The 72089-nt window shown below is 34.0% G+C and overlaps 4 protein-coding genes and 3 long non-coding RNA genes across 7 annotated transcripts in view; 4 read left to right on the top strand and 3 right to left on the bottom strand.

Annotated features, from left to right (window-relative positions):
• The first annotated feature begins 11583 nt into the window (after nt 1-11583).
• Nucleotides 11584-12522, top strand: LOC117276949 (uncharacterized). The gene is made up of 2 exons (XR_004507213.2): nt 11584-11859; nt 12107-12522. It is a non-coding gene; the product is annotated as an uncharacterized lncRNA (long non-coding RNA).
• Nucleotides 12523-14876: 2354 nt separating this feature from the next.
• LOC104095482 (uncharacterized) lies at nt 14877-15650 on the bottom strand. Its single transcript, XM_070177038.1, has 3 exons — nt 15485-15650; nt 15335-15400; nt 14877-15228 (listed from the first exon to the last, which is right to left on the bottom strand). The coding sequence occupies exons 1-3, from the start codon at nt 15602-15604 to the stop codon at nt 15058-15060; spliced, it is 357 nt and encodes a 118-aa protein (XP_070033139.1). The 5' UTR covers nt 15605-15650; the 3' UTR covers nt 14877-15057.
• Nucleotides 15651-23763: 8113 nt separating this feature from the next.
• LOC138893255 (zinc protease PQQL-like) lies at nt 23764-27069 on the top strand. Its single transcript, XM_070177039.1, has 8 exons — nt 23764-23930; nt 24035-24126; nt 24289-24373; nt 24463-24546; nt 24626-24742; nt 24827-24934; nt 26477-26557; nt 26648-27069. The coding sequence occupies exons 1-8, from the start codon at nt 23799-23801 to the stop codon at nt 26771-26773; spliced, it is 825 nt and encodes a 274-aa protein (XP_070033140.1). The 5' UTR covers nt 23764-23798; the 3' UTR covers nt 26774-27069.
• On the bottom strand, nt 26963-27566 carry LOC138893256 (uncharacterized). The gene is made up of 2 exons (XR_011408284.1): nt 27374-27566; nt 26963-27265 (listed from the first exon to the last, which is right to left on the bottom strand). It is a non-coding gene; the product is annotated as an uncharacterized lncRNA (long non-coding RNA).
• A 21128-nt stretch (nt 27567-48694) lies between these two features.
• Nucleotides 48695-49521, top strand: LOC104095483 (uncharacterized). Its single transcript, XR_686140.4, has 2 exons — nt 48695-48975; nt 49223-49521. It is a non-coding gene; the product is annotated as an uncharacterized lncRNA (long non-coding RNA).
• Nucleotides 49522-51748: 2227 nt separating this feature from the next.
• On the bottom strand, nt 51749-52482 carry LOC138893257 (uncharacterized). The gene is made up of 3 exons (XM_070177040.1): nt 52357-52482; nt 52207-52272; nt 51749-52100 (listed from the first exon to the last, which is right to left on the bottom strand). Exons 1-3 carry the CDS (start codon nt 52432-52434, stop codon nt 51930-51932), a joined length of 315 nt encoding a protein of 104 aa, XP_070033141.1. The 5' UTR covers nt 52435-52482; the 3' UTR covers nt 51749-51929.
• Nucleotides 52483-65076: 12594 nt separating this feature from the next.
• LOC104112632 (zinc protease PQQL-like) overlaps nt 65077-72089 on the top strand; it is an 11412-nt gene continuing 4399 nt past the window's right edge. Inside the window, exons 1-8 of the mRNA XM_018776530.3 lie at nt 65077-65205; nt 65310-65438; nt 65606-65866; nt 65997-66134; nt 66213-66282; nt 66364-66586; nt 67245-67347; nt 71696-71917. Of these exons, the coding sequence (XP_018632046.3) occupies nt 65167-65205; nt 65310-65438; nt 65606-65866; nt 65997-66134; nt 66213-66282; nt 66364-66586; nt 67245-67347; nt 71696-71917 (1185 nt within the window). The 5' untranslated portion in view covers nt 65077-65166. The remainder of the gene's footprint in view (nt 65206-65309; nt 65439-65605; nt 65867-65996; nt 66135-66212; nt 66283-66363; nt 66587-67244; nt 67348-71695; nt 71918-72089) is intronic.

Here is a 72089-nt window from a genome sequence, read left to right on the forward strand (position 1 = left end):
ACACATCAAAGTGAACATGCTAAAACACTGTAACATAGATTTGATGTATCAAATGTGGTTGAGAGTATAACTCTCGCCTTGATCCAACATACTTGTAGAATATGAATTTGATGTCATATATATCCTCTGATAAATTCCTAGACATGTCACGGTAGGACTTGTAATTTGCGGGATATTTTCTGTTGTTGGTATTACAGAAGAGATGTCAGGTGCCACATTCTTCGTAACCTAAATAACCTGGGAAATTAAGAACTATGCATTCGATTAACATTTATCTAACTGGAAACAGGAAAGTGACTTAGAAAACATTCGAAGGAAAATGACCATAGTTTGGGCAGCAGATGGCTCTTCTGTCAGATCGACATGCTGAGGCGCGTTGAAGACATGCTGCATCGATGGTCTATAAGACTTTAAATGAATAGGAATATGAATTTGATCAATATCTATCTATTCAATTATCTTAGAAGTTAAGGACAGAAACATCAACAACACATCAAAGTGAACATTATAAAGCACTGTAACATAGATTTGATGTATCAAATGTGGTTGAGTTAATTACCAAGTATAAAGATAGTACCTAGAAATGCTCGCAAAATTCCTTTCTTTCAACTTTTTTAGAGTAGAACTATCGCCTTGCTCCAACATACTTGTAGAATATGAATTTGATGTCAGATATATCCTCTGATAAATTCCTAGACTTGTCATGGTAGGACTTGTAATTTTCGGGATATTTTTTGTTGTTGGCATTGTAGAAGTGATGTCAGGTGCCACATTCTCCCTAACATGAATAGCCTGGGAAATTAAGAAGCATGCATTCGATTAACATTTATCTAAGTGGAAATAGGAAAGTGACTTAGAAAAGATTTGAAGGAAAATAACCATAGTCTGGGCAGCAGATGGTTCTACTGTGAGATCGACATGCTGAAGCGCGTTGAAAACATGTTGAATCGGTGGTCTGTAGGACTTTAAATGAATAGGAATATGAATTTGATCAATATTTACCTATTCAATTGCCTTAGAAGTTAAGGAAAGAAACATCAATAACACATCAAAGTGAACATGCTAAAACACTGTAACATAGATTTGATGTATCAAATGTGGTTGAGAGTATAACTCTCGCCTTGATCCAACATACTTGTAGAATATGAATTTGATGTCACATATATCCTCTGATAAATTCCTAGACATGTCACGGTAGGACTTGTAATTTGCGGGATATTTTCTGTTGTTGGTATTACAGAAGAGATGTCAGGTGCCACATTCTTCGTAACCTAAATAACCTGGGAAATTAAGAACTATGCATTCGATTAACATTTGTCTAACTGGAAACAGGAAAGTGACTTAGAAAACATTCGAAGGAAAATGACCATAGTTTGGGCAGCAGATGGCTCTTCTGTCAGATCGACATGCTGAGGCGCGTTGAAGACATGCTGCATCGGTGGTCTATAAGACTTTAAATGAATAGGAATATGAATTTGATTAATATCAACCTATTCAATTGCCTTAGAAGTTAAGTACAGAAACATCAACAACACATCAAAGTGAATATGCTAAAACACTGTAACATAAATTTGATGTATCAAATGTGGTTGAGTTAATTACCAAGTATAAAGATAGTACCTAGAAATGGTCGCAAAATTCCTTTCTTCCAACTTTTTAATAGTAGAACTCTCGCCTTGATCCAACATACTTGTAGAATATGAATTTGATGTTAGATATATCCTCTGATAAATTCCTAGACTAGTCACGGTAGGACTTGTAATTGTTAGGATGTTATTTGTTGTGGGCATTGCAGAAGAGATGTGAGGTGCCACATTCTTCGTAACCTGAATAGCCTGGGAAATTAAGAACCATGCATTCGATTAACTTTTATCTAAGTGGAAATAGGAAAGTGACTTAGAAAAGATTTGAAGGAAAATAACCATAGTCTAGGCAGCAAATGGCTTTTCTGTCAGATCGACATGCTGAGGCGCGTTGAAGACATGTTGCATCGGTGGTCTGTAGGACTTTAAATGAATAGGAATAAGAATTTGATCAATATCTACCTATTCAATTGCCTTAGAAGTTAAGGACAGAAACATCAACAACACATCAAAGTGAACGTGCTAAAACACGGTAATATATATTTTGTGTCAAATGTGGTTGAGTTAATTACCAAGTATAAAGATAGTAACTAGAAATGATTACAGAATTCCTTTCTTCCATCGTTTTAAGAGTAGAACTCTCGCCTTGCTCAAGAATACTAGTAGAATATGAATTTGAAGTCAGATATATCCTCTTATAAATTCCTAGACTTGTCATGGTAGGACTTGTAATTTGCGGAATATTTTCTGTTGTTGGCATTGCAGAAGAGATGTCAGGTGCCACATTCTCTGTAACCTGAATGGCCTATGAAATTAAGAACCATGCATTTGATTAACATTTATCTAAGTGAAAACAGGAAAGTGACTTAGAAAAAATTTGAAGAACAATAACCATAGTCTGGGCAACAGATGGTTCTTCTGTCAGATCGACATGCCGTGGTGCGTTGAAGACATGTTGCATCGGTGGTATGTAGGACTTTAAATGAATAGGAATATGAATTTGATAAATATCAACCTATTCAATTGCCTTAGAAGTTAAGGATGGAAACATCAACAACACATCAAGGTGAACATGTTAAAACACTGTAACATAGATTTGATGTATCAAATGTGGTTGAGTTAATTACCAAGTATAAAGATAGTACCTAGAAATGGTCATTAAATTCCTTTCTTCCAACTTTTTAATAGTAGAACTCTCGCCTTGATCCAACATACTTGTAGAATATGAATTTGATGTCAGATATATCCTCTGATAAATTCCTAGACTAGTCATGGTAGGACTTGTAATTTGTAGGATGTTATTTGTTGTGGGCATTGCAGAAGAGATGTCAGGTGACACATTCTCCGTAACCTGAATAGCCTGGAAAATTAAGAACCATGCATTCGATTAGCATTTATCTAAGTGGAAACAGGAAAGTGACTTAGAAAACATTTGAAGGAAAATAACCATAGTCTAGGCAGCAAATGGCTTTTCTGTCAGATCGACATGCTGAGGCGCGTTGAAGACATGTTGCATTGGTGGTCTGTAGGACTTTAAATGAATAGGAATATGAATTTGATCAATATATACCTATTCAATTGCCTTAGAAGTTAAGGACAGAAACATCAACAACACATCAAAGTGAATGTGCTAAAACACTGTAATATAGATTTTATGTATCAAATGTGGTTGAGTTAATTACCAAGTATAAAGATAGTACCTAGAAATGATTACAGAATTCCTTTCTTCCATCGTTTTAAGAGTATAACTCTCGCCTTGCTCAAGCATACTTGTAGAATATGAATTTGAAGTCAGATATATCCTCTTATAAATTCCTAAACTTGTCATGGTAGAACTTGTAATTTGCGGGATATTTTTGTTGTTGGCATTGCAGAAGAGATGTCAGGTGCCACATTCTCCGTAGCATGAATAGCCTGAGAAATTTATAACCATGCATTCAATTAACATTTATCTAAGTGGAAACGAGAAAGTGCCTTAGAAAACATTTGAAGGAAAATAACCATAGTCTGGGCAGCAGATGGTTCTTCTGTCAGATTGACATGACGAGGTGCGTTGAAGACATGTTGTATCGGTGGTATGTAGGACTTTAAATGAATAGGAAGATGAATTTGATCAATATCTACCTATTCAGTTGCCTTAGAAGTTAAGGACGGAAACATCAACAACACATCGAAGTGAACATGCTAAAACACTGTAACATAGATTTGATGTATCAAATGTGGTTGATTTAATTACCAATTATAAAGATAGTACAATGAAATGCTCGCAAAATTCCTTTCTTCCATGTTCTTAAGATTAGAACTCTCGCCTTGATCGAACATACTTGTAGAATATGAATTTGATGTCAGATATATCCTCTGATAAATTCCTAGACTTTACATGGTAGGACTTGTAATTTGTAGGATGTTATTTGTTGTGGGCATTGCAGAAGAGATGTCAGGTGCCACATTCTCCATAACCTGAATAGCCTGGGAAATTAAGAACCATGCATTCGATTAACATTTATCTAAGTGGACACAGGAAAGTGACTTAGAAAGAATTTGAAGAACAATAACCATAGTCTGGCAGCAGATGGTTCTTCTGTCAGATCGACAAGCTGAGGCGCGTTGAAGACAAGTTGCATCGGTGGTCTGTAATACTTTAAATGAATAGGAATATGAATTTGATCAATATCTACCTATTCAATTGCCTTAGAAGTTAAGGACAGAAACATCAACAACACATCAAAGTGAACATGCTAAAACACTGTAATATAGATTTGATGTATCAAATGTGGTTGGGTTAATTACCAAGTATAAAGATAGTACCTAGAAATGGTCGTAAAATTCCTTTCTTCCAACTGTTTAAGAGTAGAACTCTTGCCTTGCTCAAGCATACTTGTAGAATATGAATTTGATGCCAGATATATCCTCTTATAAATTTCTAGACTTGTTAGGGTAGAACTTGTAATTTGCAGGATATTTTTTGTTGTGGGCATTGAAGAAAAGATGCCAGGTGCCACATTCTCCATAACCTGAATAGCCTGAGAAATTAAGAACCATGCATTCGATTAACATTTATCTAAGTAGAAACATGAAAGTGACATAGAAAAATTTTGAATGAAAATAACCATAGTATGGGCAGCAGATGGTTCTTCTGTCAGATCGACATGCTGAGGCGCGTTGAAAACATGTTGAATCGGTGGTCTGTAGGACTTTAAATGAATACGAATATGAATTTGATCAATATCTACCTATTCAATTGTCTTAGAAGATAAGGACAGAAACATCAACAACACATCAAAGTGAACATGCTAAAACACTGTAACATAGATTTGATGTATCAAATGTGGTTGAGTTAATTCCAAGTATAAAGATAGTACCTAGAAATGCTCGCAAAATTCCTTTCTTCCAACTGTTTAAGAGTAGAACTCTCGCCTTGCTCAAGCATACTTGTACAATATGAATTTGATGTCATATATATCCTCTCATAAATTCCTAGACTTGTTATGGTAGGACTTGTAATTTGCGGGATGTTTTCTGTTGTTGGCATTGCCGAAGAGATGTCAAGTGCCACATTATCCATAACCTGAATAGCCTTGGAAATTAAGAACCATGCATTCGATTAACATTTATCTAAGTGGAAACATGAAAGTGACTTAGAAAATATTTGAAGGAAAATAATCATAGTCTGGGCAGCAGATTGGGCTTCTGTCAGATCGACATGCAGAGGCGCGTTGAAGACATGTTGCATCGGTGGTCTGTAGGACTTTAAATGAATAGGAATATGAATTTGATCAATATCTACCTATTAAATTGCCGTATAAGTTAAGGATAGAAATATCAACAACACATCAAAGTGAACATGCTAAAACACTGTAACATAGATTTGATGTATCGAATGTGGTTGAGTTAATTACCAAGTATAAAGATAGTACCTAGAAATGCTCGCAAAATTCCTTTCTTCCATCTTTTTAAGAGTAGAACTCTCGCCTTGCTCCAACATACTTGTAGAATATGAATTTGGTGTTATATATATATCCTCTGATAAATTCCTAGACTTGTCATGGTAGGACTTGAAAGTTGCAGGATATTTTCTGTTGTTGGCATTGCAGAAGAGATGTTCGGTGCCACATTCTTCGTAACCTTAATAGCCTAGGAAATTAAGAACCATGCATTCGATTAACATTTATCTAAGTGGACACAGGAAAGTGACTTAGAAAATATTTGAAGAACAATAACCATAGTATGGGCAACAGATGGTTCTTCTGTCAGATCGACAAGCTAAGGCGCGTTGAAGACAAGTTGCATCGGTGGTCTGTAATACTTTAAATGAATAGGAATATGAATTTGATCAATATCTACCTATTCAATTGCCTTAGAAGTTAAGGACAGAAACATCAACAACACATCAAAGTGAACATGCTAAAACACTGTAATATAGATTTGATGTATCAAATGTGGTTGGGTTAATTACCAAGAATAAAGATAGTACCTAGAAATGGTCATAAAATTCCTTTCTTCCAACTTTTTAAGAGTAGAACTCTCGCCTTGATACAACATACTTGTAGAATATGAATTTGATGTCAGATATATCCTCTGATAAATTCCTAGATTAGTCACGATAGGACTTGTAATTTGCGGGATGTTTTCTGTTGTTGGCATTGCAGAAGAGATGTCAGGTGCCACATTCTTCGTAACCTGAATAGCCTGGGAAATTAAGAACCATGCATTCGATTAACATTTATCTAAGTGGAAACTGGAAATTGACTTAGAAAATATTTGAAGGAAAATAACCAAAGTCTAGGCAGCAAATGGCTCTTCTGTCTGATCGACATGCTGAGGCGCGTTGAAGACATGTTGCATCGGTGGTCTGTAGGACTTTAAATGAATAGGAATATGAATTTGATCAATATCTACCTATTCAATTGCCTTAGAAGTTAAGGACAGAAACATCAACAACACATCAAAGTGAACATGCTAAAACACTGTAATATAGATTTGATGTATCAAATGTGGTTGAGTTAATTACCAAGTATAAAGATAGTACCTAGAAATGCTTGCGGAATTCCTTTCTTCCATCATTTAAGAGTAGAACTCTCGCCTTGCTCAAGCATACTTGTAGAATATGAATTTGAAGTCAGATATATCCTCTGATAAATTCCTAGACTTGTCATGGTAGGACTTGTAATTTGGGGGATGTTTTCTTTTTTTGGATTGCAGAAGAGATGTTAGGTGCCACATTCTCCGTAATATGAATAGCCTGGGAAATTAAGAACCATGCATTCGACTAATATTTATCTAAGTGGAAACAAAAAAGTGACTTAGAAAAAATTTGAAGGAAAATAATCATAGTCTGGGCAACAGATGGTTCTTCTGTCAGATCGGCAAGCTGAGGTGCGTTGAAGGCATGTTGCATAGGTGGTATGTAGGACTTTAAATGAATAGGAATATGAATTTGATAAATATCTACCTATTCAATTGCCTTAGAAGTTAAGGACAAAAACATCAACAACACAGTAAAGTGAACATGCTAAAAGACTGTAACATAGATTTGATGTATCAAATATGGTTGGGTTAATTACCAAGTATAAAGATAGTACCTAGAAATGGTCGTAAAATTCCTTTCTTCCAACTTATTAAGAGTAGAACTCTCGCCTTGAAACAACATACTTGTAGAATATGAATTTGATGTCAGATATATCCTCTGATAAATTTCTAGACTTGTCTCGGTAGGACTTGTAATTTGCGGGATATTTTCTGTTGTTCGCATTGCAGAAGAGATGTCAGGTGCCACATTCTTCATAACCTGAATAGCCTGGGAAATTAAGAACAATGCATTAGAATAAGGAAAGTGTCTTAGAAAAAATAAAAAGAAAATAACCATAGTCTAGGTAGCAAATGGCTATTCTGTCTGATCGACATGCTGAGGCGCGTTGAACACATGTTGCATCGGTGGTCTGTAGGACTTTAAATGAATAGGAATATGAATTTGATCAATATCTATCTATTCAATTGCCTTAGAAGTTAAGGAGAGAAACATTAACAACACATCAAAGTGAACATGCTAAAGCACTATAACATAGATTTGATGTATCAAATGTGGTTGAGTTAATTACCAAGTATAAAGATAGTACCTAGAAATGCTCGCAAAATTCCTTTCTTTCAACTTTTTTAGAGTAGAACTATGGCCTTGCTCCAACATACTTGTAGAATATGAATTTGATGTCAGATATATCCTCTGATAAATTCCTAGACTTGTCATGGTAGGACTTGTAATTTGTAGGATGTTATTTGTTGTGGGCATTGCAGAAGAGATGTTAGGTGCCACATTCTCCGTAACCTGAATAGCCTGGGAAGTTAAGAACCATGCATTTGATTAATATTTATCTAAGTAGAAAGAGAAAAGTGACTTAGAAAAAATTTGAAGGAAAATAACCATAGTCTGGGTAGCAGATGGTTCTTCTGTCAGATCGACATGCTGAGGTGCGTTGAAGACATGTTGCATCAGTGGTATGTAGGACTTTAAATGAATAGGAATATGAATTTGATCAATATCTACCTATTCGATTGCCTTAGAAGTTAAGGATAGAAAAATCAACAACACATCAAAGTGAACATGCTAAAATACTGTAACATAGATTTGATATATCAAATGTGGTTGAGTTAATTACCAATTATAAATATAGTACCTTGAAATGACGAAATTTCTTTCTTCCATCTTTTTAAGAGTAGAACTCTCGCCTTGCTCAAGCATACTTGCAGAATATGAATTTGATGTCACATATATTCTCTGATAAATTCGTAGACTTGTCATGATAGGACTTGTAATTTGCGGGATATTTTCTGTTGTTGGCATTGTAGAAGAGATGTCAGGTTCCACATTCTCCGTAACATGAATAGCCTGGGAAATTAATAACCATGCATTCAATTAACATTTATCTAAGTGGAAACATGAAAGTGACTTGGAAAAAATTTGAAGGAAAACAATCATAGTCTTGGCAGCAGATGGTTCTTCTGTCAGATCGACATGCTGAGGCGCGTTGAAGACATGTTGCATCGGTGGTTTGTAGGACTTTAAATGAATAGGAATATGAATTTGATCAATATCTACCTATTCAATTGCCTTAGAAGTTAAGAACAGAAACATCAACAACACATCAAAGTGAACATGCTAAAACACTATAACATAGATTTGATGTATCAAATATGGTTGAGTTAATTACTAAGTATAAAGATAGTACTTAGAAATGCTCGCAAAATTCTTTTCTTCCATCTTTTTAAGAGTATAACTCTCGCCTTGATCCAACATACTTGTAGAATATGAATTTGATGTCAGATATATCCTCTGATAAATTCCTAGACTTGTCACGGTAGGACTTGTAATTTGCGGGATATTTTCTGTTGTTGGCATTGTAGAAGAGATGTCAGGTTCCACATTCTTCGTAACCTGAATAACCTGGGAAATTAAGAACCATGCATTCGATTAACATTTATCTAAGTGGAAATTGGAAATTGACTTAGAAAATATTTGAAGGAAAATAACCATAGTTTAGGTAGCAAATGGCTCTTCTGTCTGATCGACATGCTGAGGCGCGTTGAAGGCATTTTGCATCGGTGGTCTGTAGAATTTTAATGAATAGGAATATGAATTTGATCAATATCTATCTATTCAATTGCCTTAGAAGTTAAGGAGAGAAACATTAACAACACATCAAAGTGAACATGCTAAAGCACTATAACATAGATTTGATGTATCAAATGTGGTTGAATTAATTACCAAGTATAAAGATAGTACCTAGAAATGCTCGCAAAATTCCTTTCTTTCAACTTTTTTAGAGTAGAACTATCGCCTTGCTCCAACATACTTGTAGAATATGAATTTGATGTCAGATATATCCTCTGATAAATTCCTAGACTTGTCATGGTCGGACTTGTAATTTTTGGGATATTTTTCTGTTGTTGGCATTGCAAAAGAGATGTCAGGTGCCACATTCGCTGTAACCTGAATAGCCCGAAAAATTAAGAATCATGTATTCGATTAACATTTATCTAAGTGGAAACAGGAAAGTGACTTAGAAAAAATTTGAAGAAAAATAACCATAGTCTGGGTAGCAGATGGTTCTTCTGTCAGATCGAAATGCTAAGGCGCGTTGAAGACATGTTGCATCGGTGGTATGTGGGACTTTAAATGAATAGGAATATGAATTTGATCAGTATCTACCTATTCAATTTCTTTAGAAGTTAAGGACAGAAACATCAATTTCTTGTTAGCCAATTCTACCTATCAATTTCTTGAGTTCACTCCAATTTCTTGTTAGTCAAGTTTTTCTAGATTTAATCCCCCTTTCTCAAGTAGAGATTAAGTCAATTAGACACGAATCAATATTTGCAACCATTAAGTCTTGAGTTCAAGCAAGAAGTAGGCTAAATATCACTAAGTCAATCACAAACAAGCCCTAAATTAAACACTCATTAAATACCCACACTAGGGTTGGGTCACAACCCCAGCTAGAAATTTAGCTACTCATAAAAAATACAAAAATTAAAGAAGAAATAAAGATAGAATCCATAATATTTAATTATGGGAAGAGAATCTAGTGTTTGGAGACAAATCTAGTACAAAATTACTTAAAGCAGTAAAGAAAAACAACACATGTGCTCTCCCTAAACTCAACTTAACCTAAAAATGACAAAAAGTCCTATTTATATTAAGCTGAAAATATCTGACAAAAATGCCCATGCGGAGGTTGTGCGGTCGCATAATTCTGAGTGCGGTCCGCACTTTGAGCTTGACTGGTCAACTGGGCCTTCTGCGGCCGCACAAAATTGGGATGCAGCCGCACTTCGTTTAGTTGTGCGGACCACACATTTCTCAGTGCGGCCGCACACTTGGCTTGAACTGGGATTTGGACTTGATTTTGCGGACCGCATATTTGTGAATGCGGCCGCACAATATTCATGTGGTCCGCACAACTTCACTTCAAGGTTCTCTGAATCTCCTCCTCTGCGGTCCGCATATTAGTGAATGCGGTCGCACACTGGCATATGCGGCCGCACAATAATTGTCCGGTCCGCACAACTTCAATTGCTCAAAATCTCCAAGTCTCTGAACCTCTCTTCTGCGGCTGCACTAAAATTATGCGGTCCGCACTATAAACACTTTTGCCCTATTTTGGTCCTTGTCCAATTTTGACTCCTTTTTGAGTTGATTTTCACTTCTTTGGCTCGTTTCCCAATATTCCCGCAAGAAAGCTCATTTCATTAGTTCTCGGGGATACCTTTAAGTATTTTTGAGCTAAAACACAAGTAAAAGAGAGCAAATAAGCGGTCAAAATCCCTACTTATCAGTTACAACGGGAATTCAAAAAGAAATTGAGAAAGAGAAAAATAGAAAGAATTAATTGAAAAATTTGTTTAATAGCTTCTGTGATTAGGCAAAATATTTTCTTAACAAGTTTAATTCAAATAAACCAAATGAGAAAGAATAATATACTACCTTATAAGCCGAGCCAAACTCATCCATATTAGTTTTCCCAATAACAATCGCCCCAAATTTCTTCATTTTCCCAACAGCAGTAGCATCAATTGGGGGTTTATAATTCTCCAAAATTCAAGGTACAAATATTATCATTGTTTGCAGTTTTCGTATCAATTTCCTCGGCTTCACTGAAAACGATTTATGGATAGTGAGGATTTGAGAAGGTGGTGAAGTGGGTTGTGAGTAGGGGTGGGCAAAAAATCCGAAAAATTGAATTCCGAACCGGACCGAATTAATTCGGTACTTCGGTTTCGGTTTTTTCGGTATTTCGATCTAATTCGGTATTTCGGTATTACGGCACGGTCCTCGATATTAGAATCTTGAAATTTCGGTATACCGAATTACCGAAGTTTTAAAGACTTTTTAAGTTGGACCTATAGTTAGCTACTACACTCACTGCCCAGCGCCCCAGCCCAAAAAAATTTATTATAATTCCCAGCCCACTGCCCACTCCAGTGTCCCAGCCCAACTTCCCAAGCCCACTCTCTATTCAATTAGGGTCTAAACTCTAAAGATTAGGGCATTAGCATTAGGCACTAGGCAGTCACGAACTCAGCTCACTCCCCAGTCCTCACTCCTCAGAAAGTCAATTCCGATTTAGGGCGATAGTTTCACAAATTTTGGGCAAACGAAGACCAAATACAGAAAGAGATCGGCAGCTGTTGCGATAGTTTCACAAATTCAGAAAGAGATGGGCTGTTGTTTCAAAAGCTTGTTGGGACTTCAAAGAGATCGGCTGCTAATCAAAATTCAAAGGTATGTTTCTAGTTTCTTCCATAATTTGTGCTAGAGCTGCTAAAGATTGACTCTTTTTTAAAACTTTTTTACTAGTTTTTATTTGTTTTACCTTGAAATTAGTTTATTGGGTATTTGAGTATGTTCAATAAAATAAAAGTAAACATTTTAGCTAAGGTGCATTTTGAGCTCTTGTTGTTCGTTAAACAGAGCTGATTATGGTTGTGTTTATGGTTTTGCTGAATTGTGAATGAATGCCAATGTTCAGGTGTTTGCTCTGTTTGTAGATGACCTTTTTTCGAAGAATGTTGGCTGTTCAGGTGTTTCCAGTTGGTAAATATAATTGCAGTGTATAAATATAACTGCAGGTGTTTCCTGAAATGTTGGTTGTTCAGGTGCTCTTCGCATTGGCAGTGTGTAAATGTAATTGGCAGTGTGAAATGTTGGATGTTCGGGTGTTTTTATTTTGTTTTAAATATGGTATTTTCAAATAGAAAAAAAAAAGAAAAATATAGAATTATAGATAGCAAGTTTAAGTGTTTTCAATTTCCATATACTACTACAGGCAGCCAAAAATTTTGTTGGCATTCGAATTGTTTCTCTCTTGGCATTCGAACTGTTTCTCTCTTGGCATTCGAACTGTTTCTCTCAATTTTGTTTCTGGACAAAAATTATTTCTGTCAATTAATTAATTTTGTTGTTTCCAGTTTGGTGCAACAGTATCGAACCAAAATAAGTTTATTTATTTAGCGATTATTAAACCGAAGCCGTGTCGAAACCGTACCGAACCAAAATAAAAAATACCGAACCATACCGAAATAATTTGGTACGGTATTTGGTATACATAATTGATAAACCGAATAACGAACCGAAATACCGAATACCCACCCCTAATTGTGAGTGTGAGGCATTTGGGAGAGAGCTTAAAGTGTGTGATTTGGCGAGCCAAAGGTTTTAACAAGTTTTTATCCATTTAAGGGGTTGTTTGGTTGTTGGCTCCATAAGTAGAAAAATTATCCAGAGCTACGGTGGTTTTGGGCCCCCGTATTTTAAAAGGTTTTCTTGGGACACATTTCTGGGCTCGTCCTTGGGTAGGGCACTATGAAAATGCCTTCGAGACATACGTGTGGGACCTAGTTCTATTAGACTTACGACCCAAGCACCCGAATGTGCGTCCAAAACACGTCTAACGCTCTTTGCTCGAGGCTTGCTTAATAGTTCCTGGCGCAAATCATGCATCAAATTCCCTAATTAGGATTGTTAACACTCAAATTTTTGTAACAAATGAATGATTAAAGGTTTATTCATCTATATAAATATGAAGATTGAGAATAACTCAAAATAATGAGTCATGATATTGCATATTGACTAATTGCGAACATCGGAGAGTAAATATCATTTGAATAGCCAAAATTTACATCTTCTCTTACTATAGGTATTCATATTTTAGTTCTATGTCTCTCATAAATTATCAAACTTTTATTAATTTGCTATTTGAAAGCAGTTTTATATTTATTCATGAGGAATAATATTTTAAATTACATTATCAATGAGCTTACTGATTGCTAACTTTTAAAAAGGTAAACTGTGTAATTTGATAATATTTTTTAAAATATTATTGATCTTTTAATCGTTTGAAAGATAAGATGTTATAGTTAAGTTTTATCTTATAGTAACTTCAACATTATTGCATTTTTTATATTTATAAAAAAAGTGCTAAATACTTTGTTTTTTTGTAGTTTATTAATCTATTTTGATTTTTTTTAATGTACTTTCTATATTTTTTGTGATTATTTTGCTATTTTATTAATTTATAAATTAATAGATTTAAATATTCATGAGACCTACGCTCCATGTATCGGGGCTTACGCCTTGTCCCATGTTAAGTAAAACGTCTCGTCTCTCACACCTATGTCTTTTAAAACACTGCTTGGCCCGAGTACAAATTAGTTGAAGACCTCTCTGATTAAGTATGAAGAAAAAAATGAGTTCTATTGGTGGTTGTAATCAGATTTTTATATTTCATTTCCTTTTTTCTTATTATATACAACAACAAATCCAACGTGTTCCAACAAATGGGGTTTTAAGTTAAAAGTGTATACGTAGACTTTACCTTTCATTATGTGGGCAAAAGACCGTTTCCGATAGACCCTCGGCCAACGAAAAGATGAAATGAAACATTGGCAACACCTAGTAACAAGATGTTGTTTTTCTTGATTAAAGTTAGACTTATATTGCGGCTAGACTAGGGAGACAGTAATAGTACATGACTCGCTTATCCAGAATCTAAGTTACACAAAAATTATTAAATTGAACACGAATGGAGACTCAAGAAAGACGAAGATTAGAAACAACAGTAAATTTGTGCCCAAGTTGTGTTACTCGGCTACTCATAACCTGAAGTAGCATTTGATCTTTCACAGTGAAAGAGTAGCATAACAAGTTAAAATCACGTTGTTCGGACTCTCCAAAATTGTTGACGCACTCGTGTCAGATCCTTAAAAAATACATTATATTTGGAGGATCCAATACGTACCCTATCACATTTTTTAAAAGACTGAGTAACGTACATTAAAACAACTTAACATGGAAGGATAAGTTGATCCATAAAACTTGTTAACCAAGACCATGAAACAAAGATAATTACAACCATTTTATCATGCGACATAATGGCTTGAACTTCCAAATACAACAACAAACTCAGTATCCCACAAATAGGATGTACAGAGGGTAGGTTCGCAGACATTACCCTTACGTTAAAGGCAAGGAGACTGTTTCCGATAGAAACTCAGCTCAATGGCTTGAAGTTCCGAATATAGAGCAAAAAATAGAGCATACACAAGTTTACAATACCACATTAACCAAACTCCAATGGTCAGAATGAAACAAAACTGAAAGGATTTTAATAATGTTGAACAAAAGTTAAAGAAAGCGCAATAAGCACACATATAGTAAAGGGTAACCCGGTGCACTAAGTTACCGCTATGCGCGGGTTCGAGCAAGGGCCGAACCACAATGGTGTAACTTAAGATCACATATAGTAAAAGGTAGATAAGCATAGCATTTAGATAATTAGATTCCAAGTTACTTAATACATTCACTAACATAAAAATTCAGTCTTTACTAGTACATACCAATAAGCAAATTAAGCTTCTGAACTATTGTTATATTAGGGTTAAAGATAGGAATAATCAAAGAGTACTACTAATACTGCACTAGTTACCACCTCCTTAGATTCTTCATTGCGACTACGCGTTTGTGTTGTTCTTCAAGGATCCAGTTTTTAAAGTCTTTATCTCCTTGAGCATCATATATGTTCGGATATAAATGGCAGCAAATTGGCGGGCAAAGCAGAATATTGCCTGAGCTAAACCCCAAATTATATTCGACCTAAAGCATATTCAGCAAAAAATTAAAGAGATAATCAGTTAGAAATTACAAGTATTAAAAACAAAAAATATATAAAAACAATTACTATAATAATTAGTTTAAGCACCTTTTCCAGCTTCTGTTTATTTTTGCGTGGCTTTTTCAGAGACCGAGGAGCTTTAGCTGCCTCATCCTAGGTATCATAAATAAACTTCAGATTAAAAGAGAAATACACGAAGATCTAAAGGTAAAAACTAAATACTAATTTTTAAAAAACCTGTTGATTCTCTGTTTTCTGCTTCTTATCGATGTGAAGATCCTCCTCAGTGATCTCCTTCTGCTTCTTATCAATGTGAAGATCCTCCTCAGTGCTCTGCTTCTGCTTCTCCATCTCCATCGCCGTCGTTCTTCTTCGATTGATTAGGGCAAACGTTGATGTGGAATGTATCTTACTTCGTTTATATAAGACTACGAAATAAATGTGAACCGTTGGATCTAGATGGTCGATCATCAGTCGCCGTTTGATTTCGCTTCGGTTCACTAAAAAGGTAGTACGACATAAATATGATTGGATTTTTCACGATACAAAAGCAAATTATGATACAATGAAGTATTTGTAATTTTATTAACCAAAAAAAAAAAAAAAGTATTTGTAATTTGTATTGATAATATAAATATTTGTACACTATTTTAACTAATTATAAAATCCTATTTAACGTATTATTTAGGATACCAGTGGCGTAAAATGCTTGCTGATTCTTGAAACCCTTTCATATTAAGGTACTGCAAAAATGGTAAAAAATAAAATCTGATCCAAGGGATATACAAAGAAAATCTTATCTATAATTACTTTTTCACTGATATAATCATCAGACCCACGAATAATTATTCAATTAATGAGAAATTAAGAAAATAATTATTACTAGTAGATGGAAATATAGACATTTTGTTTCACCACCAAATAATCAATAAAATAAAATAAAAGATGGTCTAAGGTTCAAAGTTGCATCCCTTTTTTACTTCCTTTTCATGGTAATGCATGTGTACATCGCATGTAGTTAATACAGAAAATGTGTTTGATAATTTATTGGGGTATTTTTTATTATTATTAGCTGAAGTGGGATTATCTATAGGAGAAAAGGTGAGATCCTTGATCATTTCAAATAGTGATGTATTGTATCGTATTGTTACTTTAAAAATGATATTTGTTTTGATTGTTACTTAAATTTTATTGTATCGTGTCGTTAAATCCGTCTTTACGTAACGACGAAATGTGTCACTTTATGTAACGATCGATTTGGTGTGGTTGCGTCGTTATCTTATCTTTTTCTCTCATATCCCCCTTCACTATTATTAAATAGTTTTATTTTATCTTTTACCCTACATTTTTATATAATAAATTTACCCCGTATCATAATTTTTCTTTATAAATATTTTAAATTTATTCTTCATATTGCCGGTGCATGATATCACGAAACAACGGCAAACGATACAATCTATCCAAACATTGTATTCATCAAACGATACAATACATTATGAAACGATGTATAACGAGCGTCCAAACAAGCTGTAAGTAATTTTAACTTATTTCCATTAGGGATTGTTTCATAGATCTGTCGGTATTTCTCTATCACACTAGTCTCTCTCGTGGTTTACGATATTACACTTACCGTTGTTATTTTAATTTTTCAGTAACAACTCTTTTAATTTAATTATTATTAATCTAAAAGAATTATAATTTGACTAATTTATTCATAGATTAAAAAAATTGTTACAAACAAATTAAGGGCCCATTTGTCCATAATATTTTTTTCAAAAATATGTTTGTCCATCAGATTTTGCAAGTTTTATGAAATTTTTCGAAAATGAGTTTTTCGAAATCACTTTTTTCAAAACAATTCGAAAAACGTTTTCCCCACTAACAAAACTGCAATATTGTTTCAAGTAAAATGCATGTCTAGATATCATTTTTATACTTTTTAAGAAAATTACAATTTTTATGTCCAAACGCCTACTAAAATCAGAAAAATAAACATAGTGTCATATACCAAGAGGGAGATTAGTGTGATGGAACGAAACATGATGGAAGGTCTATGAAATTATTCCCTATATTAAGAAACATAAATAACAAGTAAAGTATTTAAATCTTTGAAGAAGTGAAACTGGATTAAGAGGTATAAATCGTCAATTTATTTCTAGCAAAAATTACTCTAGATAAAAGCGACAGTAATTGCACGATAATGCTTGCCATTGTAGATTTAATTTATGTGATAGGGTATATACTATTTTTCTCAAATCTCACCGGTGAAATTTTATTAAATTATTGTTTTTGTTACGTGTAAAACTAGAACACCCATACTCGACCCACAATAGATGTTTCTATGAAGGTTATTATTTGCCTTGTCAATTTGTTTTTATATAATTTCTTGTTGGGCTAAACTAGCCCAAATACACTCTTAACATTGTGTTAGAGTATTATGGCACCCGAAGCCATAACTAGCTTCTTCTTGTGTGCGTGCCATCGCGCACCATCACTCTGCCATCTTCATACTCGTCCCGTTGAACCTGGGCTCTGATACCAGTTGTTGGGCTAAACTAGCCTAAATACACTCTTAACATTGTGTGATATTATCCACTTTGGGCCAATCCCGCACGGTTTTCCCCAAAAGATCTCGCACTATTAAGAGATTCATACACCTTATATGTAGACTTCCAATATTTTCAGCTATCAATGTGAGACTTTGTTCGCACACCCAACATTTCTTTTTAAAAACATATGAGTAGTATATATAATTTTGATGGATTTAATTACTTATACTAACCAAGTAAAAAAAATTCACATTATTAATATATTGTTAAAAAAAAAAGGGAGCGACATAAATTGGCCTAGTTGAAAGGTCTGGACAAAAAGACAAAAATCCGTACGGAGAGGAAAAAGACTTTGGTATGCAAATGTATGCAGCCCCTCCCACCCCACCCCCAACTAAACTAAAGAAACGAAACAAAAGGTATTATTGATGATTAACCTCTTGGATCACATGACATTTCAATCAAGACTTTAATTTGATGTTAATTATAGAAATTTCGAATAGTCTTCATGCAATTTAATTTTAGTCTAAACTGTATATGATGCTGAACCACTGCAAATCTCACCTTATGATGGGGCAGAATTATATATTTGATTAGTTTGGGACCACAACAACAAATTATTATATTGGGATTGATACTTAAATTAATATCCCAACATGCAATTATGTCCTACTTAATTCCATGCAATATACTAAACTTTTACGTCCAAGAAAGAGCTCCACGCATGCAAAATCTTAAACGAGGCAATTTGTGGTAATTAATTATTTGCATACATAGATAAATTGAAGTATTAATAATATAATATTTTCCTTTTTTTGTGTCCCTAAAATAGATAATCTGGCGAAGCAGGAAATTCAATAAGGGCATTCAAATTTTGAACACTATTTGCCAGTTGACTATGCAAGAGTATTCAAAATTTATATTTAATCAATAACAAATAATATTTTACCTTATACGTAATATTATTTTTCAGTGAATAGTGGCCAGCTGACCACCCTCCTGCCAACATAGCTTCACCGTGATCTCCCCCAGCCTTTTTTTCCTTAAGTATATAATCTGTCCCATCTCCAGTCAAAAAGCAAGATCACAAGTCAACAGATTCAAAACTTTACTAAAGCTGACGATGCCAATTGCAAGCCAAAAGAATTGGGAGTTTGGATAGTTTTGGTTTTGCTAGAAGTGAATATTCTGGCCATCAATAGCAAATATACAAAGATTGATTAATTATTGTTGACTATATTAAAATTTTCGGAGATGTGTAAGTAAATGATTTTGGGCATTTCTGCCACATAAACCATTTGATCAGAGCAACTAGTTAATTGTACTACCAGTGGTCATGGCAAGAATCTTGCAAATAACCATATACTAATTAAAGACCAAAGTGATATCCTTCTTTTACTTGGATTACAAATCTTCGCATGGTTAATTAGTTTTATGCAGACTTTTCAGTTAGATTTGGTAGGCGTCTGGACATGAATTTTAATATTATTTTTTTCAAATTAGAAATTTCATTAAAATTTAAATTGAAGATAAAGTTACGCTTAATTATAAGTTTTGCAACATATTTGGATACTCTTTTTTCAACATTTTCATATGTCCAAACGAGATCTTAGAATTTAATTATTTGAAGGTGCATTTCCTTAGCTGTAGGCAAATCATAATCTGCTGCGCTAAAGAGATACCAAAAGACAACAGTGGCAGTGGGAGTGGCAGTACATCATTTTCGTGCGCTGCAAGAAGAGTAGGCTCTCTCCTAGCACAGGCTTTATTTCAGCGGCAAAAGGACGAAAATAACTTTTTCTCTTTGGTTTTTGATTTAGTGGACATAAGAATCGTAAACTCTCAAAAAAAAAAAAAAAAAAAATCTAACTCAAAATTATATCCGAAAATTAGAGTTGTGTTTGGAATGAATATAATTTTGGATTGTTTTTGAAGTTTTGTGACTGAACCGAGTGAAATTTTGAAAAATAACTTTTTGGAGTTTTTAAATTTTCAAAAAATTCCAAAATTCATGTCAAGCGAAAATTACAAATTTTATAGCCAAATACTTATTTCGGATAAAAAAAGAATTTTTTCGAAAAAAAGTTAAAAGCTTCTTATGTCCAAACGGGTTCTTAGTACTAGGGGTGTATGGAAATATTGGAGTTCAATATTTATAAATACTAGTACTAATATTTACTATTTTTTACTTATCGATGATATGACTCTTGATAGAAGGGTGTGAAGGTCGAGAATTAAGGTAGTTGGTTGGTTAGCAGTCATACGACTAGTGTTATTCTCGTATTCCCATTCTTACATGTTACTATCACTTGTTGTTTATTTTGTTTCAGTTATCTTATTTTTCCAGCTGTTATTACTGTTTTTCTTTCTTAAGGTTCTCCACGCTACGTATTTCTTTGTTGTCTGCTGTGACCATACTTTCTTTGAGCCGAAAGTATGTCGGAAGCAGTCTCTCTACCTTCACAAGGTAGGAGTAAGATTTTCGTACCTACTAACCTCTTCATACCCCACTTGTAAATTTTATACCGTGTATGTTATTGTTGTTATTGTTGTATATTTATTATTTGAAAGTACTTGGTAGAATATTGAAAAGCTTATTAAAAAGTATTTCGTATGAAATAATAATTTCCACTCATAAGTTTAGCTTTCTTTTCAAACACTATTTCTACTTTTAATATTATAATTTTATATTTCCACTTTAAATATCCATTCTTTTTAGGAAAAATAAAAAGTTTAACTAGTTTTTAAATGCCTATCAAAAGTTTTTGGCTGTAAACAACAGAAAACACATTGTTATTTAATTATCAAATTTTATAACATTCTCTAAAAATACAGACAATTGAAAAGGTTAATTTACTTAAATACAATAACGAAATGAAAAATGTTACTCCATTATATATATATATACTAGTCTTAGGGTACGCGCTTTGCGCGTGTATATATATATATATATATATATATATATATATTAGTCTTAGGGTACGCTCTTTGCGCGTGTACCCCATTATGAGTATATAGTTTAAAACAAATAGTTTATACTATTAAACAACATGATTGAGTCATAAATTAAAGGTAAAAATGTAAGTTCCTAAAATGATGAATACATGCTAATCATATTTAGTCAGTTCAATCAAAGAAGAAGTCATGTTCTATAAAAGGCCTCGGATATCATTGATGAATTGATCATATTTAGCTAGTTCAATAAAAAACAAATCGCATCCAACAAAAGGCCTTAGATGTCTTACTTTGATTTTTGAGTACTACTGTTTGCACCAACCCGATAGGTTAGAGAACTACAAGATTTTACAAAAGAATACACAGAATTGTAAACTATAGATCTTATTCAATATTAATCATAATAACATATTCGTGCTAATCTTTTCAAAAAATCAACTGCAATTAAAGAAGAAAAACAATTCAAAACCAATTTGACGAAAGAAAACAAAAAGAAAATTTCCATCCATAGAAATACCTGAATAATATCGTTAATGAAGATAGTTTGTGTATGTGTGCTTAGACTACGCGAAACTTACCGCAGAAAAAATCGTATTGTTGATATGCTTCTTCGAACTCAAGAATAATTCTTATTAGTTTTTGCATGATTAGAAATAAAAGACTCAAATTTGTTATCTACCATTACCAAAGACTAAAATCTAATTACATCGGCCCCCTTAAAAATAATAATGGTGAATTTCATATATTCATTATTTATATTTAACTTATAAATTTATTGCTTATCGAAAAATCTAAAATGTTTAAATTAACTCTAACACAGCATAGAAAAGGAAATACACAAAAACTTGGATAGAAGCAATATTCTTACCACATGCATTCACTTACAAGGAAATAAAGCTAATTTTATTGTTATCTAACTTAGTCTAAAATGATTAAATAACTCTAATGGAAAGAAAAATAAACAGAAAGATAAAAATTTCTCCTAGCATTGTACTCAACATTTTCGGGGAAAAACTGTAGGCGTATGGCTGCCTTCAGTTCCGCCCATGTCTCGAGGGCATCTTCGCCAGCCTTGATGGCTTCATACTTCACCCGCCACCAGAGTTTGGCATCACCCTGAAGATACATGGCAGCAGTTGCTACCTTCTTAGCTTCTTCTAGGCCTCCCACGGCATCGAAGTATTGCTCGATGTCGAAAATGAAATTTTCCACTTCTTTGGCATTCCGAGCTCCACTGTATGGCTTTGGCTCAGGAATCTTCAGCTTTTGTGCCATAGGGGCGAGGTTCACACCACCCCCAAACGGGTTTCCGCCTCCTCGAAGTAGGCCTTGTAAAGCAGCATTGACAACATTGAGCTGGCCTGTCAAGTTGTCTATGGTTTGTTGCATGGCAGTCACCCTGTCTGCCTCTTGTTCCCTGTTGGCTAAATCCTCGGCACGCTCCTGCTGGAGGACCTCAAATTTACCAAAAATTTCAGCTGCCTCTGTGGCTGCTGTTTGTCGGTCTCCTTCAGAGTCGCGACTGATGTTTTCTATGTCAACTTCGGCCTGGATGAGTCTGCGGTCCAGGTCGTCCAACCTTTGCACTAGGCTGGTCTTTAGGTCGGCCACCATTTCCACGATGGGCCGTAATGAGTCAACCGTTCCCTCAAGGGTGGCGATGCGATCCCCGTAATTCACCATGGTCAGAAATGGTGGTAATTGTAACGTAATCCCTCGTCCGATGTCGAGCCTAGGCTCTGATACCAACTGTTACGCGGCGCCTTCCTGAAGTTCCTTGGAAGGGCGACGTAAGGCTAAGCAACCGATGTCAGTACGGTTGCTGTCCGCCAACTGAGGTTCCCTCCGTACGCTAGACTAGATTGTCAGTGCCGTACGGGAAAACCAATGTCGTGAGCAATTGAAAGAGAGCAGAAAAGAGAATTGAGAATGAAAGAAAGCTTGATTGCATTGAATGAAAGCTATTACAGAAAACAAGACGGTGTCGGGGGAGAGACACCAGTACAGAGAATTGTTTGCTTGCTTGAAAGTTTTGATTGCTTGGTCCCCCTTAATAATGCTTAAAAAAGATAAACCAAAGTTACATGACTAGACCTATGAAAGCTGTAAAATCACACTTAAAGAAAATGCAGCAAAACTACTCTATATTTACATTGAAAAGGACTTAGTCTTCTACAAAGCAGCAGCAAGTCCGTTGGCAGCAACTTTGTCTTTAGCATCAGGGTCTGCGCGCGCGGCATTGTCTGCGCGCGCGGCGCTGTTGGCTTTTGCCTGTGGCTGGGCGCTGGCGATGGCTATCGGTGGGGCGACAGAGGCACATGCGCGCTTGTCACTTGGAGCTGCCGAGACCACGGGGCCGACCGTGGCGACGGGCGTTGGGAGGCTGGCCAGGACGCCACGGGGCGCGTCCAAGGGATCATGGGGCATGGCTGGAAAGCCGCCCATGACATTACACATGCATGGCTTAATCTTTGAGACAAGCATATGACTACTGGCAGGATCAACCAGTTTCATACCACACTTCTCTTTATATGCCATTTCACAATTATGTGCACCTTATTTGAAGGAAAATCTTCATACATCTTAAATTACCGTGTCTAGTATCTGAGCATCAAACACCATTTACGTTCGTGTTCAATATTTCTTTAATTTATGAGATTTGAAGTTTAGTTGCAATAAATTTGTGCAATATTTATAGTATGGTATATATGGAACTAGAGGAGTATGAATTTTACTCTGATGGCTGAATAGGAAGCCGATGAATAGCTATAGTGGTTGTCTCTTGGTGCTGGACATGTGTTTGATCTGAATGCCTTTTGGTGTGTGCCTTTTACTTAGGCATCTATATACCTACCTGTTAAGTATACATACTTGACATATACATTCTGTTAAACCTTTTCAGGAACCAAAACCATGACATTTTGTAAGAGGAGGAAAATGCCTAAGTTAGAATTTATGGCCACGCCACGTGGCTATGTTTGAATCTAGTTTATCTATGTGCTTTCCACTAAGGGATCTTTCTTATGTAGGCACCTGTAGCTGAGGATATGTCAAATATTGATGCAACAAAGGCATGGCAATACTTTCAAAATTGCTTTAGAGGTCCCTCGAGCTTCCGAGTGATTCTTGTTGGGAACTTGGACACTGCTTCTGTCAATTCACTTTTGTCGCGTTACTTGGTTGGTTTCTAGCTCTTTGTTTGAGGCATACGTTTCTTTCAGAATTTCATTCTTGTAGATGTCATGCTTGCATACTATGCTTTTTGAGAATATTCTTTCTTTAGGGTGGAATACCAAGGCCTCATCGACCTATCATGAAATTTCAACGTGGGAAGCTCACCACAGCACCTTTCCATTTTCCTCCAACTGTGATCAAGTATGCACTATTGTATTTGTTTTTCTGTCAACTCATTTGTTGTTTCATCTTATTCTTTTTGGGTGATGGGGTGAGTTCGTAAAGGTCCCTATTGGAAGATGTTTTAATGTATTACTACGTGTGAACTGTAAACAATATCTAAACAAAGTCCAATTTTGACAGGGAAGAAGTGTCTCTTGCTGTGGGCAGTGGTAATGGAATGTATACTTGTATAAGTTTCCCACTCCGTTTCAACAATCAGACATTGGTATGGCTAAATACGTGAATACAAGTCACAAGCTGTTCAATAAATTGATATTTTAGTCTAGCAAGATATACATTGTGTATTTGTAACAGGAAGAAGATCTTCTTCTGTTGATAATTTTGAGGAATCTCTTGAAAGTCAAAGTCACCCAAGTACTTCGTCACGAAAAAGGGATTGTACGATCATATATTTCCCTAGAGTTAAATCTTTTTTTTGTTTGTCTTGGAAATAAATTCTAACTATTTTATCTTTCAGGCGTACAATGTTGACGTGGATACATTCAATCCTAATGGTGACTGGTCTTGTAGTGGGAGTAAACCTGGAACAATTAACTTTAATCTCCTAATCAAGGACAATGACGCAGCCCAGATGGTGAGATTATTTTGATCCTTTTTATTTTTTTCATCTTGAGCATTATTCAAAAGTATTTAATGAATGATTGTATATCTTGATCAGGCTGTAGATGCAGTAGTGCATGAGATAGAACAACTAAAAGAAGTTGGTCCTTCACAGAATCTTGTTCAGCATGTATTGGACCGGAGACCATCATTGGAGGAGGAGGAGGTAATATACGACTATTGGTCAATATCAAACAATAGGCAAGCATAGACTGATATAGTCATTTATTAAGCTATTCAAATGAAAACACTTAAATTCTGTGACTTGTGGTGTTAGATTAATTTTCCCAACTTTTCATTTATGTGTGAAAGTGGGTGTGCATGTGTGTTGTGTGTATAATAATAAATAACTTCAAGTTTCTTGAATTGCCCTTGCAAAATTTTAAATTATGTAAATGCCCTTGAATTTAGCACATTAGCCGAGGGTCTATGGGAAACGACATCTCTATCCTCACAAGGTAGGGATAAAGTCTCTGTACACACTACCCTCCCCAGACCCTACAGTGTGAGATAATATTGGGTATGTTGTTGTACCCTTGAATTTAGCAATTCCCTCTCAAGTTGCATAACATTTAAGAAAAACATAATTTGGTAGTATAAACTAGAAGAGTCATTTTTTAGAACCTTTTCTATTGAATATAAAACTTTAAACATGAAGCTGAAAGGTGAAACATACAACCAAGAAGATAGAACTTTACCAAAACAATTAACCAGATAGAACACTTGAAGATGCTATTGTACATTTATTGTCAAAACCACATGCAAAATGAGGTGCATATATAATTGAAACGAGCCTGAGGATTCCTTAGAGTATTTGTGATTATTTTATAAAGCATCACAAGTTGAAAGACCTCTACTGACTGATACAAAGCTGTAGAACTCAAAAAGATCAAGCTACAGCTATAATGATAACCTTCCCCCATCTTACGGAGTAAAACTCATTAGGTGTAAGGTAAAGCAATAGACAAACTAGCACTCATCGTGGCTCATGTTCGAGTAACTTATGAGTTGGTGTGCCAAAATTGCCAACATTGGGGGACATCTTTTCTTGATTCATAGGACAAACAACAAAAGATTGCCACGGAGAAAAGTGTGATCTCCATTTGATGTTAGGTTCAAGGATCCAATATCAGCATAGATAAAAGGATTTTAGAGACTAGCACAAATTGGGACATCTAGACTCAAGTAAATGAGGATTTACCAGCATTACGAAGAACTTACCAGGGACTTAGCATGCTGAACTAGGTAATTTGCTTCAATACCCTCTTCCATCGGTATTCTTCTTTTGAACCTAGGCGTAACTCAATAGCAAAAGGTAGCTCATAAAGATGAGGATTGTTCAAGACCATATAAGGAGTAAACAACTCATCCAATGTTAGGACTAACAATTTTTAACCACCAATTGATACTGTTTTCTGGATTTCTAATTCTTGTACCAGAAATTGTTGTCAATGTTCTAGATAGTGTGACACTAATGTTAATGCAACTAGATTCTTGTTGTTATAGTGGGATGTTTATCTAGGAAAAGTTGAAGAAACGCCATCATTTTTTATACTTGATAGCACTTAAATCGTCTGGTTAAATATAACTTAAAAATACAATTAGCAATTATATCGTATTATGACGTACCATTATTTCAATAATTCTTGTTATCATTCATTTCCTTGAGGATATTCCAATCTTTTCATCTAGTGATTGTATGTTGCAGAGAAACACGTCTTTGATGAACCAAATGTTGCAAGCTTATGGGTCGAACTTGTATGCTGGGAATATTGATCAGAGTTACAAGGTACCTAGCTCAATGAACATAATTTAATTAGTTCAGCACTTGTAAAATTTCCTAATTTTTTTGGATTCTTGGATAATGTATGTTCTACAGATTCTCAGGGACATGAATAGAAGAGCATGGGATCTTTTCAATGCGGACGTTGCCAAGTCCACTTTGAAAAGGATGCTACCATATCCTTGCCAAGAACAACACACTATTGTGAACCTCAGGTGTTGATATTCTCAAGGAGTTTGTCCCCTTGCCCTACATAGGGTAGTACCTTGCATTTCCGCAAGAGACCATTTTCACAGCTTGAACCTATTACTTTCTGGTCATATGTCGGAAACTTGTTACCATTGCGCCAAGGTGGACGTAAGCGGTTTCTACAATGTGAAGAAAAGAATAATCATAGTTAAGTGGAAAAACTCAAGCTAAACCCCTGGGATCAAATTGCTACTCATGTAAATTGCACTGTTGCAAGTATGGATGTTCATAGCTAACATGCTTTGTCCAATATGGCTTGTACTTTTGAATCCCAATGTCTAACCATGGTTTCATAACTCCATCATAATGAATCACTGCTGCCTGCTCAATTTCAGTTTGTGCGACGCCAGAGTCATGCCCCAATCCGAGGAGATGCCATCGCTTATCTAGAACATGTGTGTGTTTGTAAAAAGTCGTCCAACCAATTGGCAAACTACCAGCTTTTAGTAATTGTCTCTGACTTCCCTGCATCAACATAATGACATAAACTAAATGTTTTTAGCAACGACGATAAAAGGACAAGAGTATATAATAAAACAGCAATTTGTAAACAGTAGGATATAGATCTATTACCAGCTCCAAGTAATTGTGATAGAGCGCAGTTAGGTTTCGCTTCCTCCACTTTTGTAGATCAAATATATTCATCCCGAATGCCCATGTGCATGTGTTTGCATCAAAACTCTTTTCCACCAAGGGGTCTGTGAAATTGATGAACATATCCATTCGGCGGAATGAAGGCTCACCTTCACGACAAGTCTCCACTGCACCGTTCCAAAAGATATGTTCCTTTTTCTTCTCCTTTAAAAAAAAAATAATACAAATTCTCTTTTGTGTTTTTGGTTATTAACTAATATTGTAGTAATAAATTTTAAATTGTTAACGCTAATTATAGTAACATCTAAAAAGAGATCGATACATCGTATATATTTACAAAAAAAATGGCACAGATATTGAGAACCTAAAATATCATCAAATGTAGAAGGAGTGTCGACTAATACATCAATTTTAGTAACAATTAGTCCTCATTTATTTTTATGTAAACTTTCTCATTTGAATTATTCTTGTTTATCATTATATCCAAACTTATTTAGTTCGTTTGTATTTAATATTCATGATTGTTATAGCAATATTATTTTTGTTAATTTTAATGTTATAAATATTTAAAAAATAACTAAATGAAAAAATTATATTTAATGTGTATGATATAATATACATGTTATCCATCATTAATTATTTAACTTTTATATTAAAAATTATAAATCACCTTAAGACTTTGTGCGCATGTGAAATATTCAAATTCAATACTCAAGATGGTTCAAACAAAATCGGAAAAAGATGAAATTGATATGTTTGATGATTCTCACGTGGTTAGTACTACAAAATTAAAATGAAGACAAAATTTATAAAATGTTTAAAACTTGAAAACATTTAAGGAAAATACTTACACAATTTAAATATGGAAAAAAATTATATAAGTAAAATAAAACTCAAATTTAGATTCCTTAATATTAAGAGTTTCTACTTAGTTCAAATAAGGAAGAATTTAATAAATAAAAATTAGTTGATTTTTAAAGTTCTAAATATTAGGAATATAAGTAAATTACAATTACAAATTTGTCCAATTTCTACCTATTCGATTGCCTTAGTAGTTAAGGATAGAAACATCAACAACACATCAAAGTGAACATTCTAAAACACCCTAACATAGATTTGATGTATCAAATGTGGTTGAGTTAATTACCAATTATAAAGATAGTACCTAGAAATGGCGGAATTCCTTTCTTCCATCTTTTTAAGAGTATAACTCTCGCCTTGCTCAAGCATACTTGCAGAATATGAATTTGATGTCACATATATACTCTGATAAATTCCTAGACTTGTCATGGTAGGACTTGTAATTTATAGGATGTTATTTGTTGTGGGCATTGCAGAAGAGATGTGAGGTGTCACATTCTTCGTAACCTGAATAGCCTGGAAAATTAAGAACCATGCATTCGATTAACATTTATCTAAGTAGAAAGAAAAAAGTGACTTAGAAAATATTTGAAGGAAAATAACCATAGTCTGGGCAGCAGATGGTTCTTCTGTCAGATCGACAAGCTGAGGCACGTTGAAGACAAGTTGCATCGGTGGTCTGTAGGACTTTAAATGAATAGGAATATGAATTTGATCAATATCTACCTATTCAATTGCCTTAGAAGTTAAGGACTGAAACATCAACAACACATCAAAGTGAACATGCTAAAACACCGTAACATAGATTTGATGTATCAAATGTGGTTGAGTTAATTACCAAGTATCAAGATAGTACCCAGAAATGCTCGCAAAATTCTTTTCTTCCATCTTTTTTAAGAGTATAACTCTCGCCTTGATCCAACATACTTGTAGAATATGAATTTGATGTCAGATATATCCTCTGATAAATTCCTAGACTTGTCACGGTAGGACTTGTAATTTGCGGGATATTTTCTGTTGTTGGCGTTGCAGAAGAGATGTCAGGTGCCACATTCTTCGTAACCCGAATAACCTGAGAAATTAAGAACCATGCATTCGATTAACATTTATCTAAGTGGAAACAGGAAAGTGACTTAGAAAACATTTGAAGAAAAATAACCATAGTCTGGGCAGTAGATGGCTCTTCTGTCAGATCGACATGCTGAGGCGCGTTGAAGACATGCTGCATCGGTGGTCTATAGGACTTTAAATGAATAGGAATATGAATTTGATCAATATCTATCTATTCAATTGCCTTAGAAGTTAAGGAGAGAAACATCAACAACACATTCAAGTGAACATGCTAAAGCACTGTAACATAGATTTGATGTATCAAATGTGGTTGAGTTAATTACCAAGTATAAAGATAGTACCTAGAAATGCTCGCAAAACTCCTTTCTTTTAACTTTTTAAAAGTAGAACTATCGCCTTGCTCCAACATACTTGTAGAATATGAATTTGATGTCAGATATATCCTCTGATAAATTCCTAGACTTGTCATGGTAGGACTTGTAATTTTCGGGATATTTTCTGTTGTTGGCATTACAAAAGAGATGTCAGGGGCTACATTCTCGGTAACCTGAATAGCCCGAAAAATTAAGAACCATGCATTCGATTAACATTTATCTAAGTGGGAACAGGAAAGTGACTTAGAAAAAATTTGAAGAAAAATAACCATAATATGGGTAGCAGATGGTTCTTCTGTCAGATCGACATGCTGAGGCGCGTTGAAGACATGTTGCATCGGTGGTCTGTAGGACTTTTAATGAATAGGAATAGGAATTTGATCAATATCTACCTATTCAATTTCTTTAGAAGTTAAGGACAGAAACATTAATTTCTTGTTAGCCAATTCTACCTATCAATTTCTTGAGTTCACCCCAATAGGCATTTAATATTATAATTTTATATTTCCACTTTAAATATCAATTCTTTTTAGGAAAAATAAAAAGTTTAACTAGTTTTTAAATGCCTATCAAAAGTTTTTGGCTGTAAACAACAGAAAACACATTGTTATTTAATTATCAAATTTTATAACATTCTCTAAAAATACAGACAATTGAAAAGGTTAATTTACTTAAATACAATAACGAAATGAAAAATGTTACTCCATTATATATATATATACTAGTCTTAGGGTACGCGCTTTGCGCGTGTACCCCATTATGAGTATATAGTTTAAAACAAATAGTTTATACTATTAAACAACATGATTGAGTCATAAATTAAAAATTAAAGGAAAAAATGTAAGTTCCTAAAATGATGAATACATGCTAATCATATTTAGTCAGTTCAATCAAAGAAGAAGTCATGTTCTATAAAAGGCCTCAGATCGATATCATTGATAAATGTTGATCATATTTAGCTAGTTCAATAAAAAAGAAATCGCATACAACAAAAGGTCTTAGATGTCTTACTTTGATTTTTGAGTACTACTGTTTGCACCAACCCTAGGTTAGAGAACTACAAGATTTTACAAAAGAATACAGAATTGTAAACTATAGATCTTATTAATCATAATAACATATTCGTGCTAATCTTTTCAAAGAATCAACTGCAATTAAAGAAGAAAAGCAATTCAAAACCAATTTGACGAAAGAAAACAAAAAGAAAATTTCCATCCATAGAAATACCTGAATAATATCGTTAATGAAGATAGTTTGTGTATGTGTGCTTAGACTACGCGAAACTTACCGCAGAAAAAGTCGTATTGTTGATATGCTTCTTCGAACTCAAGAATAATTCTTATTAGTTTTTGCATGATTAGAAATAAAAAACTGAAATCTAATTACATCGGCCCCCTTAAAAATAATAATGGTGAATTTAATATATTCATTATTTATATTTAACTTATAAATTTATTGCTTATCGAAAAATCTAAAATGTTTAAATTAACTCTAACACAGCATAGAAAAGGAAATACACAAAAACTTGGATAGAAGCAATATTCTTACCACATGCATTCACTTACAAGGAAATAAAGCTAATTTTATTGTTATCTAACTTAGTCTAAAATGATTAAATAACTCTAATGGAAAGAAAAATAAACAGAAAGATAAAAATTTAAAATGAAGCAAAGCATTCCTATCGTATTCAGTGAAATCGTCGTAAAAGGAGTCCTCTTTTAATTAGTTAAAAATGTTAGACACCTAGAGAAAATTTCAAGATAAATAACATTATGATTACATTCCTAATCTGTGCCATAAAGTTTACATAAATTGATATAGCAACATTCTTCTTCTATTAATTGACACGGTCAGAAAATTTAGAAAAAGTAAAAAAAATAGCAAAGAGTAAAGGTGAAAAAATCCTACCCAGATCAAGTAAGGGTTAATTTAGTAAGAATACAATTTTGACCAATGTAAAATCTATTTTTAAAGGATAAAAAAAGCGAACGACATTTTGCTAAGAGATTTCGTACATTTTGCATTACTAGTTTAATGTATGTGCGTTGCGCGTGTATCTATATCAATGAGTATATAATTTAAAAATAATATATTATTAAATAATATAATTGAGTTACAAAATAAAAATTTAAAAAATGTACGTTCTTGAAAAATAAATCATGTTAATGACATATAGATAGATAAAGAAAAAAGTCTTGATTTTGAATACGAAATTCATAATCAATTTGAATACGAAAAATATAATAATTATACAAAGCTTTTCAAATATACTTTTATATTAAGCGATTAATGAACTATTATAGTGATTCAATCTTTGAGCTTGTCACCTATCTCTTAATCAAACTTTTAAGAATAGATTATATCTCTGTATTTAAATATCTGGCCTTTGAGTAAAATCTTATAGCATTTTTTTCTCTTACTATTAAATATCCCCTCAACTATTTCTTCATATCAAAGTTCCAAAAGATATGTTCCTTTTTCTTCTCCTTTAAAAAAAAAATAATACAAATTCTCTTTTGTGTTTTTGGTTATTAACTAATATTGTAGTAATAAATTTTAAATTGTTAACGCTAATTATAGTAACATCTAAAAAGAGATCGATACATCGTATATATTTACAAAAAAAATGGCACAGATATTGAGAACCTAAAATATCATCAAATGTAGAAGGAGTGTCGACTAATACATCAATTTTAGTAACAATTAGTCCTCATTTATTTTTATGTAAACTTTCTCATTTGAATTATTCTTGTTTATCATTATATCCAAACTCATTTAGTTCGTTTGTATTTAATATTCATGATTGTTATAGCAATATTATTTTTGTTAATTTTAATGTTATAAATATTTAAAAAATAACTAAATGAAAAAATTATATTTAATGTGTATGATATAATATACATGTTATCCATCATTAATTATTTAACTTTTATATTAAAAATTATAAATCACCTTAAGACTTTGTGCGCATGTGAAATATTCAAATTCAATACTCAAGATGGTTCAAACAAAATCGGAAAAAGATGAAATTGATATGTTTGATGATTCTCACGTGGTTAGTACTACAAAATTAAAATGAAGACAAAATTTATAAAATGTTTAAAACTTGAAAACATTTAAGGAAAATACTTACACAATTTAAATATGGAAAAAAATTATATAAGTAAAATAAAACTCAAATTTAGATTCCTTAATATTAAGAGTTTCTACTTAGTTCAAATAAGGAAGAATTTAATAAATAAAAATTAGTTGATTTTTAAAGTTCTAAATATTAGGAATATAAGTAAATTACAATTACAAATTTGTCCAATTTCTACCTATTCGATTGCCTTAGTAGTTAAGGATAGAAACATCAACAACACATCAAAGTGAACATTCTAAAACACCCTAACATAGATTTGATGTATCAAATGTGGTTGAGTTAATTACCAATTATAAAGATAGTACCTAGAAATGGCGGAATTCCTTTCTTCCATCTTTTTAAGAGTATAACTCTCGCCTTGCTCAAGCATACTTGCAGAATATGAATTTGATGTCACATATATACTCTGATAAATTCCTAGACTTGTCATGGTAGGACTTGTAATTTGTAGGATGTTATTTGTTGTGGGCATTGCAGAAGAGATGTGAGGTGCCACTGTCACGACCCCAAATTCCCTCCGTAGGATGTCGTGATGGCACCTAGTCTCTAAGACTAGGTAAGCCTATCAATGCGGAATAATAATAAATATCTGAAATAAATAAACTACAATTCAAACTATTTCAACTCCCAAAACCCGGTAGAAATAAGTCAAAAGCTTCTAAGAATTTATTCTCAATGTCTCTATATGTCAAGGTCTAAATAAAATATAAGGAAGCAACATAAAATGATAGAAGGGGACTCCGGAGTCTGCGGACGATGGCAGATATACCTCGAAGTCTCCGTGCGCAAGTAACTCAATGACGTCTAGGCTGGTAAAATGTACCTGGATCTGCACAAAAAGATGTGCAGAAGCGTAGTATGAGTACACCACAGCGGTACCCAGTAAGTGCCAAGCCTAACCTCGGTAGAGTAGTGACGAGGTCAGGTGAGGCCCTACTGGAATATAATAATGGCATGGTAAAGTGTTTATCAATGTAGTAAAATAAAATGACATTGAAAATGAATCAAATAGTATGTCACATTTAATGACACCAAATAATTGCAAATAATATCTCGTGGAAATCAAAACAGAATTTCCTTCAACTTTATGGAAATCACAATAATAATCAAAGGCAACTACGGCCATAAATCAATATCAACAAGGGCACTCCCGAGGTACCGCCTCGTAGTCTCAAATCATAAATAAATTCACAATATCTCATTTCCTTATATCACCGCGGGAGCCTTCACAATTTATTTAAAGAAAACATTTTCCCGAAATAGCATCCCGCGTTTTAGCCACCCTTATCACACCGCATGACTTCTAGTAGTTCCCCTACTAGCCACGCGTATCAAGCCACCCTTATCTCACCGCATGCGTTTCAACACCCAGACCTTATACCACCGCATGCGTATCAATATCACAATATATCACAATTTGCACCTCAAGTGCTCAAATAATTTAACTTGCCAAAATAATTCAACAACAATATTTTTCCACAATAAAGAGCTCACGGCTCATGCCAAAATAAATCATCAATAATAGTTTTCAACAATAAAGAGCTCACAGCTCATGTCAAAATAATTCATCAATAATATTCTTCCACAATAAAGAGCTCACGGCTCACTCACAATGAGTATAAAAATATTCAGGAGTAAATAATTTAGGAAAATAAAATTTCAAAATCTTTATTACGTTGCTTCAATATCAAAATTAAAAATGTCAAATACTTCATATTAATAATATTTAATTTAAAGAAAATCAACCTTCAAATAATGCACAGAATAAAAGAAACCAAGTTTCAACTAAACAGGTAAAACAATTAGTAAGAAAAGATCAAACAAATTTGAAGTATATATCTCACATCAATGATGAAGAATATAACAAGATAAAATAATTTAATAAATGCGCAACAGTGATCTACACAATTTAAAAATATAATCTTTCACAAATTAACCCGTGTACACACTCGTCACCTCGTGCACATGACTTTCAACACATTTCAATAATCACATCAATACCAATTCTAGGGGAAATTTCCCCCACACAAGGTTAGACAAGTCACTTACCTCGACTTGCTCCAATTTACTCAAGTATTATGCTTTTTCCTCGATTTTCTGACTCCGATCGACTCGTATCTAGTCATAATTAATTCGATACAATCAACAAAAATTATAGTAATCAATTTCATAAGCAAATATTATATTTTCATTAAAAATCCGAAATTGGCTCAAATTTTGCCCGTGGGGCCCACATCTCGGAATCCGGCGAAATATATAAAATCCGACAACCCATTCAATTACGAGTCCACCCATACCAATTTTACCAAAATCCGATAACAACTCGACCTCCAAATCTTAAATTTTTGTTTTTGGAAGATTTTACAAAAATCTTGATTTCTTCCATTTAAATCCGAAATAAATGATGAATATGACCATGGATTTATGAAATATAATCACATTTGGATATAGGACACTTACCCAAGTTGAAGTCTTGAAGAAATCCTCAAAATCGCCCAAGAACCGTGCTCCAAAACTCCAAAACGAAATGAAGGAAATGACCATTTTTGGTCCTTAAGTTTCTGCCCAAAAAATACTATTCTGGTCGCTAAAAGTCCAATCCCGTCGCTAAAAGTGTCACATCTGGTCGCTAAAGGTGCACACTAGGACTATTTACACCAATAGTTTTATTTCACTAAAAAGGCTCTAACTCCATCATACGAACTCGAAATTCGACGATTCTTATTCCTATGAGTCACAAATAAAACTACGAACCCATTCGTTCAATCGAAACTCAATTCGGAGCTCATTTGCTCAATATGATACCAATTTCGCTCGTTAAACAATTAACTCATATTTCGCGCTTAAAACTCAATCGTGACTTGATGAAATTAGACCAAACTTTCCAGATCACTCCTATAATTCATTATCAAAATGTAGAAAGTCTCAAAATCGAATTTCGATCTCTAGAACTAAAAATGGACTTTTGGATCATTACATGCTTATGTTGAAAACATCAAACTCTTCCTCGACAGCCTGTAGTGTATCAATCATAACTTCTTGTACTCAACTCCAACTGCCAAACGGTTTAAAGTTCTGCAAACTAGATACACAGTACTACAACTTTCATGTTTTGCTCATCGCCCAACTCCTTATAGATTGCGAGATATAAGCTCCCAAAGTCAGCCCTGTGCAGCAGAAATTTCTGGCGATGCACACTGCTGTAGCAAAAATCTGCAGTAGCAGCTTCAGTCAATTGATCATAACAATTTGTATAAATGTCTGAATGATAAATGGTTTATTATTCTGGAAACTAGAATCAAAGAGCTACAACTTTCATGTTTTGAAAATGTTCAGATTCCTTATAGATTTCGAGATATAAGCTTCCAAACTTGGCTCCATGCACAGAATGTCTGCAACAGATTTCTGCTGCAAACAGAAATTTCCAGCACTTTGTCCGAAATCCATTCCGTTTACCTTCCGAAATCCACCCGAGACCCTCGGGACCTTAACCAATTATTCCAACATGTCTCAAAATACCATACGAACTTAGTCGAGGCTTCAAACTACATCAAACAACATCAAAACGACGAATCACACCTCAAATCAAAATCAATGAACTTTGAACTTTCAAATTCTATATCTTGTGTCGAAACATATCAAATCAATTCGGAATGACTTCAAATTTTGCACACAAGTCATAAATGACATAACTGAGCTATGAAAATTTTCAGAATCGTATTTCGACCTCGATATCAAAAAGTCAACCTCTCGGTCAAACTTCCCAAAAATTCAACTTTCGGCATTTCAAGCCTAATTCTACTACGGACTTCCAAATAAAATTTCGATCATGCTCCTAAGTCCAAAATTACCATACGGAACTGTTGGAATCATCAAAATTCTATTCCGGGGTCGTTTGCACATAATTTGACATCCGGTCATTATTTGAACTTAAACTTTTAATTTTTCATCAAAATTCTATATCTCGGGCTAGAGACCTCGGAATTTGATTCTGGGCATACGCCTAAGTCCCAAATCACGATACAGACCTACCAAAATTGTCAAAACATTGATCCGAGTCCGTTTGCTCAAAATGTTGACCAAAACCAACTCAGTTGAGTTTTAAAGCTCTAATTCACATTTTAATTCATTTTCACCTTAAATTTTCCGAAAAAGTTTTACGGACTGTACACTCAAGTCGAGTAATAGTAAATAGTGTTTAGATCACATAATTAATCATTAAATTTAAAGATGACATTTTAGGTCATCACATTCTCCACCTCTAAAACAAACGTTCGTCCTCGAACGGAGTTAGAAAAAGTACCTAAGCTGGTGAATAAGTGTGGATAACATATGCGCATATCATGCTCGGTCTCCCAAGTCGCCTCCTCGACCGGATGACCCCTCCACTGAACCTTCCCGGAAGCAATGTTCTTTGACCTCAGCTTTTGAACATGCCTATCCAAAATAGCCATTGGTTCCTCAACATAAGATAGATTCTTGTCCAACTGAACCTAATTGAAGTCTAGCACATGAGACGGATCCCCGTGATATTTTCGAAGCATAGAAACATGAAATACCGGATGACCGGTAAAGAGACTAGGTGGTAGTGTAAGTTTGTAAGCCACCTCTCCAACTCTCTCAAGAATCTCAAAAGGCCCAATATACCTAGGGCTCAAATTGCCCTTATTCCCGAACCTCATCACACCCTTCATAGGCGAAACCGGGAGCAATACCCGCTCACCAACCATGAATGCAACATCATGAATCTTCCGATTCGCATAACTTTTCTGTCTAGATTGGGCTGTACGAAGTCAATCCTGAATCAACTTAACCTTTTCCAAGGCATCCTGAACCAAGTCAGTACCCAATAGCCTAGCCTCGCCCGGTTCGTACCAACCCACTGGGGACTGGCACCACCTACCATACAAGGCCTCATACGGAGCCATATGAATGCTTGACTGACAACTGTTGTTATAAGCAAGATACGCAATTGGTAAGAACTGATCCCAAGCACCCCCAAAATCTATCACACACGCACGAAGCATATCCTCCAGTATCTGAATAGTGCGTTCGAACTACTCGTCCGTCTGAGGGTGAAATGTTGTACTGAACTCTACCTGAGTACCCAACTCATGTTGTACTGCCCTCTAGAACCGTGATGTAAACTGCGTAACCCGGTCAGAGATGATAGATACCGGTATGCCGTGAAATCGGACAATCTCGCAAATATAGATTCGAGCCAACTGCTCAAAAGTAGGTAGTCATCATAGGATTGCAATGAGCTGACTTGGTCAATTTATCCACAATCACCCAAGCTGCATTGAACTTCCTCTGAGTCCGTGGGAGCCCAACAACGAAATCCATAGTGATCCTCTCCCATTTCCATTCTAGAATCATTAACTTCTGAAGCAATCCACTCGGTCGTTAATGCTCATATTTCACTTGTTGACAATTTAGACACCGAGCTACATATTTCATTATGTCTTTCTTCATTCACCTCAACCAATAGTGTTGTCTCAAGTCTTGCTACATCTTCGCAGCACCCGAATGTATGGAGTATCGCAAACTGTGAGCCTCCTAGAGAATTAATTCACGAAAACCATTTATATTTGGCACACATAGCCTGCCCTACATCCGTAATACATCTTCATCTTCAATAATGACTTCCTTGGTATCGTCGTGCTGAACTGTGTCCTTAAGCACAAATAGATGGGGGTCATCATACTGACGTTCCCTGATACGATCATAAAGTGAAGATTGGAAAACCACGCAAGCCAAAATCCGACTCGGCTCGGAAACATCAAATCTAACAAACTGGTTGGCCAAGGCCTGAACATCCATGGCTAAAGGCCTCTCTGCTACCGGTAAATATGTTAAGCTACCCAAACTCTCCGCCTTACGACTCAAGGCATCGGCCACCACATTGGCCTTCCCCGGATGATAGAGAATGGTGATATCATAATCCTTAAGCAACTCTAACCATCTCCGCTGCCGCAAATTAAGATCCTTCTGTTTAAACAGATGCTGTAGACTCCGGTGATCAGTGTAGATTTCACAATGGACACCGTACAAATAATGCCGCCAAAATTTTAAGGCATTAACAATGGCTGCTAACTCCAGGTCATGTACATGATAATTCTTTTCATGCACCTTTAACTGTCTGGACGCGTAAGCAATCACCTTACCGTCTCGCATCAATACTGCGCCGAGACCAATACGTGACGCATCACAATACACAGTATAAGATCCTGTTCCTATAGGTAATACCAATACTGGGGCTGTAGTCAAAGCTGTCTTGAGCTTTTGGAAGCTTTCCTCACACTCCTCGGTCCATATGAATGGAGCACCCTTCTGGGTCAATCTGGTCTTAATAGTTGTTCATAATCAATTACCGAATCATCAATTAACTTCATGTTAACGAAAATCTCATTTCAAACTTTCACAATACTGATAACGAGACACGAGGCATGAAGACCTCAAACTTATTTACCCAAATTAACGAGTCACATTTAACGCCACCTAGGCGGGCACCTACCTCGTAGGTTAAAAATTAATAATTACCACACGAATTTGACAACTATGCACAGAGAATTTCATATAAGAATTTTCAAATAAGCCTAATAGGCATGACTCCTTATTAGTACTATAGTACAAATTTAATTTCACAAGGGAGAACTTAAACACAAGAATTTTCCTCACAAGGATCTCGTCCTTTTTTAACTTCCACCGCAGCTCGTAGCCCGGTTTAAACATATTAATTTATATAAAAATGTGAGGATCTCGTCCTCAATTCTGAATCACAAGTAATATGCACATCGTGCCAATTGCAAATTTTTATTTTCTCCTTTTTAAATAATTTCGGTTACACCAAATCACAACACATAATGAACCTCACACCGGTAGGGCATATAATTCATAATTTGCAATTAATTATTCAGAATTTATATCAAAATTTACCGAAATGATTAACAAAAAGCCACATTTAGCCTCGCAACTCTTATTAGTGACCAACACGAAATGATAGGCGTAGTTATCTCCATAAAATATCCCAACAGGGGTAAACACATAAGTAAATTATAGAATTATGAAGCTCACTCATAAGTGGAGCACAATAGGAAGACTCGTTTTGATATTGAGAACCGAATCAACTTTAGGAAATCATTCCTTTATATTATATCAAAGTCGTACCTGTAACGACATCATCTAATGTAGCGACCTCTTCCATACCGTAAAATAAATATATCAACGGCTGGGTCTCCACCTCTAGGACGCCTTTTACCCGTCTGTCCTCCACCCTTAACTGGTCGTGTGGGTGGTGTAGTAACTGCAATGGGGCACGTAGCCTGAGTGCTTTGATGAAATATGTCTCTCCCAAGTTTGGGAAAATTTTCTCATGATGTGCCTAGTATCACCGTATTCATAACAACCCTTTTGCGGGTTAGGCTGTTCATATTAAGTCTGTGCAGATAACTAGAATAACCATTGTAGGAACTCATGTCGGTGGTGCATTAAAAGAACTTACTGGAGCACCCCGAGTAATCCGATGTGCGGATTGGGTTAGCCGACTGCCCGAGCCCCCTCCATAATGATTTATACTTGCACAGTAGAATCCACTAAATCCCCCAGAACCTTGAGACGTCTTGGTCTCCTTAGTTTTTTTTTTTTTTTTCACCCCGAACACATTCTAATATCTTGGCAATTTGTACAACTAGCATAAATGAAGTATCAGCTTGTAGCTCCCGAGTCGTACAAAATTTTACTATCATAATTAAGTCCTTTAATGAGTTTGTAGACTCGCCCTCTGGTTGTAGGAAGCAAAGTAGGAGTATGATGGGCTAACTTATTGAACTTGATGGCATATTTTGACATCGTCAATGGTGACATGATGCAACCGTTCAAACCCTATGCGCCACGCATTATGGAGAGTAAAAAAAAAAAAACTCTTTCAAAAGCGTTTCTGAGAACTGAGCTAAGTGGGCGGTGTTGCATTGGCTGGTCTGCTCTCTTCATAGGCTTGCCACGAACACCGGTGGAGAATTATATCTCCCAAGGCAAATTTCTTCTTTTGTTATGCTGACTCAACACTGTTGAGCTGACCAATTGCTTAACATACTCTTCGACTCATCTTTGGGGTAATCCTTACCCCTATTTATACACAACGATCACAAAAGTAGAGCTCCATACTGACAAATCTTGTCACGAACCACATAGTCCAGACTCTCGTCAACAAGTGTACTTACTCCGAAGCACCCCAAAATCTGCAACAATGACGTCCACGCTGAGTAGACCTTCTATAAATTTAGAGTTCTTTCTATAATGGTATTGAAGTATAGGATTATTAAGGAGGCGGACATACCGCAAGTCCCAACCTTATCCTCTACAAAATCTCAGGTTTTAAACATATGTAAATTTTAAGGAACCTTTCAGTACCACATATATACATTTCAGGCCAAAACTGATATAATACATGACCCCGCAATCCACCCATTGGTAGTGGACTCGCCCTACTCAGCGCGAAGTCATAGGTCACAACGTCCGATAATCCACAATAATAATCTTTAAAACTTGTATAAAATCAACCAGACGCCAATGTCCGTTTCACCCCGCACATGATTCACTAGGTGATCTCTCAATACGCCCACATCTTCAGTCGGAACCACACGTTAAGGCAATGTTTGAGCATCTCTGGCTCCCTCGTAGTCCATCTACGACATTACGAACTGTCGACGCACAACTGATACCGAGTGCGCAATGTCATACACGAGTGGATACAAAGGAATATAAGATATATCTTTCAAGCTAAATCAATGCCGCACGATAAGGAGTCAAAGAAGTGAATATTTCCTAACAGTTCCATAGCCTCTCGAAGATAAGTACAGACGTCTCCGTACCGATCTGCAAGACTCTACTAAACCTGCTTGTGACTCATAACACCTATGAACCTAGTGCTCTGATACCAACTTGTCACGACCCCAAATTCCCTCCGTAGGATGTCGTGATGGCACCTAGTCTCTAAGACTAGGTAAGCCTATCAATGCGGAATAATAATAAATATCTGAAATAAATAAACTACAATTCAAACAATTTCAACTCCCAAAACCCGGTAGAAATAAGTCACAAGCTTCTAAGAATTTATTCTCAATGTCTCTATATGTCAAGGTCTAAATAAAATATAAGGAAGCAACATAAAATGATAGAAGGGGACTCCGGAGTCTGCGGACGATGGCAGATATACCTCGAAGTCTCCGTGCGCAAGTAACTCAATGACGTCTAGGCTGGTAAAATGTACCTGGATCTGCACAAAAAGATGTGCAGAAGCGTAGTATGAGTACACCACAGCGGTACCCAGTAAGTGCCAAGCCTAACCTCGGTAGAGTAGTGACGAGGTCAGGTGAGGCCCTACTGGAATATAATAATGGCATGGTAAAGTGTTTATCAATGTAGTAAAATAAAATGATATTGAAAATGAATCAAATAGTATGTCACATTTAATGACACCAAATAATTGCAAATAATATCTCGTGGAAATCAAAACAGAATTTCCTTCAACTTTATGGAAATCACAATAATAATCAAAGGCAACTACGGCCATAAATCAATATCAACAAGGGCACTCCCGAGGTACCGCCTCGTAGTCTCAAATCATAAATAAATTCACAATATCTCATTTCCTTATATCACCGCGGGAGCCTTCACAATTTATTTAAAGAAAACATTTTCCCGAAATAGCATCCCGCGTTTTAGCCACCCTTATCACACCGCATGACTTCTAGTAGTTCCCCTACTAGCCACGCGTATCAAGCCACCCTTATCTTACCGCATGCGTTTCAACACCCAGACCTTATACCACCGCATGCGTATCAATATCACAATATATCACAATTTGCACCTCAAGTGCTCAAATAATTTAACTTGCCAAAATAATTCAATAACAATATTTTTCCACAATAAAGAGCTCACGGCTCATGCCAAAATAAATCATCAATAATAGTTTTCAACAATAAAGAGCTCACAGCTCATGTCAAAATAATTCATCAATAATATTCTTCCACAATAAAGAGCTCACGGCTCACTCACAATGAGTATAAAAATATTCAGGAGTAAATAATTTAGGAAAATAAAATTTCAAAATCTTTATTACGTTGCTTCAATATCAAAATTAAAAATGTCAAATACTTCATATTAATAATATTTAATTTAAAGAAAATCAACCTTCAAATAATGCACAGAATAAAAGAAACCAAGTTTCAACTAAACAGGTAAAACAATTAGTAAGAAAAGATCAAACAAATTTGAAGTATATATCTCACATCAATGATGAAGAATATAACAAGATAAAATAATTTAATAAATGCGCAACAGTGATCTACACAATTTAAAAATATAATCTTTCACAAATTAACCCGTGTACACACTCGTCACCTCGTGCACATGACTTTCAACACATTTCAATAATCACATCAATACCAATTCTAGGGGAAATTTCCCCCACACAAGGTTAGACAAGTCACTTACCTCGACTTGCTCCAATTTACTCAAGTATTATGCTTTTTCCTCGATTTTCTGACTCCGATCGACTCGTATCTAGTCATAATTAATTCGATACAATCAACAAAAATTATAGTAATCAATTTCATAAGCAAATATTATATTTTCATTAAAAATCCGAAATTGGCTCAAATTTTGCCCGTGGGGCCCACATCTCGGAATCCGGCGAAATATATAAAATCCGACAACCCATTCAATTACGAGTCCACCCATACCAATTTTACCAAAATCCGATAACAACTCGACCTCCAAATCTTAAATTTTTGTTTTTGGAAGATTTTACAAAAATCTTGATTTCTTCCATTTAAATCCGAAATAAATGATGAATATGACCATGGATTTATGAAATATAATCACATTTGGATATAGGACACTTACCCAAGTTGAAGTCTTGAAGAAATCCTCAAAATCGCCCAAGAACCGTGCTCCAAAACTCCAAAACGAAATGAAGGAAATGACCATTTTTGGTCCTTAAGTTTCTGCCCAAAAAATACTATTCTGGTCGCTAAAAGTCCAATCCCGTCGCTAAAAGTGTCACATCTGGTCGCTAAAGGTGCACACTAGGACTATTTACACCAATAGTTTTATTTCACTAAAAAGGCTCTAACTCCATCATACGAACTCGAAATTCGACGATTCTTATTCCTATGAGTCACAAATAAAACTACGAACCCATTCGTTCAATCGAAACTCAATTCGGAGCTCATTTGCTCAATATGATACCAATTTCGCTCGTTAAACAATTAACTCATATTTCGCGCTTAAAACTCAATCGTGACTTGATGAAATTAGACCAAACTTTCCAGATCACTCCTATAATTCATTATCAAAATGTAGAAAGTCTCAAAATCGAATTTCGATCTCTAGAACTAAAAATGGACTTTTGGATCATTACATGCTTATGTTGAAAACATCAAACTCTTCCTCGACAGCCTGTAGTGTATCAATCATAACTTCTTGTACTCAACTCCAACTGCCAAACGGTTTAAAGTTCTGCAAACTAGATACACAGTACTACAACTTTCATGTTTTGCTCATCGCCCAACTCCTTATAGATTGCGAGATATAAGCTCCCAAAGTCAGCCCTGTGCAGCAGAAATTTCTGGCGATGCACACTGCTGTAGCAAAAATCTGCAGTAGCAGCTTCAGTCAATTGATCATAACAATTTGTATAAATGTCTGAATGATAAATGGTTTATTATTCTGGAAACTAGAATCAAAGAGCTACAACTTTCATGTTTTGAAAATGTTCAGATTCCTTATAGATTTCGAGATATAAGCTTCCAAACTTGGCTCCATGCACAGAATGTCTGCAACAGATTTCTGCTGCAAACAGAAATTTCCAGCACTTTGTCCGAAATCCATTCCGTTTACCTTCCGAAATCCACCCGAGACCCTCGGGACCTTAACCAATTATTCCAACATGTCTCAAAATACCATACGAACTTAGTCGAGGCTTCAAACTACATCAAACAACATCAAAACGACGAATCACACCTCAAATCAAAATCAATGAACTTTGAACTTTCAAATTCTATATCTTGTGTCGAAACATATCAAATCAATTCGGAATGACTTCAAATTTTGCACACAAGTCATAAATGACATAACTGAGCTATGAAAATTTTCAGAATCGTATTTCGACCTCGATATCAAAAAGTCAACCTCTCGGTCAAACTTCCCAAAAATTCAACTTTCGGCATTTCAAGCCTAATTCTACTACGGACTTCCAAATAAAATTTCGATCATGCTCCTAAGTCCAAAATTACCATACGGAACTGTTGGAATCATCAAAATTCTATTCCGGGGTCGTTTGCACATAATTTGACATCCGGTCATTATTTGAACTTAAACTTTTAATTTTTCATCAAAATTCTATATCTCGGGCTAGAGACCTCGGAATTTGATTCTGGGCATACGCCTAAGTCCCAAATCATGATACAGACCTACCAAAATTGTCAAAACATTGATCCGAGTCTGTTTGCTCAAAATGTTGACCAAAACCAACTCAGTTGAGTTTTAAAGCTCTAATTCACATTTTAATTCATTTTCACTTTAAATTTTCCGAAAAAGTTTTACGGACTGTACACTCAAGTCGAGTAATAGTAAATAGTGTTTAGATCACATAATTAATCATTAAATTTAAAGATGACATTTTAGGTCATCACAGCCACATTCTCCGTAACCTGAATAGCCTGGAAAATTAAGAACCATGCATTCGATTAACATTTATCTAAGTAGAAAGAAAAAAGTGACTTAGAAAATATTTGAAGGAAAATAACCATAGTCTGGGCAGCAGATGGTTCTTCTGTCAGATCGACAAGCTGAGGCGCGTTGAAGACAAGTTGCATCGGTGGTCTGTAGGACTTTAAATGAATAGGAATATGAATTTGATCAATATCTACCTATTCAATTGCCTTAGAAGTTAAGGACAGAAACATCAACAACACATCAAAGTGAACATGCTAAAACACTGTAACATAGATTTGATGTATCAAATGTGGTTGAGTTAATTACCAAGTATCAAGATAGTACCCAGAAATGCTCGCAAAATTCTTTTCTTCCATCTTTTTAAGAGTATAACTCTCGCCTTGATCCAACATACTTGTAGAATATGAATTTGATGTCAGATATATCCTCTGATAAATTCCTAGACTTGTCACGGTAGGACTTGTAATTTGCGGGATATTTTCTGTTGTTGGCGTTGCAGAAGAGATGTCAGGTGCCACATTCTTCGTAACCCGAATAACCTGAGAAATTAAGAACCATGCATTCGATTAACATTTATCTAAGTGGAAACATGAAAGTGACTTAGAAAACATTTGAAGGAAAATAACCATAGTCTGGGCAGTAGATGGCTCTTCTGTCAGATCGACATGCTGAGGCGCGTTGAAGACATGCTGCATCGGTGGTCTATAGGACTTTAAATGAATAGGAATAGGAATTTGATCAATATCTATCTATTCAATTGCCTTAGAAGTTAAGGAGAGAAACATCAACAACACATTCAAGTGAACATGCTAAAGCACTGTAACATAGATTTGATGTATCAAATGTGGTTGAGTTAATTACCAAGTATAAAGATAGTACCTAGAAATGCTCGCAAAACTCCTTTCTTTTAACTTTTTAAAAGTAGAACTATCGCCTTGCTCCAACATACTTGTAGAATATGAATTTGATGTCAGATATATCCTCTGATAAATTCCTAGACTTGTCATGGTAGGACTTGTAATTTTCGGGATATTTTCTGTTGTTGGCATTACAAAAGAGATGTCAGGGGCCACATTCTCTGTAACCTGAATAGCCCGAAAAATTAAGAACCATGCATTCGATTAACATTTATCTAAGTGGGAACAGGAAAGTGACTTAGAAAAAATTTGAAGAAAAATAACCATAATCTGGGTAGCAGATGGTTCTTCTGTCAGATCGACATTCTGAGGCGCGTTGAAGACATGTTGCATCGGTGGTCTGTAGGACTTTTAATGAATAGGAATAGGAATTTGATCAATATCTACCTATTCAATTTCTTTAGAAGTTAAGGACAGAAACATTAATTTCTTGTTAGCCAATTCTACCTATCAATTTCTTGAGTTCACCCCAATTTCTTGTTAGTCAAGTTTTCCTAGACTTAGTTACTCTTTCTCAAGTAGAGATTAAGTCAATTAGGCACGAATCAATAATTGCAATCATTAAGTCTTGAGTTCAAGCAAGAAGTAGGCTAAATATCACTAACTCAATCACAAACAAGCCCTAAATTAAACACCCATTAAATACCCACACTAGGGTTGGGTCACAACCCCAGCTAAAAATTTAGCTACTCATGAAAAATGCAGAAATTAAAGAAGAAATAAAGATAGAATCCATAATATTTAATTATGGAAAGAGAATCTAGTGTTTGGAGACAAATCTAGTACAAAATTACTTAAAGCAGTAAAGAAAAACAACACAGGTGCTCTCCCAAAACTCAACTTAACCTAAAAATGACAAAAAGTCCTATTTATATTAAGCTAAAAATATCTGACAAAAATGCCCCTGCGGAGGTTGTGCGGCCGCATAATTCCGGTCCGCACTTTGAGCTTGACTGGTCAACTGGGCCTTCTGCGGCCGCACAAAATTGGGATGCAGTCGCACTTCGTTTAGTTGTGCGGACCGCACATTTCTTAGTGCGGCCGCACACTTAGCTTGAACTGGGATTTGGACTTGATTTTACGGACCACATATTTGTGAGTGTGGCCGCACAATACTCATGCGGTCCGCACAACTTCACTTCAAGGTTCTCTGAATCTCCTCCTCTGCGGTCCGCATATTAGTGAATGCGGTCGCACACTGGCTTATGCGACCTCACAATAATTGTCTGGTCCGCACAACTTCAATTGCTCAAAATCTCCAAGTCTCTGAACCTCTCTTCTGTGGTTGCACAAAAATTATGCGGTCCGCACTATAAACACTTTTGCCATGTTTTGGTTCTTGTCCAATTTTGACTTCTTTTTGAGTTGATTTTCACTTCTTTGGCTCGTTTCCCAATATTCCTGCAAGAAAGCTCATTTCATTAGTTCTCGGGGATACCTTTAAGCATTTTCGAGCTAAAACACAAGTAAAAGAGAGCAAATAAGCGGTCAAAATCCCTACTTATCAATTACAACGGGAATTCAAAAAGAAATTGAGAAAGAGAAAAATAGAAAGAATTAATTGAAAATTTTGTTTAATAGCTTCTGTGATTAGGCAAAATATTTTCTTAACAAGTTTAATTCAAATAAACCAAATGAGAAAGAATAATATACTATATACTACCTTATAAGCCGAGCCAAACTCATCCATATTAGTTTTCCCAATAACAATCGCCCCAAATTTCTTCATTTTCCCAACAGCAGTAGCATCAATTGGGGGTTTATAATTCTCCAAAATTCAAGGTACAAATATTATCATTGTTTGCAGTTTTCGTATCAATTTGCTCGGCTTCACTAAAAACGATTTATGGATCGTAAGGATTTGAGAAGGTGTTGGAGTGGGTTGTGAGTAGGGGTGGACATAAAATTCGAAAAATTAAATTCCGAACCGGACCGAATTAATTCGGTATTTCGGTTTCGGTTTTTTCGATATTTCAATTTAATTCGGTATTACATTTTAGATATTTCGGTATTACGGCACAGTCATCGGTATTAGAATCTTGAAATTTCGGTATACCGAATTACCGAAGTTTTAAAGACTTTTTAAGTTGGACCTATAGTTAGCTACTACACTCACTGCCCAGCGCCCCAGCCCAAAATTCTTTATTATAATTCCCAGCCCACTGCCCACTCCAGTGTCCCATCCCAACTTCCCAAGCCCACTCTCTATTCAATTAGAGTCTAAACTCTAAAGATTAGGGCATTAGCATTAGGCACTAGGCAGTCACAAACTCAGCTCACTCCTCAGTCCTCACTCCTCAGAAAGTCAATTCCGATTTAGGGCGATAGTTTCACAAATTCCGGGCAAACGAAGACCAAATACAGAAAGAGATCGGCTGTTGTTGCGATAGTTTCACAAATTCAGAAAGAGATGGGCCGTTGTTTCAAAAGCTTGTTGGGACTTCAAAGAGATCGGCTGCTAATCAAAATTCAAAGGTATGATTCTAGTTTCTTCCATAATTTGTGCTAGAGCTGCTAAAGATTAACTCTTTTTTTAAACCTTTTTACCAGTTTTTATTTGTTTTACCTTGAAATTAGATTATTGGGTATTTGGGTATGTTCAATAAAATGAAAGTAAACATTTTGGCTAAGGTGCATTTTGAGCTCTTGTTGTTCCTTAAACAGAGCTGATTATGGTTGTGTTTATGGTTTTGCTGAATTGTGAATGAATGCCAATGTTCAGGTGTTTGCTCTGTTTGTGGATGGCCTTTTTTCGAAGAATGTTGGCTGTTCAGGTGTTTCCAGTTAGTAAATATAATTGCAGTGTGTAAATGTAACTGCAGGTGTTTCCTGAAATGTTGGATGTTCAGGTGTTTTTATTTTGTTTTGAATATGGTGTTTTCAAATAGAAAAAATAGAAGAATATAGAATTATAGATAGCAAGTTTAAGTGTTTCCAATTTCCATATACTACTACAGAAAGCCAAAAATTTTGTTGGCATTCGAATTGTTTCTGTCTTGACATTCGAACTGTTTCTCTCAATTTTGTTTATGGACAAAAATTATTTCTGTCAATTAGGTAATTTTGTTGTTTCCAGTTTGGTGCAACAGTATCGAACCAAAATAAGTTTATTTATTTAGCGATTATTAGACCGAAGCCGTGCCGAAATCATACCGAACCAAAATAAAAAATACCGAACCGTATCGAAATAATTTGGTACGGTATTTAGTATACACAATTGATAAATCGAATACCGAACCGAAATTCTTAAATATCAAACCGAAATATCGAGCCCAACCCTAGTTGTGAGTGTGAGACATTTGGGAGAGATCTTACAGTGTGTGATTTGGCGAGCCAAAGGTTTTAACAAGTTTTTATCCATTTAAGGGGTTGTTTGGTTGTTGGCTCCATAAGTAGAAAAATTATCCAGAGCTACAGTGGTCCCCCCCCCCCCCCCCCCCGTGTTTTAAAAGGTTTTCTTGGGACACATTTCTGGGCGTAGAAAATGCCTCGAGACTTACGTGTGGGGCTTAGTTTTATTAGACTTACTCCCCAAGCACCCGAATGTGCATCCAAAACACACCTAAACGCTCTTTGTTCGAGGCTCACTTAATAGTTCCTGGCGCAAATCATGCATCAATTTCCCTAATTAGGATTGTTAACACTCAAATTTTTTTAACAAATGAATGAATAAGGTTTATTCATCTATATAAATATGAAGATTGAGAATAACTCAAAATAACGAGTTATGATCATATTTACTAATTGCGAACATCGGAGAGTAAATATCATTTGAATAGCCAAAATTTACATCTTCTCTTACTATAGGTATTCATATTTTAGTTCTGTCTCTCATAAATTATCAAACTTTTATTAATTTGCTATTTGAAAGCAGTTTTATATTTATTCGTGAGGAATAATATTTTAAATTACATTATCAATGAGCTTATTGATTGCTAACTTTTAAAAAGGTAAACTGTGTAATTTGATAATATTTTTTAAAATATTATTGATTTTTTAATTGTTTGAAAGATAAGATGTTATAGTTAAGTTTTATCTTATAGTAACTTCAAAATTATTGCATTGTTTATATTTATAAAAAAAGTGCTAAATACTTTGTTTTTTGTAGTTTATTAATCTATTTTGATTTTTTAATGTACTTTCTATATTATTTGTGATTATTTTGCTATTTTATTAATTTATAAATTAATAGATTTAAATATTCATGAGACCTACGTTCCATGTATCGGGGTTTACGCCTCGTTCCACGTTAAGTAAAACGCCTCGTCTCTCACACCTATGTCTTTTAAAACACTGCTTGGCCCGAGTACGAATTAGTTGAACACCTCTCTGATTAAGTATGAAGAAAAAAAATGAGTTCTATTGGCAGTTGTAATCAGATTTTTATATTTCATTGTCTTTTTTATTGGTATATACGTAGACCTTAACCCGCACTAGGTGGGCAAAAAGACTGTTTACGCCAAAAGGTAGTAACAAGATTATGTTTTTCTTGATTAAGGTTAGACTTAAATTGCCGCTAGACTAGGGAGACAGTAATAGTACAATGACTCGCTTATCCAGAATCTAAGTTACACAAATTATTAAATTGAACTCGAATGGAGACTCAAGAAAGACTAAGATTAGAAATATGAAAAGACAACAGTAAATTTGTGCCTAAGCTGTGTTACTCGGACTCTCCAAAATTGTTGACGCACTCAAGTCAGATCCTTGAAAAAAATATTATTTTTGGAGGATACAACACATAGTAACATTTTTTAAAAGACTGAGTAACTTACATTAAAACAACTTAACATGGAAGGATAAGTTGATCCATAAAACTTGTTAACCAAGACCATGAAACAAAGATAATTACAACCTTTTTATCATGCGACATAATGGCTTGAACTTCCAAATACAACAACAAACCCAGTATCCCACAAGTAGATAATAGGATCTACAGAGGGTAGTGTTGGCAGACCTTACCCTTACGTTAAAGATAGGGAGACTGTTTCCGATAAAAACTCAGCTCAAGGGCTTGAAGTTCCGAATATAGAGCAAAAAGTAGAGCATACACAAGCAATACCACATTAACCAAACTCCAATGGTCAGAATGAAACAAAACTGAAAGGATTTCAATAATGTTAGAACAAAAGTTATAGAAAGCGCAATAAGCACACATATAGTAAAGTGTAACCCGGTGCACTAAGTTACCGCTATGCGCGGGTTCGAGGAAGGGCCGAACCACAAGGTTTTAAGGTAAGACCACATATAGTAAAAGGTAGATAAGCATAGCATTTAGATAATTAGATTCCAAGTTACTTAATACATTCACTAACATAAAAATTCAGTCTTTACTAGTACATACCAATAAGCAAATTAAGCTTCTGAACTATTGTTATATTAGGGTTAAAGATAGGAATAATCAAAGAGTACTACTAATACTGCACTAGTTACCACCTCCTTAGATTCTTCATTGCGACTACGCGTTTGTGTTGTTCTTCAAGGATCCAGTTTTTAAAGTCTTTATCTCCTTGAGCATCATATATGTTCGGATATAAATGGCAGCAAATTGGCGGGCAAAGCAGAATATTGCCTGAGCTAAACCCCAAATTATATTCGACCTAAAGCATATTCAGCAAAATATTAAAGAGATAATCAGTTAGAAATTACAAGTATTAAAAACAAAAAATATATAAAAACAATTACTATAATAATTAGTTTAAGCACCTTTTCCAGCTTCTGTTTATTTTTGCGTGGCTTTTTCAGAGACCGAGGAGCTTTAGCTGCCTCATCCTAGGTATCATAAATAAACTTCAGATTAAAAGAGAAATACACGAAGATCTAAAGGTAAAAACTAAATACTAATTTTTAAAAAACCTGTTGATTCTCTGTTTTCTGCTTCTTATCGATGTGAAGATCCTCCTCAGTGCTCTGCTTCTGCTTCTCCATCTCCATCGCCGTCGTTCTTCTTCGATTGATTAGGGCAAACGTTGATGTGGAATGTATCTTACTTCGTTTATATAAGACTACGAAATAAATGTGAACCGTTGGATCTAGATGGTCGATCATCAGTCGCCGTTTGATTTCGCTTCGGTTCACTAAAAAGGTAGTGCGACATAAATATGATTGGATTTTTCACGATACAAAAGCAAATTATGATACAATGAAGTATTTGTAATTTTATTAACCAAAAAAAAAAAAAAAGTATTTGTAATTTGTATTGATAATATAAATATTTGTACACTATTTTAACTAATTATAAAATCCTATTTAACGTATTATTTAGGATACCAGTGGCGTAAAATGCTTGCTGATTCTTGAAACCCTTTCATATTAAGGTACTGCAAAAATGGTAAAAAATAAAATCTGATCCAAGGGATATACAAAGAAAATCTTATCTATAATTACTTTTTCACTGATATAATCATCAGACCCACGAATAATTATTCAATTAATGAGAAATTAAGAAAATAATTATTACTAGTAGATGGAAATATAGACATTTTGTTTCACCACCAAATAATCAATAAAATAAAATAAAAGATGGTCTAAGGTTCAAAGTTGCATCCCTTTTTTACTTCCTTTTCATGGTAATGCATGTGTACATCGCATGTAGTTAATACAGAAAATGTGTTTGATAATTTATTGGGGTATTTTTTATTATTATTAGCTGAAGTGGGATTATCTATAGGAGAAAAGGTGAGATCCTTGATCATTTCAAATAGTGATGTATTGTATCGTATTGTTACTTTAAAAATGATATTTGTTTTGATTGTTACTTAAATTTTATTGTATCGTGTCGTTAAATCCGTCTTTACGTAACGACGAAATGTGTCACTTTATGTAACGATCGATTTGGTGTGGTTGCGTCGTTATCTTATCTTTTTCTCTCATATCCCCCTTCACTATTATTAAATAGTTTTATTTTATCTTTTACCCTACATTTTTATATAATAAATTTACCCCGTATCATAATTTTTCTTTATAAATATTTTAAATTTATTCTTCATATTGCCGGTGCATGATATCACGAAACAACGGCAAACGATACAATCTATCCAAACATTGTATTCATCAAACGATACAATACATTATGAAACGATGTATAACGACCGTCCAAACAAGCTGTAAGTAATTTTAACTTATTTCCATTAGGGATTGTTTCATAGATCTGTCGGTATTTCTCTATCACACTAGTCTCTCTCCTAGTTTACGATATTACACTTACCGTTGTTATTTTAATTTTTCAGTAACAACTCTTTTAATTTAATTATTATTAATCTAAAAGAATTATAATTTGACTAATTTATTCATAGATTAAAAAAATTGTTACAAACAAATTAAGGGCCCATTTGTCCATAATATTTTTTTCAAAAATATGTTTGTCCATCAGATTTTGCAAGTTTTATGAAATTTTTCGAAAATGAGTTTTTCGAAATCACTTTTTTCAAAACAATTCGAAAAACGTTTTTCCCACTAACAAAACTGCAATATTGTTTCAAGTAAAATGCATGTCTAGATATCATTTTTATACTTTTTAAGAAAATTACAATTTTTATGTCCAAACGCCTACTAAAATCAGAAAAATAAACATAGTGTCATATACCAAGAGGGAGATTAGTGTGATGGAACGAAACATGATGGAAGGTCTATGAAATTATTCCCTATATTAAGAAACATAAATAACAAGTAAAGTATTTAAATCTTTGAAGAAGTGAAACTGGATTAAGAGGTATAAATCGTCAATTTATTTCTAGCAAAAATTACTCTAGATAAAAGCGACAGTAATTGCACGATAATGCTTGCCATTGTAGATTTAATTTATGTGATAGGGTATATACTATTTTTCTCAAATCTCACCGGTGAAATTTTATTAAATTATTGTTTTTGTTACGTGTAAAACTAGAACACCCATACTCGACCCACAATAGATGTTTCTATGAAGGTTATTATTTGCCTTGTCAATTTGTTTTTATATAATTTCTTGTTGGGCTAAACTAGCCCAAATACACTCTTAACATTGTGTTAGAGTATTATGGCACCCGAAGCCATAACTAGCTTCTTCTTGTGTACGTGCCATCGCGCACCATCACTCTGCCATCTTCATACTCGTCCCGTTGAACCTGGGCTCTGATACCAGTTGTTGGGCTAAACTAGCCTAAATACACTCTTAACATTGTGTGATATTATCCACTTTGGGCCAATCCCGCACGGTTTTCCCCAAAAGATCTCGCACTATTAAGAGATTCATACACCTTATATGTAGACTTCCAATATTTTCAGCTATCAATGTGAGACTTTGTTCGCACACCCAACATTTCTTTTTAAAAACATATGAGTAGTATATATAATTTTGATGGATTTAATTACTTATACTAACCAAGTAAAAAAAATTCACACTATTAATATATTGTTAAAAAAAAAGGGAGCGACATAAATTGGCCTAGTTGAAAGGTCTGGACAAAAAGACAAAAATCCGACGGAGAGGAAAAAGACTTTGGTATGCAAATGTATGCAGCCCCTCCCACCCCACCCCCAACTAAACTAAAGAAACGAAACAAAAGGTATTATTGATGATTAACCTCTTGGATCACATGACATTTCAATCAAGACTTTAATTTGATGTTAATTATAGAAATTTCGAATAGTCTTCATGCAATTTAATTTTAGTCTAAACTGTATATGATGCTGAACCACTGCAAATCTCACCTTATGATGGGGCAGAATTATATATTTGATTAGTTTGGGACCACAACAACAAATTATTATATTGGGATTGATACTTAAATTAATATCCCAACATGCAATTATGTCCTACTTAATTCCATGCAATATACTAAACTTTTACGTCCAAGAAAGAGCTCCACGCATGCAAAATCTTAAACGAGGCAATTTGTGGTAATTAATTATTTGCATACATAGATAAATTGAAGTATTAATAATATAATATTTTCCTTTTTTTGTGTCCCTAAAATAGATAATCTGGCGAAGCAGGAAATTCAATAAGAGCATTCAAATTTTGAACACTATTTGCTAGTTGACTATGCAAGAGTATTCAAAATTTATATTTAATCAATAACAAATAATATTTTACCTTATACGTAATATTATTTTTCAGTGAATAGTGGCCAGCTGACCACCCTCCTGCCAACATAGCTTCACCGTGATCTCCCCCAGCCTTTTTTTCCTTAAGTATATAATCTGTCCCATCTCCAGTCAAAAAGCAAGATCACAAGTCAACAGATTCAAAACTTTACTAAAGCTGACGATGCCAATTGCAAGCCAAAAGAATTGGGAGTTTGGATAGTTTTGGTTTTGCTAGAAGTGAATATTCTGGCCATCAATAGCAAATATACAAAGATTGATTAATTATTGTTGACTATATTAAAATTTTCGGAGATGTGTAAGTAAATGATTTTGGGCATTTCTGCCACATAAACCATTTGATCAGAGCAACTAGTTAATTGTACTACCAGTGGTCATGGCAAGAATCTTGCAAATAACCATATACTAATTAAAGACCAAAGTGATATCCTTCTTTTACTTGGATTACAAATCTTCGCATGGTTAATTAGTTTTATGCAGACTTTTCAGTTAGATTTGGTAGGCGTCTGGACATGAATTTTAATATTATTTTTTTCAAATTAGAAATTTCATTAAAATTTAAATTGAAGATAAAGTTACGCTTAATTATAAGTTTTGCAACATATTTGGATACTCTTTTTTCAACATTTTCATATGTCCAAACGAGATCTTAGAATTTAATTATTTGAAGGTGCATTTCCTTAGCTGTAGGCAAATCATAATCTGCTGCGCTAAAGAGATACCAAAAGACAACAGTGGCAGTGGGAGTGGCAGTACATCATTTTCGTGCGCTGCAAGAAGAGTAGGCTCTCTCCTAGCACAGGCTTTATTTCAGCGGCAAAAGGACGAAAATAACTTTTTCTCTTTGGTTTTTGATTTAGTGGACATAAGAATCGTAAACTCTCAAAAAAAAAAAAAAAAAAAATCTAACTCAAAATTATATCCGAAAATTAGAGTTGTGTTTGGAATGAATATAATTTTGGATTGTTTTTGAAGTTTTGTGACTGAACCGAGTGAAATTTTGAAAAATAACTTTTTGGAGTTTTTAAATTTTCAAAAAATTCCAAAATTCATGTCAAGCGAAAATTACAAATTTTATAGCCAAATACTTATTTCGGATAAAAAAAGAATTTTTTCGAAAAAAAGTTAAAAGCTTCTTATGTCCAAACGGGTTCTTAGTACTAGGGGTGTATGGAAATATTGGAGTTCAATATTTATAAATACTAGTACTAATATTTACTATTTTTTACTTATCGATGATATGACTCTTGATAGAAGGGTGTGAAGGTCGAGAATTAAGGTAGTTGGTTGGTTAGCAGTCATACGACTAGTGTTATTCTCGTATTCCCATTCTTACATGTTACTATCACTTGTTGTTTATTTTGTTTCAGTTATCTTATTTTTCCAGCTGTTATTACTGTTTTTCTTTCTTAAGGTTCTCCACGCTACGTATTTCTTTGTTGTCTGCTGTGACCATACTTTCTTTGAGCCGAAAGTATGTCGGAAGCAGTCTCTCTACCTTCACAAGGTAGGAGTAAGATTTTCGTACCTACTAACCTCTTCATACCCCACTTGTAAATTTTATACCGTGTATGTTATTGTTGTTATTGTTGTATATTTATTATTTGAAAGTACTTGGTAGAATATTGAAAAGCTTATTAAAAAGTATTTCGTATGAAATAATAATTTCCACTCATAAGTTTAGCTTTCTTTTCAAACACTATTTCTACTTTTAATATTATAATTTTATATTTCCACTTTAAATATCCATTCTTTTTAGGAAAAATAAAAAGTTTAACTAGTTTTTAAATGCCTATCAAAAGTTTTTGGCTGTAAACAACAGAAAACACATTGTTATTTAATTATCAAATTTTATAACATTCTCTAAAAATACAGACAATTGAAAAGGTTAATTTACTTAAATACAATAACGAAATGAAAAATGTTACTCCATTATATATATATATACTAGTCTATATATATACTAGTCTTAGGGTACGCTCTTTGCGCGTGTACCCCATTATGAGTATATAGTTTAAAACAAATAGTTTATACTATTAAACAACATGATTGAGTCATAAATTAAAGGTAAAAATGTAAGTTCCTAAAATGATGAATACATGCTAATCATATTTAGTCAGTTCAATCAAAGAAGAAGTCATGTTCTATAAAAGGCCTCGGATATCATTGATGAATTGATCATATTTAGCTAGTTCAATAAAAAACAAATCGCATCCAACAAAAGGCCTTAGATGTCTTACTTTGATTTTTGAGTACTACTGTTTGCACCAACCCGATAGGTTAGAGAACTACAAGATTTTACAAAAGAATACACAGAATTGTAAACTATAGATCTTATTCAATATTAATCATAATAACATATTCGTGCTAATCTTTTCAAAAAATCAACTGCAATTAAAGAAGAAAAACAATTCAAAACCAATTTGACGAAAGAAAACAAAAAGAAAATTTCCATCCATAGAAATACCTGAATAATATCGTTAATGAAGATAGTTTGTGTATGTGTGCTTAGACTACGCGAAACTTACCGCAGAAAAAATCGTATTGTTGATATGCTTCTTCGAACTCAAGAATAATTCTTATTAGTTTTTGCATGATTAGAAATAAAAGACTCAAATTTGTTATCTACCATTACCAAAGACTAAAATCTAATTACATCGGCCCCCTTAAAAATAATAATGGTGAATTTCATATATTCATTATTTATATTTAACTTATAAATTTATTGCTTATCGAAAAATCTAAAATGTTTAAATTAACTCTAACACAGCATAGAAAAGGAAATACACAAAAACTTGGATAGAAGCAATATTCTTACCACATGCATTCACTTACAAGGAAATAAAGCTAATTTTATTGTTATCTAACTTAGTCTAAAATGATTAAATAACTCTAATGGAAAGAAAAATAAACAGAAAGATAAAAATTTAAAATGAAGCAAAGCATTCCTATCGTATTCAGTGAAATCGTCGTAAAAGGAGTCCTCTTTTAATTAGTTAAAAATGTTAGACACCTAGAGAAAATTTCAAGATAAATAACATTATGATTACATTCCTAATCTGTGCCATAAAGTTTACATAAATTGATATAGCAACATTCTTCTTCTATTAATTGACACGGTCAGAAAATTTAGAAAAAGTAAAAAAATATCAAAGAGTAAAGGTGAAAAAATCCTACCCAGATCAAGTAAGGGATAATTTAGTAAAAATACAATTTTGACCAATGTAAAATCTATTTTTAAAAGATAAAAAAAGCAAACGACATTTTGCATTACTAGTTTAATGTATGTGTGTTACGCGTGTATCTATATCAATGAGTATATAATTTAAAAATAATATATTATTAAATAATATAATTGAGTTACAAAATAAAATTTTAAAAAGTGTACGTTCTTGAAAATAAATCATGTTAATGACATATAGATAGATAAAGAAAAAGTCTTGATTTTGAATACGAAATTCATAATCCATTTGAATACGGAAAATATTGTCCATCATTGATTTTATCAAAATGTTAAGTGACACGACTCTAGTTTCTTCAAAGCTCACTATAAACTAACATCTAAACATTAGTAGAATTAATGAGATAATCTTAATTACTTTTCCTCGCCTAATAATTATACAAAGCTTTTCAAATATACTTTTATATTAATTGTGATTAATGAACTATTATAGTCATTCAATCTTTGAGCTTGTCACCTATCTCTTAATCAAACTTTTAAGAATAGATTATATCTCTGTATTTAAATATCTGGCCTTTGAGCAAAATCTTATAGCATTTTTTTCTCTTACTATTAAATATCCCCTCAACTATTTCTTCGTATCAAAGTTCCAAAAGATATGTTCCTTTTTCTTCTCCTTTCAAAAAAAAATAATATAAATTCTCTTTTGTGTTTTTGGTTATTAACTAATATTGTAGTAATAAAATTTAAATTGTTAACGCTAATGATAGTAACATCTAAAAAGAGATCTATGCATCGTATATATTTACAAAGAAAATGGCACAAATCCTGAGAACCTAAAATATCATCAAATGTAGAAGGAGTGTCGACTATATATCAATTTTAGTAACAATTAGTCCTCACTTATTTTTATGTAAACTTTCTCATTTGAATTATTCTTGTTCATCATTATATCCAAACTCATTTATCTCATTTGAATTGGCAATATAGTATTTTTGATTGGATTTATCATTCGAAACATGAGATAATATACCTTAACATTCCCATTCTTTAATTCAAAATATTATTGTTAAAAGAGGTTGCAACTTAGTTCATTTGTATTTAATATTCATGATTGTTATAGCAATATTTTTTTTGTTAATTTTAATGTTATAAATATTAAAAAATAACTAAATGACAAAATTATATTTAATGTGTATGATATAATATACATGTTATCCATCATTAATTATTTAACTTTTATATTAAAAATTATAAATCACCTTAAGACTTTGTGCGCATGTGAAACATTCAAATTCAATACTCAAGATGGTTCAAACAAAATCGAAAAAGATGAAATTGATATGTTTGATGATTCTCACGTGGTTAGTACTACAAAATTAAAATGAAGACAAAATTTCTAAAATGTTTAAAACTTGAAAACATTTAAGGAAAATACTTACACAATTTAAATATGGAAAAAGATTATATAAGTAAAATAAAACTCAATTTTAGATTCCTTAATATTAAGAGTTTCTACTTAGTTCAAATAAGGAAGAATTTAATAAATAAAAATGAGTTGATTTTTAAATTTCTAAATATTAGGAATATAAGTAAATTACAATTACAAATTTGTCCAATTTGAAATCTATTTTAAAGGGCAAAATAAGCGAACGATATTTCGCTAAGGACCTTCGTGCTTTAATATAGTATAGATAACATAGATATTAACACAAAATTAAGTTTCAAAATGATAAATATTAATCATATTCAGAAGTGTGATCTACTGTAGTTGTTCTTCCTTCAGTTTGTTCTCTTATTTGATTCATCATACAAAAAAGTCATAGAAGTAGCGTTGATTAAAAGGTTAAAAAAATATTCAACTTTATTTGAGCACTTGCATAGGTGCGTTGCATGTATATTTCATGTTATTTATTATACAATTTGTGTTAGATCGTTTACCAAAAATAAAAAATTCGTTACCCATATTTTACTTATTTTAACGGGACCTCTAAAGTGTAACCTTATTCTATTTATACCTAAGTAATCACATAGGCATCCGAACTCGATTATTATTATTATCTGTTCTTATAAGTTTTTAGCTCAATTGTTATCTTATTTTACGGACAATTTTTTACTAATATGTACTGCATGCACTTTTAATACGTGCCCCGGCTAAAACAATTAACTAATAATTGTTATGTCATAATTGAACTATATTTATATTTTACGTCCTACGATAATTAACAATTTAAATAAGAAAATGACTTATATAGGTAAAAGAATTCTTGATTTTATATCCCTAAATATTAGGAGTTCCTACATAATTCAAAAGTAGGAAAGAAAATTTTAGTTAATTTCAAAATCTTTACAATTAGAAATATTATTTAATTACGATTTTGTCCAATGTGAAACTTATTTTTAAAGGGTAAAAAAGACAAACGACATTTCGTTAAGGGGTTTCGTGCTTTTAATATATATATATATATATATATATATATATATATATATATATATATATATAAAAGAGATTAAAAAAGTTATGATCAAAACGTGCATGTTTCCTACACTTACGTTGACGGTTCTAAGATGTCCTAATCATAATGTTAAAATTTAGATGTAATAAAGAAAGATACTATAAGTTCCAATTCTTTCACATATTATATAATAAAAAAATATGTTTTAGGGTGTTGGTCAAAATAAACTGAAACAAAGGAGTATAAATTAGACAAAAGTCACATTTTTTTACATGTCTCAATTTTCGTATTATAAATTTCATTTTTTATGAAGGGTAACATGTATTATATATATTTTTGATGACTCGATGATATAATATTTTTTATATCGTTGGTGCATATAATTTAACCTCCATTCATAAAGAAGCATAAATTAATCATATATATATATATATATATATATCGATAATCTAAAAACTTTTATACCAGCAAGTCATATTACCTATTACGGCAAATAAACTGTGTTACTTTTTAGTCCCTCCATTCACTTTTACTTGGCAGGTATATGAAAAATAGATTTTTATTTTTACTTTGTCACTTTAAGACAATTTTTTTTCCTGTTATGTCTACAATATTTATTACTTATTTCAAATTATTTTCTCAAATCCAATAAAATATGCATCAATTAATATGGGTATCATGATAAATTATGTATTTTATTTATTATTATTTTTTAAGGGACATGAAAAGTCAAAACGTACCAAGTAAAAGTGAATAGAAGTAATAGATAATAAATTTCATTTTGTTACGCCTATATATTTTTTGAATGACCCAATAATTAATATAGATACATTAAATTCTATTCACCAACGAACTTTATACTAGCATGTCACATTTATCTTATTTGTTGTAGCAAGTAATGAGCTTTTATATACATTTTACAAATTTCACTTTTTATGGATCTTTACCTTTTTATGTAGTACTAATACTAATCCTTTTACTATTTTTTTTTTAACTAGCGGAGAGTAATTACATTTGACTTTATTTTAAAAAAAAAGAATATTTCTTTACATATGTATGCAAAAAGAAAGTGCGCAGGCTACTGGCAGTTCTCCCAATTAAGAACGCTAAAGGAAGTCACAACAGACAAATGCTCCAAACAGAAAGGAAGAATACTGAGAGAGAGAGACAGTAAGAGTGGAGCAAAGAGTTAGACGAAGAAATTACTAGAAAATAAGCTACAATACTCATTGTTCTTAGCTTGAATCAGTGAATATGGAACCTGAGTTGCACGAGAAAGATGAAGTATGGGAAGAACAGTATTCCAGTGAAGATGAAGAAGAAGAACCAAACGAGTTTCAACTATTAGAACCATTAGAAGTTTTAGATCTTCAACAAGTGTTTCCTACTCAACCATTCGAGACGGACTATGAAGTACTTGACAGTGGAGTTACGTATTATGTGAAGAGAAGTGCAAATACTAATGATAAAGGACTAATACATTTGACCTTGATCGTGAAAGCAGGGTTTGTGATTTTTCAGCTTTCATTCTTTCATTTTTAGATAATTACTAGCATGTGTGTGTGTGTGTGTAAATGTATATTTTCAAGCTTCCTGTATTTTTTTATTTTTTTTTGGTTTTATCATTTTATTTTTGTTGAGCGCGGAGCTCATATGCTGCGTAATGCTTGGATTTTGTTTTCTTACAATGGCGTCCTCAAATAGTTCTGTTGCTTATTAGGAAATAAGAAGAAACAAATTAAATCATACTCTACAGTTACTGCTAATTTAACATATCCAATATTTAAGAAAATAAAGCATATGGAGGATTTATTATCTCTTTGGAAAAACAATTAACTAGGTAATTGCACATCAGTTGTCATTTTTGACTTGTAGTTGGCATTTGTGATCTTTTAGCTTTCATTCTTTCATTTTTCAGATAAATAGCATGTGTATGTATTATCGAGCATATGTGTGTGGGTTTGCGGGGGGAGGGCGGGGTTGGCGTCCCCAAATAGTTTCTAGGGCATTTCAAAATTATAAGCATATATATATATATATATATATATATATGCTTATATATATATATGTGTGTGTGTGTGTGTGACAGAGAGAGAGAGAGAGAGAGAGAGAGAGAGAGAGAGAGAGGTGGGAGGGGATGGGGATTTGGACACTGGATTTTGCTTTGTCACAATGGCGTTCCCAAATAGTTTCTGGGAAATTTTCGAAATAAGAAGCATATATATGTCTTAGTGTGTGTGTGTGTGTTTATTCTTTGGGGGGAGGTAGGTAGATGGGGATTTGGATAGTGGGATGCTATTATTTAGCTTTGTCGCAATGGCGTCCCCAAATAGTTTGTTGGGAATTTTCGAAATAAGAAGCATATATATATATATATATGTGAGTGTGTGGGTGTGTTTTTAGGGCGGAGGAGAGTTGGACACTGGACAGTGGGATGTTATGATTTTGTTTTCTTGTAATTCTTCCATATTAAGAAATAAGAAGCATATGTGTGTGTGGGGAGGGGGAACTTGGATAGTGGGATGCTACTATTTTGTTTCTTACAATGGCGTCCCCAAATATATGTGTGGGGTGGGGTGGGGTGCGGAGGTACATGTGGAGTTAGATATGATTCTTTTTTCTTACTATGGCATTCCCAAATAGTTTGTTGCTTATTAGTATGAAATAAGAAGCAACACATCACAGTAGTTACTGCTTCATCATATCAGATACTTAGAAAATAAAGCATGTGGAGGTTTTATAATCTACTAGGAAGAATAATTTAACTAAATATAGCATGTGGAGGATTCATTATCTAAATGGAAGAACAATTAACTATAAGTGTTCATCAGTTGCATTATGCTTTGCCCTCTGATATAGTTTTCATGACTCTTGCTTGACTAGGGCTGTTTGTGAGGAAGAAAATGAACTTGGTGTTGCACACATTATTGAGCATCTTGTTTTGGAGGGGTATGGATATTCCGATCCAGACGCACTTGATTATCTACAAGCTTTCAAACATCAGTGTGGTGCTCATCAGCAGGCCCTCACATTAAGTGATTACACGATTTATAACTTCGTTGTGACAAACACTGTAAATTTGAAGAAAGCAATAGCATTAATGGCTGCTATCTCTCAAGAGGTTTTTACTTCTTGTCGTCGTTGTCATTTTGCTTTATGCTTTTGGTTATTCTCCTAAAATAAAAGCATTTTGCAGCTTGATTTCACTTCAGATGAACTAGAGAAGGAGAAAAGAATCGTATCACAGGAGCTTTGGAATGATTCTCAGATTATTGAGAAAAAGCATCAACTTACTTTTAGTACCCACCTATTCCAAGGAACAAAGGTAATGGGATTCTCCTTTTGCTTTTTACACGTACAATCCCTACGGGCTAGTTTGGTATGAGAGATCGAGGAATAATTAATTATAGGACTAAATTTAAGAAGAGTTTATCTCATGTTTGTTGAGAGAAAATTACAGTATAATTAATTCCGGGATTAATTATCCGGGATTTGTAGTATTTTTTATCCTTATAGAAAGGTGGAATAACTAATCCCGGGATAACTTCTTTCCAACCAAATAGCCCCTAAATGTACTCTTTACACTGGTAATTAAGGTAACAACGTTGACTTAGAGTTTAGAACTTGAAAGAAAGTTTATGATTACCTTTCACCTTCTTAAAGTACATGAAGGGGGTAATGTGCAACATGTATGTCGTTACCTATTATGATTTCTTCATATAGTTTTAAGGACGTGTAATATGTGTTTTCTGATCTTTATTAACTTTTGCCTTTTTTCCCCTTCTGTTTTGGTTCATTAAATGTACTATAAGCTACTAGTCAACTGATGTTGTATTTATTGTATTCTAGTATGGTGAGCCTGTGGGTGCCACAATAAAATCAATAAAAGATGTCTCTGTTGATATTGTAAAGGGGTTTTACACGAAGTGGTATGTCCCAAGCAATATGGCTGTTATCGTTGTGGGAGATATAACTGAAACGCAGGTTTGTCATAACCGTTCTCTCAATTTTGACCAGATATACGTATTGATTCAATAGTCATAAATTAATCAACTTCTTTTTGCTTTCTTTTGAATTTCTTATTTCAGAATATAATTGATTTGATCAAAACATACTTTGAAAGGCAACCAAGAGGTATGCCACAGCATTTGGAATTCCCTCTTCCAAAGCACACTGAACCTAGATTGATCGCACATGTCGATAGTGCACTTGTGAAGGTAATACTTAAGGCCTGATTTGTTTCTTGACAGCATGTTCATGGTAGACTTTAGTTTTAACAATGTCGAACTCCTTCATAAGGTATTTTCTTATTGTTAAATTTCTGGAAAATTGTAGCTAATTCATGTATGTTTAATATCTTTTTCTTCTTCTTTGGTTTGTGAAGTGGAGAATGTCTGTGGTATACGTCACCTTTATGTTTGAGAAAGAAGGATGGAAATGTGTGAATGATGTGTTCATAAACATTCAAAGAATGCTTCTTCAGAAAGTTATTCTTGGAAGGTTGAAGAAAAGATTTTCGAGCATGAGCAAACCAAAACAACTTCAGTACTCTAGGGACGATTCACACATGTATACCATATATGTGGTTAGTGTAGAGTGTGAAGGATATGAAACAAATAAGGTGTTGGAGACGTTCCTTGTTGAGGTATTCACCAGTGTGTGCTTCAATATTTCTAGATTTTCGAGCAGGGTGTTCTTGATTAACAAATCAAATTATAGTTATTCTGTAATGAAGCAGATAACTGCACACTAATTGTTTTGGTTATGTTATTCAGATTGCGCGAATGAGAGTCCATGGGATCAAAGAAAATGAATTAAGTGAAGGAAAAGACTTTTGCCTGTGCATCCCTAAAGGCAGATACCTGAATCATCATGACCGTTCTTCCGAGCAACTACGAAGGACCTACACCAGTGTATGTCTGGAGTGGCTTGTACTTGTTTTTTCCCCCTTAAAATAGAGTCCAGAACTCATTCTCTCTTTTCTCATGCAGCACTTCGTTTATAATGAAGCTGACTTTTCTCCTAAGCTGGAGGCACAAGTTATGATAGCTCTTACAAAGAGTAAGTTTTGTTAGTTTGCTCCGTCATGTATTTGGCAGGTTTGTTTAACAGCCGCATATGTAACTAGTCTCCAATTTTCAGGAATCAATATGGAGCTGATCAAGAACTTCTGTGAGATGCAGTTTGCAGCATCTAACTTATCAGTTATCATATTTCAAAGTAAGACTTTTGTGACACAAGAGGAAATGAAGAGGTCATTGCAGAAGATTACTGATTTTGAAAAAGAGGGATCCTTTCCTAGTTGGTCAGATGAAGAAATGGAGGGTTTAACCAATCTGATACAAGAGATGGAGATTGAATCTGGGTGAATATTCCTTTTGCTAAATATCTCTTTGTTGTCTTCAAGTACCTTTTAATCAGTGCAGCATTCAGCTGTAAAACTTGTAATCAGTAACTTTTTTTGTTGATTAAGACCGTAACAATCGATGAGCTGCATACTGGCTCAATTACAAATCATGGGAAATCTCGGATCCTATCACTTATTTTACAAATGAACCGAACTCATTTTCATGATTTAGTTTGATCTTGTGCTCAGTTAGCAATATGTATAACCATCTTCTAATATAAGGACACATCTAAAGCTGTAAAGGTTTAAGTAAGTGGTAATCGTAATCCTAATTATATAATTCTGAGATACTTTTAGTTGGTATAACCTCTCTGCACTTGCATTTGACTGGCCCGATCCAAAAAACAAGAGTGTTCTTATACTTATGCTCAGTGGCCGAGCCACATTCAACTGAGGGGTGTCAACCCTTCGCCGGAAAATTACATTGTATTGCTAAATAAATCTTTCTATTTTGTGTATATTTACTACACGTTGACTCCCCTAAATTTTTTGATATATATATTTTTTTATATTTTGACACCCCTTGATGAAAATTCTGGCTCCGCCACTGCTTATGCTATCAGTCATTTTTCTCTTTTTTTCCCTCTCCTTTTCTGAACACCTAAACAATTTTCAGGAAAATTGTTGAGCGACTGGAACATTTTGATATTGGAGCTGTGGAGCTTATCTTATCTAATGGCATGCAAGTCACTTACCAGTGTACAAAGAATGATGATAAGGTAATGAGCCTACATGCTGCTTTTTTGTTATATACATTAAGTTTTTCTGCTAAATTATCAATGTTTTGTTATATCTGGTTGAAGTTTCTGATTAGTTCTTGTACTGTACACTCTATGCCAAAAAGAAGAGTGAAAAAGCCTTCCCATTCTTCCTGTTGATTACATTTAGTTGGTCAGTCTGCTAGCAAAATGGCTGCTTCTGTGAATGTTTAAAAGCATGTTTTCGAATACAGAATATCATGAGCTTATTTTTGAACTAGTTGCTGTTGGGATAACTACGACCATCTCCCAAATTTTAGCGTAATGAAGCATGAGAAATTGGATACGAAATTTTGGCAGAATAAAGTGAAATTTATCTACAACTGCAAAATTGTAATCTAGAGGACTTTTATTATGCACAGCGCCTCTAATAGTTCAAATGATAGTTTTTGCACTATAATTATGTGCACTAGTTCATGTATATTAGGTATATGTTGGAGATCTCTGTTTGTCAATCCTGAAACTGTCCAGACAGTGCCAAATCTGAACTGGTTTTGGGAACTATATTCCACTAGAAAAGCCACATCCGTTTATTTGAGTGATCCTATTTGCACTGATGAGTCAGGTTAATTGCAATTCTGCTCCCTAGTTTTAGAGATTGTACAAAGAAGGTTTCCTCTTTAGGGCTTCTCGATGTTTGCTCAACTTTTGTGGTCCTGTCAATTGGAGAGAGTCCTCTGGAGCAGAGTTGAATTTCTGGATTATCACTAATACATGAATAACCTCTTTTTTAAGTTTTGACTACTTTCAGTCTTTACAGCCTCTTACACTATAGCTCCCCTCGCAACTCTGGCCACTATACTAAAATAAACAGTATATGCAGCTAATAACAGCAACAACAACAACCCAGTATAATACCACTAGTGGGGTATGGGGAGGGTAGTTTGTACGCAGACTTTACCCCTATCCTGCGGTAGAAAGGTTGTTTCCGATAGACCCTCGGCTCCCTCCCTCCAAGAACTCCCCACCTTGCTCTTGGAATGACTCGAACTCACAACCTCTTAGTTGTAAGTGATAGGATGCTAGAAAATCAATAAAAGTAACATGTGATTGGAACCAATTGCTAACCCTAAAGGATATTTGTCTGATAGTAGATGAAAAATCATCAGAAGGAGAAGAGAAGCTCAGACCATAGAGCAGCATCTGATCCATATATGTGACCAAAGAGGTTATGCCTTTTAAAACTGTGGGATGCCGATGGAGTGCCTTAGATCAGTGCCGGTTCAAGCCTAAAGCAAGTCAAGCACTTGCTTTAGGCCCCCAATACTTTAAGGCCTCAAAATTAGTACTACTATATCAAAAAATAAATTTTGTATAACTAAATTTTTATCATTTGTAGATGTAGTAATTCAGTCATGTATATCTAATAATTAAAACTATTCCAGTTTATTTATTTTTCTTCACATAAATCACATGTTTTTAGGCTCTCGTGTTTTAATTGGGAAGCAGTGAGCCTACAAGTGAACAAAAAGTATTTTTTTTTTCTTTCTTCAATCTTCAGCTAAATCAGTTCTTGTTCTTTATAAAATCAAATTCTCTTTTTTCTCTCCTCATACTAGCTCATCTATCTATTCTGCCAAATAACAAGGGTATTGAATAATTTGAGTACCATAATCTTTTTTTTTCTTCCTCACGTTTTTCTCAAACTCTCAGTTCCGATAAAAATGTATAAAAAAAATTATTGAATATCTCTTAAGCCTCTTATTAAGGTTTTGCTTTAGGCCACCGTATTGATTGAGCCGCTTCTGTCTTAGATCCTTGACATGTGGGGAAGAGGGAGTGTTACCAATGTTTGTATAGCAAGCAGCAATGAAGGAGGAGGAAGAGGCTTTTTGTGAATGAAGAAAGGAAAGAGAAAATAAAATGATGCTCGGGAACAACAACAAGGTCTCTGTTAGGGTGTTCATAAAAACCCGAAAAATCAAACCAAACTAACTATGGTTTTTGAATTTTAAAAATTGATCAATTTTGATTTAGTTTTGGTTTTAATAAAAAAATAATTGGAAAAAAACGAATCAAACTCACTATAGAGATAGTTATTCAAAATTTACTATTACACCTATATATGTATATTTTTATATAAAGTTTCTAAAATTTTATGGTATATGTTAATCGTTTGAACTTTTACTCCAGTTATTTGCTATTATAATAATCTAGTTCTTTGCTTTTACATTTTAGTTTGATTGGTAGTTTTCTTCTGCTAAGTACAAGAATTTATTTCATGTAAAAAATAATCTATTTTTAATTGAGTCCTTAAATTTTTCATCATTATTGATTCAATTATCACAAATATATCTTGATAAATGATAGATTTCTCAAAGATCAATTGGTTTAACAGTGTTACGTTGAAAATGTAGCCGCGAAATATGTGTTTGGTAGTATATGTCTCATATTTAAGGAAAAACCGATAAATAAAAGAAAAAAAACCGAAAAACGGACATAAACCGAATAGACAAAAAACTGACTTAATTGGTTTGGTTTGGTTCCAATATGTGAAAAACTGACTTACTTGGTTTGATTTCTTTTTACGGAGATCGGATCCAAACCAAACCATGAACACCCCTACTCTTTGTCCAGTGATCACTACAATGTCTGGAAGTTTATTTTGGAACCTTAAGGAGGTGTTGGATTTCCCAAACAGAATGGGGAGAAGAAAAAGAAATAAGTAGGGAAAGAAAGTTAGCTCCCGTAACTTTAGACTTCGGATACCATCTAAAGTTAGGCAAACATCAACCTTGGGGGATATGATTTGGTTTCCATATTTGTCGGTATTTTCAGTTTACAGTATGACCAACACCATGATTATAAATTATGAAAAATCCCAATGCAAAATCACTTATAGATATTAGTTAGCCATGCTCTATAGATGCATTTAGCAAAATTACTTGTAGAAAATGCTATGCAACCATTTTCTTCTGTAAAGTGTGGAGCTTTCTTTCAGCTTGTATCCATGTTCGTCTTGTATCTTTTCTAGTACTTATGGTGATGCGGGATAAAGAAAAACCAGACTATGTTATTCTGGTGCTGATGGGAGATATAGAAAAAGAGGATGTAAGTTCTAATACAATCTTTTTTCCGATCTCCCTAATTCATTTTGCAAGTATTGGAAGTCCTCTGCATCCTTCGAGAATATTGAGACTCCTTTTACCTAATAATAAACTGATAATGCAAGTGATGTTTCATCCTTCCATAGATGCCTATAAACATGAAAGCATCGAATACATGTAGAAGTGAAACACCCTGCAAATTTGAGGAAAAACCGAACTCCCTTCTCAAAGGGGTGAAAATAAAGTAATGTTGAGTATAGAAATTTTATACTTACATGATTCTTCCCTATTTCCTTATGCATTTTACATATCGTCCACACCAACTATTTGAAACTATGATAAAGGCCAATGCAGTATCACTTGTAGATATTAGTGACCCCTGCTCTAGACACTTCGAGCAGCATTACTTTGGGAATATGCTTTGCAACCATTTTCTTCTGCAAAGTGTGGAACTTCTTTTCCAACATCTATGCTTGCATCTATTTTTTTCTTGTATCTTTCTAGTACTTATGGTGATGCGGGATACAGAAAATGCAATTGTTATTCTAATGCTTATGGGAGATAAAGAAAAGAGGATGTAATTTCTGATAAAGTCTCTTTTCCAATCTCCCTAATTCATTTATCAGTTATTGGAAAATCCTGCATTGTCCTGACTCCAGAGTATTGGAACTCCTTTTACCTTAACAGTAAAATCATACAAGTGATTTCCCATTCTTCCATAGATGCCTATAGACATAAAAGCATTGTATGCATGTCGAAATGAAAACACCCAGCAAAATTCAGCAGGAGCAAATGACAAAACCACTTTCTCAGAGGGGTGATAATAATTTTATAGTTAGATTTCATACTTACATAGATTTTTCTCTGTTTCTTTTCCTTGAGATCTCTCATCTTCTTTTTCACTTGTTTGCATGTCAAAGTCCAGAAAGATAGTGCCCTGAGAGGATAAATAAATATTCATCCATGTAACAGTTTGATGATTGGTCTTTTCAGATAAGTCTTGTCTCAAAAGCACATGTGCATGAGGATTTTGAGACAGGAAACACCATTTGGTGTAAATGTTTTGGCTTTTGAATTTTTCAAAGTGCTGATCTTATGTTGCTATATCAATGGGATTTATTTGTTATAGTCGAAATATCTATCATTGTCTTAAGCATGATGCGAGAATTGTTGCATCGATTGGTTTAGAAAAATCAGGCCCCTCCTAGTCCTGCCTGTTCAATTTACTTTTTCTTTTTTGCTTCATATTTTTCCATGTACAGGTCGTTTTAAGAGGATTCTCATATGGTGGTCTCTCAGAAGTGACTGAAACAGATATCCTCAGTTGCTCGTATTCAAGTGTAATTGGACAAATTATCTGGCTTTATAGCTCCAAGAATCTTCCTATGATACGTGATAAAGTCAATTTCGCTATTGAGGTGGACGAGTATAAAAGAGCTTTCTGTGGGAACTTTGACTCATCAGATATCGAACTTGCACTTCAGGTTTGTTGGTAGATCAGTTATTTGTATTCAACTTTTCAAGACTCATGCTTGTTATGTTCACTCAGTCTGTTCTCTGCAAAAAGGTAGGTGCACAGAAGTTTGTGCCAGAATTGGGGGTCTTTTGTCTTTGTGTTACCCAAAATCTACATTTCATATTTTTATTCCGGGAGGT

The sequence above is a fragment of the Nicotiana tomentosiformis genome, chromosome 6, assembly GCF_000390325.3.
Source record: "Nicotiana tomentosiformis chromosome 6, ASM39032v3, whole genome shotgun sequence".
In the NCBI taxonomy this organism is placed as follows: Eukaryota; Viridiplantae; Streptophyta; class Magnoliopsida; order Solanales; family Solanaceae; genus Nicotiana; species Nicotiana tomentosiformis.

Excerpts from the sequence above, each read along its gene's own strand:
- LOC104095482 (XM_070177038.1), bottom strand. The coding sequence starts at position 15,604 with ATGGAGATGGAGAAGCAGAAGCAGAGCACTGAGGAGGATCTTCACATT. Across the intron at positions 15,401-15,484 it reads AGAAAACAGAGAATCAACAG|GATGAGGCAGCTAAAGCTCC; the intron begins GTTTTTTAAAAA and ends TATGATACCTAG. Across the intron at positions 15,229-15,334 it reads ATAAACAGAAGCTGGAAAAG|GTCGAATATAATTTGGGGTT; the intron begins GTGCTTAAACTA and ends AATATGCTTTAG.
- LOC138893255 (XM_070177039.1), top strand. The coding sequence starts at position 23,799 with ATGTCAAATATTGATGCAACAAAGGCATGGCAATACTTTCAAAATTGC. Across the intron at positions 23,931-24,034 it reads CACTTTTGTCGCGTTACTTG|GGTGGAATACCAAGGCCTCA; the intron begins GTTGGTTTCTAG and ends TTCTTTCTTTAG. Across the intron at positions 24,547-24,625 it reads TTCGTCACGAAAAAGGGATT|GCGTACAATGTTGACGTGGA; the intron begins GTACGATCATAT and ends TTTATCTTTCAG.
- LOC138893257 (XM_070177040.1), bottom strand. The coding sequence starts at position 52,434 with ATGGAGATGGAGAAGCAGAAGCAGAGCACTGAGGAGGATCTTCACATC. Across the intron at positions 52,273-52,356 it reads AGAAAACAGAGAATCAACAG|GATGAGGCAGCTAAAGCTCC; the intron begins GTTTTTTAAAAA and ends TATGATACCTAG. Across the intron at positions 52,101-52,206 it reads ATAAACAGAAGCTGGAAAAG|GTCGAATATAATTTGGGGTT; the intron begins GTGCTTAAACTA and ends AATATGCTTTAG.